Here is a 72089-nt window from a genome sequence, read left to right as displayed (position 1 = left end):
ACAGTGCATCTTAATGACAGCCTACAGTGGGGGAAAAAAAGTATTTAGTCAGCCACCAATTGTGCAAGTTTTCCCACTTAAAAAGATGAGAGAGGCCTGTAATTTTCATCATAGGTACACCGCAGCTATGACAGACAAAATGAGAAAAAAAAATCCAGAAAATCACATTGTAGATTTTTTAATGAATTTATTTGCAAATTATGGTGGAAAATAAGTTTTTGGTCACCTACAAACAAGCAAGATTTCTGGCTCTCACAGACCTGTAACTTCTTCTTTAAGAGGCTCCTCTGTCCTCCACTCGTTACCTGTATTAATGGCACTCGTTTGAACTTGTTATCAGTATAAAAGACACCTGTCCACAACCTCAAACAGTCACACTCCAAACTCCACTATGGCCAAGACCAAAGATCTGTCAAAGGACACCAGAAACAAAATTGTAGACCTGCACCAGGCTGAGAAGACTGAATCTGCAATAGGTAAGCAGCTTGGTTTGAAGAAATCAACTGTGGGAGCAATTATTAGGAAATGGAAGACATACAAGACCACTGATAATCTCCCTCGATCTGGGGCTCCACGCAAGATCTCACCCCGTGGGGTAAAAATTATCACAAGAACGGTGAGCAAAAATCTCAGAACCACACGGGGGGACCTAGTGAATGACCTGCAGAGAGCTGGGACCAAAGTAACAAAGCCTACCATCAGTAACACACTACGCCGCCAGGGACTCAAATCCTGCAGTGCCAGACGTGTCCCCCTGCTTAAGCCAGTACATGTCCAGGCCTGTCTGAAGTTTGCTAGAGAGCATTTGGATGATCCAGAAGAGGATTGGGAGAATGTCATATGGTCAGATGAAACCAAAATATAACTTTTTGGTAAAAACTCACCTCGTCGTGTTTGGAGGACAAAGAATGCTGAGTTGCATCCAAAGAACACCATACCTACTGTGAAGCATGGGGGTGGAAACATCATGCTTTGTGGCTGTTTTTCTGCAAAGGGACCAGGACGACTGATCCGTGTAAAGGAAAGAATGAATGGGGCCATGTATCGTGAGATTTTGAGTGAAAACCTCCTTCCATCAGCAAGGGCATTGAAGATGAAACATGGCTGGGTCTTTCAGCATGACAATGATCCCAAACACACTGCCCGGGCAACAAAGGAGTGGCTTCGTAAGAAGCATTTCAAGGTCCTGGAGTGGCCTAGTCAGTCTCCAGATCTCAACCCCATAGAACATCTTTGGAGGGAGTTGAAAGTCAGTGTTGCCCAGCGACAGCTCCAAAACATCACTGCTCTAGAGGAGATCTGCATGGCGGAATGGGCCAAAATACCAGCAACAGTGTGTGAAAACCTTGTGAAGACTTACAGAAAACGTTTGACCTGTGTCATTGCCAACAAAGGGTATGTACAAAGTATTGAGATAGACTTTTGTTATTTACCAAATACTTATTTTCCACCATAATTTGCAAATAAATTCATTAAAAATCCTACAATGTGATTTTCTGGATTTTTTTTCTCATTTTGTCTGTCATCGTTGAAGTGTACCTATGATGAAAATTACAGGCCTCTCTCATCTTTTTAAGTGGGAGAACTTGCACAATTGGTGGCTGACTAAATACTTTTTTCCCCCACTGTATCTAGGGGTTCTTTTTATTTATATATTGTACATTGAGTGGTCGAGTGTAGTGTAGGCCATTTCAGGATGCAGAGGGTTAAACCTTAGTCATCTTAACCGCCCATCTTAACCGCCAATTATGGTCTCTGAAAGGTCTAGAGAGGTCGTAGGAGCGATTAGGTTTGCTGAGGTCTGACCGCATTATACCTATGGAGATGCAGGTCTAAGGAGGTCACATGATCTGTAGAAACGGTGAAGGAATACCAATGGGATACAGAGGGAGAGAAAGTGAGTTGGAGAGGAGAGGAAACAGAAAGAGGGGCAATGATGAAGAGAAGGAGAAAAAAGATAGAAGGAAAGAAAGGAAATTAAAGAAGAAGACAGAGAGAGGGGGGGAGAATAATGCTGAATAAAGGGTAGGTCCAGGAAGTAGTTGTATATAGGCTGTGGGGTCGTAACCTGCTGATCTGCCAAGTGGTGAGTCCATAATGGGATTCTCTTCTCAGAGAGGAAGCTTCCGGTGACACACATCTACAGTGTATTCAGACCCCTTGACTTTTTCCACATCAGAAAGTATTCCTTGACTTTTTCCACATTTTGTGGAATAAATCTTTTTTTCCCCCCTCATCAATCCACACATAATACCCCACAATGACAAAGAGAAAACAGTTTTTTAGTAATTTTTGCTAATTTATTTAAAAAAAATTAAACAGAAATACCTTATTTACTTAACTATTCAGACCCTTTTCTATGAGACTCGAAATTGAGCTCAGGTGCATCCTGTTTCCATTGATCATCCTTGAGATGTTTCTACAACTTGATTGGAGTCCACCTGTGGTAAATTCAATTGATTGGACATGATTTGGAAAGGCATACACCTGTCTACATAAGGTCCCACAGTTAACAGTGCATGTCAGAGCAAAAACGAAGCCGTGAGGTCGAAGGAATTGTCCATAGAGCGCTGAGACAGGATTGTGTTGAAGGACAGATCTGGGGAAGGGTACCAAACATTTCTGCAGCATTGAAGGCCCCAAGAACACAGTTGCCTCCATCATTCTTAAATAGAAGTAGTTTGGAAGCACCAAGACTCTTCCTAGAGCTGGCCACCAGCTGGTCACTCTGACAGAGCTCTAGAGTTCCTCTCTGGAGATGGGAGAACCTTCCAGAAGGACAAACATCTCTGCAGCACTCCACCAATCAGGCCTTTTAGGTAAAGTGGCCAGACGTACGCCACTCCTCAGTAAAAGGCACATGACAGGCCGCTTGGAGTTTGCCAAAAGGCAGCTAAAGGACTCTCCAACCATGAGAAGCAAGATTCTCTGGTCTGATGAGGTTTGTAGGTTTGGTTTGTTTTTAAGCGGCAGGGACTGGGAGACTAGTCCGGATTGAGGGAAAGATGAACGGAGCAAAGTACAGAGCGATCCTTGATGAAAACCTGCTCCAGAGCACTCAGGACCTCCGACTGGGGCGAAGGTTAACCTTCCAACAGGACAACAACCTTAAGCAGGAGAGAGGGGGAGGATAGGCTGTGGACAGGAGAGAGGGGGAAGATGGGCTGTGGACAGGAGAGAGGGGGAGGATGGGCTGTGGACAGGAGAGGCTGTTTTCATTTTCTTCTCAACTTAAATGAATGTATGTTGTTCTCTGCAGTTTGTGTGTGTATATCCTCAGTCAGAATTGTGTGTGTGTGTGTGTGTGTGTGTGTGTGTGTCCTCAGTGAGGCCAGTGAGGATGCTGTCATGAGGAGAGGAGGGTGGCCGGTGAATGGAGGCAGTTTCTCTCCCTGTCCCACTGCACTCCAAGAAGTTTGTCTCCCTGCTGGTCTCTCTGTCTGGAGGGAATAAGAGCCAAGCAGAGCTGGACTGCATGGGACCACAGCTAGCCTGGATGGCTCTGGGTGCAACTGGACCTGGCCTGAGAGAAGACCTAGTCTAAGTTGGTCTAATTTGGAGCCAAGTTTAGGTGAAGCCCCCATGCTGGAGCTGGTCTGAGAGGGTCTTCCTGGACCTGGTTTAGAGGGTCAGGATGAGACCACCTCTCCTGCTGACTGCTGTCTTACTGGCCCTATGGACCGTTGCCCTGGTGACTGGAGACTACACTTACACAGATACACACCAAGACAGAGCTGATGACAGCAACACAGACGGACACAGAGACACCCAATCAGACTCAGGTATAGACATGCCTGCAAAAGACATCCTTCCGGAAACACAGACAGATTCCCACAGGGACACACAGACAGACATACATGATCCATATGATCAACATCCGGACACAAACCCAGACTCACACCCAAACTCCCATCCGGACGTACACGAACACCCAGACAGCCATCGTATCAGCAGTGGTCTGATGCAGTGTGGGGAGTACAGTAACGAGGTGTTGCCTAACGGTCAATGTCGAGTCACAGCCACGCTGCCTCAGCTCCAACACCAGCGCTGCCCAGACATGTTCCGCTGCACTGACGAAGTGTCCTACTGGCTGCAGGAGAACCAGGAGAGGAAGCAGCAGTTGCAGGATCTCCAGGAGACCATCTCCCAGCTACAGGAGGAACTCCGTAGTCACAGGCACCGAATCAAGGTCCTGGAGCTACAGGTAAGTCACAGCCACATGAAACGCATCAAGAGTCCTGGAGCTATAGGTCAGTCACAGCCACATTAAACACATCAAGGTCCTGGAGCTACAGGTCAGTCACAGCCACATTAAACGCATCAAGAGTCCTGGAGCTACAGGTCAGTCACAGCCACATTAAACACATCAAGAGTCCTGGAGCTACAGGTCAGTCACAGTTAGAACTATAACTGGAACTGTAATTCTGAGTTCTAGAACTACAGGGGAGTCAGAGTTCTAGAACTACAGGGGAGTAAGAGTTCTAGAACTACAGGGGAGTCAAGAGTTCTAGAACTACAGGGGAGTCAAGAGTTCTAGAACTACAGGGGAGTCAAGAGTTCTAGAACTACAGGGGAGTCAAGAGTTCTAGAACTACAGGGGAGTCAAGAGTTCTAGAACTACAGGGGGGTCAAGAGTTCTAGAACTACAGGGGGGTCAAGAGTTCTAGAACTACAGGGGAGTCAAGAGTGCTAGAACTACAGGGGAGTCAAGAGTGCTAGGACTGCATACTGTAGGTCTGGAGTGCATGCAGTTCTGGATCCACAAGTTGGTCAATGTGAAGTCACCCCAGGCATGAAACATAGTAGCTTGTTCATGACCATTGATTATTTGTGTACAAATGAGAATTCATGGTACTCCTGCAAGCTAACAGAAAGTAAATCAGAGTGCCCCTCCCTGGGGTTTCGCTCCTCCATACTCCCCCTGGCTGTCTTTGGCAACTGGGTTTGGTGCTTACAGGAAATGCAGGCTACATACAGTACAGCAGGAAGTACAGGCTATATCAGCAGCAGGAAGTACAGGCTACATACAGTACAGCAGGAAGTACAGGCTACAGCAGCATGAAGCACAGGCTACATACAGTGCAGCAGGAAGTACAGGCTACATACAGTACAGCAGGAAGTATAGGCTACAGCAGCAGGAAGTACACACTACATACAGCACAGCAGGAAGCACAGGCTACATACAGTACAGCAGGAAGTAAAGGCTACATACAGTACAGCAGGAAGTACAGGCTGCAGCAGCAGGAAGTGCATGCTACATACAGTACAGCAGGAAGTACAGGCTACATACAGTAGAGCAGGAAGTACATGCTACATACATTACAGCAGAAAGTACAGGCTACAGCAGCAGGAAGTACAGGCTACATACAGTACATCAGGAAGTACAGGCTACAGCAGCAGGAAGTACAGGCTACATACAGTACAGTAGGAAGTACAGGCTGCAGCAGGAAGTACAGGTAACATACACATACAGTACAGCAGGAAGTACAGGCTACATCAGCAGGAAGTACAGGCTACATGCAGTACGGCAGGAATAACAGGCTACATACAGTACGGCATGAAGTACAGGCTACATACATTAAGGCAGGAAGTACAGGCTACATACAGTACGGCATGAAGTACAGGCTACATACATTACGGCAGGAAGTACAGGCTACATACATCAGCAGTGGGAGATATAAGCTAGTGGAAAAATCTCCACATTTTTTAGACACCCTTCCCCGCGGTGGAACGGACTGAAAGTATCCCTAGGACAAGCCACAGTTTAGTTCTTACAGGGCTGTGGGTACTAGGGCCAAAGACAATCACCTCTTTCTCTCTCTCTCCCTTTTCTCTCTCTACTCTCCCTTTTCTCTCTCTACTCTCTCTCTCCCTTTTCTCTCTCTCCTCTCTCTCCCTTTACTCTCTCTCCTATCTCTCCCTTTACCCTCTCTCTCTCTCTCTCTCTCTCCTTCCCTCTCTCCCTCCTCTCGGTTTCTCCTTCCCTCTCTCTCCCTGTACCCTCTCTCTTTCCTCTGTCTCTCCTTCCCACTCTCTCCCTCCTCTCGGTCTCTCCTTCCCTCTCTCTCCCTCTAACCTCTCTCTTTCCTCTCTGTCTCTCCTTCCTTCTCTCTCCCTCCTCTCTCTTTCCTTCCCTCTCTCCTCTCTCTCTCTTTACTCTCTCTCTCTCTCTCTCCTCTCTCTCTTTACTCTCTCTCCTCTCTCTCTTTACTCTCTCTCTCCTCTCTCTCCCTTTACTCTCTCTCTCCTCTCTCTCCCTTTACACTCTCTCTCCCTTTACCCTCTCTCTCCCTTTACCCTCTCTCTCCCTTTACCCTCTCTCTCTCTCCCTCCTCTCTTGGTCTCTCCTTCCCTCTCTCCCTCCTCTCTCTCTCTCCTTCCTTCCCCCTCTCCCCTCTCTCCCTCTACCCTCTCTCCCTCTACCCTCTCTCCCTCTACCCTCTCTCCCTCTACCCTCTCTCTCCCCCTCGCTCTCACTCTACCCTCTCTCTCCTCTCTATTTCCTTCTGTCTCACTCCCTCTACCCTCTCTCTCTCCTCTTTCTCAAGATGGCGCCAACAGAGATGGTCGCCTCGATTCGAGTCCTTAGGAAACTATCCAGTATTTTGTTTTTTATGTATTATTTCTTACATTGTTACCCCAGGAAATTTTAAGTCTTATTACATACAGTCGGGAAGAACTATTGGATATAAGAGCAACGTCAACTTACCAACATTACGACCTGGAATACGACTTTCCTGAAGTGGATCCTCTGTTTGGACCACCACCCAGGCCAATGGATCTAATCCCAGAAGCCGACCCAAGACAATGGTGCCGCAGAAGGGGCAGACGGAGCGGCCTCCTGGTCAGGCTCCGTAGACGTGCATATCGCCCACTGCTCCCGAGTATACTACTCGCCAATGTCCAGTCTCTTGACAACAAGGTAGACGAAAATCAAGACAGGCTTCCCTTCCAGAGAGACATCAGAGACTGTAGCATTCTCTTTTTCACGGAAACATGGCTCTCTCGGGATATGTTGTCGAAATTGGTTCAGCCACCGGGCTTCTCCATGCATTGCACCGACAGAGATAAACACCTCTCTGGGAAAAGGAAGGGCAGGGGTGTATGCTTCCTGATTTAACGGCTCATGGTGTAATCATAACAACATACAGGAACTCAAATCCTTCTGCTCACCCGACCTAGAATTCCTCACATATTAGCTTCCAAGAGAATTCTCGTCAGTTAAAGTCACAGCTGTGTACATTCCCCCTCAAGCAGACACCAAGATGGCCCTAATTAAGGAACTTCACTGGACTCTATGTAAACTGGAAACCAAATATCCTGAGGCTGTGTTTATTGTATCTGGGGATTTCAACCTGTTTTGAGAACAAGGCTACCTAAATTCTATCAGCATATTGATTGCAATACGCCCTGGGGTAATACACTCGACCACTGCTACTCTAACTTCCCCAATGCATACAGAGCCCTCCCCCGCCCTCCCTTTGGCAAATCCGACCATGACGCCATCTTGCTCCTACCATCTTATAGGCAGAAACTCAAACAGGATGTACCAGTGACTAAACCATTCAACACTGGTCTGACCAATCGGAATTCACGCTTCAAGATTGTTTCAATCACGTGGACTGGAATATGTTCCGGTCAGCCTCAGAGAATAACATCGACCTATACGTTGACTTGGTGAGTGAATTTTTAAGGAAGTGCATTGGAGATGTTGTACCGACTGTGACTATTAAAACCTACCCTAACCAGAAACCGTTGGTGGATGGCGGCATTCGCACAACTGAAAGCGCGAACCACCGCATTTAACCATGGAAAGTGGTCTGGAAATATGGCTGAATTTAACCTGTCTGGGAACCCTAGTCAACAGCCAGTGGAATCGCGTCGCGCGAAATACAAATACCTCATAAATGCTATAACTTCAATTTCTCAAACATATGACTATTTTACACCATTTTATAGATACACCTCTCCTGAATCGAACCACGTTGTCCGATTTCAAAAAGGCTTTACAGCAATAGCAAAACATTAGATTATGTTAGGAGAGTACCCAGCCCAAAATAATCACACTGCCATTTTCAAAGCAACTAGCATGCATCACAAATACCCAAAACACAGCTAAATGCAGCACTAACCTTTGACAATCTTCATCAGATGACACTCCTAGGACATCATGTTACACAATACATGCATTTTTTGTTCGATAAAGTTCATATTTATATATAAAAACAGCATTTTACATCGGCGCGTGATGTTCAGAAAATATTTTCCCTCAAATGCTTCCGGTGGATCAGCGCTACAATTTACAAAATTACTATTCGAAAACATTGTTAAAATTTAATATTGTCATTCAAAGAATTATAGATTAACATCTCGTGAATGCAACCGCATTGCCAGATTTAAAAATCACTTTACTGGGAAATCACACTTTGCAATAAACGAGGTGCTATGCTCAGAAAAATAGGCTAGGCAATACAGGTTAGCGCCATCTTGGAACCATCTAAAATCAAATATACTATTGTAAATATTCCCTTACCTTTGATTATCTTCATCAGAAGGCACTTCCAGGAATCCCAGGTCCGCAACAAATGTAGTTTTGTTCTAAAAAGTTAATAATTTATGTCCCAATAGCTCCTTCATGTTAGCGCATTCCGAAGGCTACTCATAATGTACTGAAGCGCGCGGGACTTATTCAAGGCGGACGATTGCATTGTCTTACTAAACGTTTCGGAACGAGAGGGTACCCACGGGCGCCCGCGTCATAGTAGTAATGGCCCTCCCTCTATGACCAACTTTCCAGGCCTCTCGTTCGGTCAGTTTTTACCAGAGAAGACTCAAACCACTTTGTAAAGACTGTTGACATCTAGTGGGAGCCTTAGGAAGTGCTAAATGAATCCTAACTCACGGTGTGTTTCATGGCAAAGTGTTGAAGCTGATTCCACAAATCAGAATTCCACTTCCTGCATGGAATCTTCTCAGGTTTTGGCCTGCCATATGAGTTCTGTTATACTCACAGACACCATTCAAACAGTTTTAGAATCTTTAGAGTGTTTTCTATCCAAATCTACTATGCATATTCTAGTTACTGGGCAGGAGTAGTAACCAGATTAAATTGGGTACGTTTTTTATCCGGCCGTGCAAATACTGCCCCCTAGCCCCAACAGGTTAAACAGTGTAGTTATTCTCTCCGCAAGGCAATCAAACAAGTGAAATTCCGGTACAAGGACAAAGTGGAGTCACAATTCAACGACTCAGACACGAGACGTATGTGGCAGGGTCTACAGGAAATCACGGACTACAAAAACAAAACCAGCCACGTCACGGACACCCACGTCACGCTTCCAGACAAACTAAACACCACCTTTGCCCGCATTGAGGATAATACAGTGCCACCGTCGCGGCCCGCTAACAAGAACTGTGCCCCCCTCCTTCTCTGTGGCCGACTTGAGTAAAATATTTAAACGTGTTAACTCTCGCAAGGCTGCCGGCCCAGACGGCATCCCTAGCCGCGTCCTCAGAGCATACGCAGAGACCAACTGGCTGGTGTGTTTACGGACATATTCAATCGCTCCCTAACCCAGTCTGCTGTCCCCACATGCTTCAAGATGGCCGCCATAGTGCTCAGCCCCCTCCTCCAACTCAATCATCAAGTTTGCAGATGACACAACAGTAGTGGGCTTGATTACCAACAATGACGAGACAGCCAACAGGGAGGAGGTGAGGGCACTCGGAGTGTGGTGTCAGGACTTAAGGAAACAGCAGCGTGAGCACCCCCCATCCACATTGAAGGGACAGCAGTGGAGAAAGTGGAAAGTTTTAAGTTCCTCAGCGTACATATCAACGACAAACTGAAATGGTCCACCCACACAGTGTGGTGAAGGCGCAACAGCGCATCTTCAACCTCAGGAGGCTGAAGAAATTTGGCTTGTTACCCAAAACCCTGACTAACTTTTACAGATCCTCAATCGAGAGCATCCTGTAGGGCTGTACCACAGCCTGGTATGGCAACTGCTCCGCCCTCAACCGCAAGGCTCTCCAGAGGGTGGTGCGGTCTGCACAACACATCACCAGGGGCAAACTACCTGCCTACAGCACCCAAAGTCACAGAAAGGCAAAAAGATCATTAAAGACAACAACCACCCGAGCCACTGCCTGTTCACCCCGCTGCCATCCAGAAGGCGAGGTCAGTACAGGTGCGTCAAAGCTGGGACCGAGAGACAGAAGCTGTTTTCAATCTCAAGGCCATCAGACTGCTAAACAGCAATCACTAACTCAGAGAGGCTGCTGCCTACACTGAGACCCAATCACTGGCCACTTCAATAAATGGATCACGAGTCACTTTAAACAATGCCACTTTCATGTTGTTTACATATCTTACATTACTCATATCATATGTATATACTGTACTCTATACCATCTATCGCACCTTGCCTATGCCGCTCGGCCATCGCTCATCCATATATTTATATGTACATATTCTCATTCACTCCTTTTAGATTTGTGTGTATTACGTATTTGTTGGGGAACTTGTTATATACTACTACACTGTCAGAACTAGAAGCACAAGCATTTCGCTACACTCGCATTATCATCTGCTAACCATGTGACCAATAAAATGGGATTTGATTTCTCTCTCTCTCTCACTCCCCCTTCCTCTCTCTCCCACTGCTGGCTTGCCTCTAAAGCTAAGCAGGGTTGGTCCTGGAAGTAGTGTTGAAGGGCCAGTAGGGGCACTCTTCCTCTGGTTTTCAGATCAAATCCCAATGTCCCAGGTCAGTAATGGGGACATTGCCCTGCGTAGGGTGCTGTCTTTTGGATGGGATGTTAAAATGGGTGTCCTGAATCTCTTGTGGTCATTCAAAATCCCATGGCACTTATCGTAAGAGGTTTTAACCCTGCCATACTGGCTACATTCCCAACCTAGCCACCTAATCATCCCCTAATTGGCACATATCACTCCTCACCTGTCCACCTGATAGCTGATATGTGGTGAGCGTTCTGGCGCAAATTGGTTGCCAATTTGAGGGTATTTTTCATCCATATCAGGTGAACAGTTTAGAAATTACAGCACTTTTTTCTACATTTTAGGGGAGAAAAAGTATTGAGAGGGAAGGATAGAATACGTTTCTAAACACTGCTACCATGATTACTGATAGTCCTGTATGAATCATGCATAATGATGAGTGAGAAAGTTACAGAAGCACAAATATCATACTCCCCTCTAAAAATGCTAACCTCCCCTGCTATTGTAATGGTGAGAGGTTAGCATGTCTTGAGGGTATGTTATTTGTGTCTGTAACTTTCTCATTCATCATTATTCACGATTCATTCAAGATTATCCGTTATCATGGTTGCATCCATATTCATGTAGACGTGTTTAGAAACATATTCTATCCTTATTTACAATAAAAGTTACTCCAAAATGCACAATACATTATTTATCATTAATTTCTATTGGGCACAAAATAATCTGAAATACAACCTAAATAAACAGCAAATGCATCCAACAAATTTGAAGAGTCGCAAGTTTGATGTAGTCGTTGCGTGCTATATATACAGTACCAGTCAAAAGTTTGGACACACCTACTCATTCAAGGGGTTTTCTTTATATGTACTATTTTCTACACTGTAGAATAATAGTGAAGACATCAAAACTATGAAATAACACATATGGAATCATGTACTAACCAAAACAAGTGTTAAGCAAATCAAAATATATATAAAAAAATGTGATTCTTCAAAGTAGCCACACTTTGCCAAGACTGTGCAAAGCTGTCATTAAGGCATTCTCTCAACCAGCTTCACCTGCAATGCTTTTCCAAAAGTCTTGAAGGAGTTCCCACATATGCTGAGCTCTTGTTGGCTGCTTTTCCTTCACTCTGCTGTCCAACTCATCCCAAACAATCTCAATTGGGTCGGGTGATTGTCGAGGCCAAGTCATCTTATGCAGCACTCCATCACTCTCCTTCTTGGTCAAATAGCCCTTACACAGCCTGGAGGGGTGTTGGGTCATTGTCCTGTTGAAAACAAATGATAGTCCCGCTAAGCGCAAACCAGACAGAATGGCGAATGGCTGCAGAATGCTGTGGTAGCCATGTTGGTTAAGTGTGCCTTGAATTCTAAATAAATCAGACAGTGTCACCAGCAAAGTACCCGCACACCTCTTCCTCCATGCTTCACGGTGGGAACTAAACATGCAGAGATCATCCGTTCACCTACTCTGCCTCTCACAAAGACACGGCGATTGGAACCAAAAATCTCAAATTTTGACTCATCAGACCAACGGACAGATCTCCTCCGGTCTAATGTCCATTGCTCATGTTTCTTGGCCCAAGCAAGTCTCTTCTTCTTATTGGTGTCCTTTAGTAGTGGTTTCTTTGCAGCAATTCAACCATGAAGGCCTGATTCACACAGTCTCCTCTGAACAGTTGATGTTGAGGTGTGTGTTACTTGAACTCTGTGAAGCATTGATTTGGGCTGAAGAATCTCAAATATGAGAAAAAAGAAGGAACCCACACACTGCACTTGATAGTATCACTGCTCTGGATAGTATCACCGCTCTGGATAGTATCACCGCTCTGGATAGTATCACCGCTCTGGATAGTATCACCGCTCTGGATAGTTTCACTGCTCTGGATAGTTTCACTGCTCTGGATAGTATCACTGCTCTGGATAGTATCACTGCTCTGGATAGTTTCACTGCTCTGGATAGTATCACTGCTCTGGATAGTATCACTGCTCTGGATAGTTTCACTGCTCTGGATAGTTTCACTGCTCTGGCTAGTATCACTGCTCTGGATAGTATCACTGCTCTGGATAGTATCACTGCTCTGGATAGTATCACTGCTCTTTAATAAGCTTTACGTATCAGCCTCACGGTCTTTGTCAGAATCTCAAATATAAAATATATAAATATTTGTTTAACACTTTTTGGGTTAATACGTGATTCCATAGTTTTGATGCCTTCACAATTATTCTACAATGTAGAAAATAGTAAAAATAAAGAAAAACCATGGAATGAGTAGGTTTGTCCAAACCTTGGAATGGTACTGTGTATATATGGGACGAAATGCTTAACTTTTTACCACTTTAATACACATATAAGTGAGTTTGTCACAATACATTTGGTCCCATAAAATGGGGGGACTATGCACAAAAAAGTGCTGCAAATTCTAAACAGTTCTAAACAGTGAAAATACACTAAATTTAAAGCTGACAGTCTGCACTTTAACCTCATAGTCATTGTATAATTTCAAATCCAAAGTGCTGGAGTACAGAGCCAAAACAAAAATGTGTCACTGTCCCCATACTTTTGGAGCTCACTGTAAATCCAATTAATTAATTACACTTACTCCCGCTCTCTCTCCCTCCCCCTTCCTCAACCCTCCACCCTGTCCCCTCTGTCTTGAATCCAACTCAGCTCTTTATGCCAATGGTAGCTTCCCCTACCTCCCCCCTCTTCCTCTGTGTTGTGAGTGATCTTAGTCAAGGCAGACACCTTTAAATCCTGGTAGGTATTAAGGACCTGCTCACAGCAGGTGGTCATATGAGACACGGTCCTAGCATGACCACGAGCAATATCATGACATGCACAACATTTTAAGCAACACATGACAATGTTCAAAACCCTCCCTCTCTACCCCACCTCCCTCCCTCGCTCCCTTTCTACCCTCCCTCCCTCCCTCTCTACCCACCCACCTCCCTCCCTCCCTCTCACCTCCCTCCCTCCCTCTCTACCCCACCTCCCTCTTTCCATCCTTCCATCTCTACCCCACCTCCCTCCCTCCCTCCCTCCCTCTCTCCATCCTTCCATCTCTACCCCACCTCCCTCCCTCCCCACCTCCCTCTCTCCCTCCCTCCCTCCCTCCCTCCCTCTCTCCATCCTTCCATCTCTACCCCACCTCCCTCCCTCCCCACCTCCCTCTCTCCCTCTCTACCCCACCTCCCTCCCTCCCTCCCTCCCTCCCTCCCTCCCTCCCTCCCTCCCTCCCTCCCTCCCTCCCTCCCTCCCTCCCTCCCTCTCTCCCCAATCTATTTAAATACTACTTTGACTCTGAATGTTGTAGGTAAAACAATGTTGTTATTAACAGTGAGAGAGTTATTTTATTTACCAAGCAACAAATTGTGTTTTCCAATTTATCAAAAACCTACTGATAACTATCTCTCTGTCTCTCCCACACTCCTCTCTTCCAATCTCTCTCTCTCTCTCTCTCTCTCTCTCTCTCTCTCTCAGGGTGAGGAGAGGAACAACGTGAACGAGTCTTTAGAGGAGCGTTTCAGAGTGTTGGAGCTACAGTACGCTGAGGCTGACAGCCTGCTGCACACCCATAGTTCCATCCTGTTTGATCTGCAGACTCAGGTCCGGAACCTAACCATGACGGTGGAACGAATTAAACGTAACCCCGGCTGCATGATCAACATTGTCAGGACCAGTCCTCTGCTCAGCGCCCAGGAGGCCCTTCACCCAGGTGCACACACACACACACACACACACACACACACACACACACCATTATAATGAGTGTCCAATGCATAACAACCGTTTAGAGAACCATGTCCAATTTTTGTCCACCAGTTAGGACTTGAACGTCAGCAGCATGGACAGGTGGGTTAACACACACACACACACACACACACACACACACACACACACACACACACACATACAGAGACACACACACACACATACAGAGACACACACACACACATACAGAGACACACACACACATACAGAGACACACAGACACACACAATGATACAACGGGGATGCATCCCACTGGGCACAGACATCAATTCAACGTCTATTCCACATTGGTTCAATGTAATTTAATTGAAATGACGTGGAAACAATATTGATTCAACAAGTGTGTTCCCAGTGCGATCTGTCTTTTTGACTGCTAGTTATTGATGCTAGACAGACAGGTGGGTGTGACAGTGGAGGCTGTTGAGGGGAGGACGGGCTCATAATAAAGGCTGGAACGGCGGAAAATGGAATGGCATCAAACCATGTGTTTTGATGTATCTGATAACATTCCAGTTATTCGGCTCCAGACATTACCACGAGCCCGTCCTCCCAAATGAAGGTGCCACCAACCCCCTGTGGTGTCTAGGGGTCTAGCCCTAACTGCACTGAACTGGGGTACATAAGAACTTGTTGTTACTAATAGTTTGTTTAGAGCTTTTACAAATGGACTATCCAAATGAAGTGTTACCAAGTAATTCATTGTCTTATCCCTCGATCTTGCTGACATGGGTGGAACCATGTGATCCTTCCTTAACTCATAGAAAGTCCCAGCCAGTTGACTACTTCGAAATGGTTAAAGTTCTCAATGACGCTGCCCATGCTAAAACAGGCTTTTTCATAAGTGCGCCTTCTATCCAACTCTATGATAACAAGTTATCCTTGTTCAGAAATCTTGATGTAAAACATTTACTTTTACGTCATTTAGCAGACGCTCTTATCCAGAGAGACTTACAGTAGTGAGTCATTTTTCATATTTTTCTGAACTGGTCCCCCATGGGAATCGAACCCACAACTCTGGCGTTGCAAGTGCCATACTTAGAACTTCACATACTTTGACCCTGTTGAGTGATGTCATACTCTGTGATGTCATTCTCTCTGATGTCATACTCTCTGAGCCCATGCCCCAGACAGACAGAACAACAACACCAGCAGAGAAACAGCATCACCCCTCATTATGAAATGATACTTCTTCAGTAATGAGGTAGTGGCGTACACAGGGCTCAGTCCCCGTCTTCATACAGACATCTACTGCACTAGTCTACACGGCTCAGTCCCCGTCTTTATACAGCCATCTACTGTAGTCGTCTATAGGGCTCAGTCCCCGTCTTCATTCAGACATCTACTGCAGTAGTCTATAGGGCTCAGTCCCCGTCTTTATACAAACATCTACTGCACTAGTCTATAGGGCTCAGTCCCCGTCTTCATACAGACATCTACAGCAGTAGTCTATAGGGCTCAGTCCCCGTCTTCATACAGACATCTACTGCACTAGTCTATAGGGCTCAGTCCCCGTCTTCATACAGACATCTACAGCAGTAGTCTATAGGGCTCAGTCCCCGTCTTCATACAGACATCTACTGCAGTAGTCTATAGGGCTCAGTCCCCGTCTTTATACAAACATCTACTGCACTAGTCAATAGGGCTCAGTCCCCGTCTTTATACAGACATCTACTGCAGTAGTCTATAGGGCTCAGTCCCCGTCTTTATACAAACATCTACTGCACTAGTCTATAGGGCTCAGTCCCCGTCTTCATACAGACATCTACAGCAGTAGTCTATAGGGCTCAGTCCCCGTCTTCATTCAGACATCTACTGCACTAGTCTATAGGGCTCAGTCCCCGTCTTCATACAGACATCTACTGCACTAGTCTATAGGGCTCAGTCCCCGTCTTCATACAGACATCTACTGCACTAGTCTATAGGGCTCAGTCCCCGTCTTCATACAGACATGTACTGTAGTTAATCATTACATACTGTATCAAACACTTGTTAACTGAAATGGAGAGTGTGGAAAAAAGGCCAAGGACTTGTTAATAGCGCAGACAACATTTGGACAAATCACACAAACGTCAACCTTTTCATTTGTTAAAACCAGTCACAACTGGTTTAATCTTTACCCTGTTAAAACCAGTCACAATTGGTTTAATCTTTACCCTGTTAAAACCAGTCACATCCAGTTTAACCTTTAACCAGTTAAAACCAGTCACATCCAGTTTAACCTTTAACCAGTTAAAACCAGTCATATCTGGTTTAATCTGTAATCTGTTCAAACCAGTCACAGCTGGTTTAATCTTTAATCTGGTTAAAACAGTCACATCTGGTTTATTCCTTAATCTGGTAAAAACAGTCACACCTGGTTTAATCTTAAATCTGTTAACAGTTACACCTGGTTTCATCTGTAATCTGGTCAAAACAGTCACATCTGGTTTAATCTGTAATCCATTAAAAACAGTCACACCTGGTTTAATCCATTAAAAACAGTCACATCTGGTTTAATCTGTAATCTGGTAAAAACAGTCACATCTGGTTTAAATCTGTTAAGGCCAGGCACCACAGGCTAATAGGGATTTTTGTTCTTCTTTACTCTCATCAGACAAACTTTACCGGTTGAAAGTATACATAAATACAATATGTTATTGTATTACAAGTTGTATTTATTTGAACATTTAAATACTAAATATGAGAATCTGTTTTTTAACACATTGCTTCAAGGCAGAATGGTTTTTTTTTAAATTATTATTGTGATAATACACTCAATGGTCAGACTTTTACAAATTAGTTCATCAAAAATATTGTCATTTTCATGGTATTATTTAAAAAACACTATTCACATGTATGACGGATGCTTATTTTGCATATATTTACACATAAAATGACACAAGATATTTAAAAAATCCTCTGTAAAAGTGTGACTATAAAGACCTAAGAACCTGTGTGTAGAATAATGGGAATGTACGTCCTTTGAAGACTGAGAAAAATGAATTGGCGCACCGGGAAGATGTCATTTTGAGAAAATGCAATTTTCCATAAATATGACCATTTATGTCACATTAATTCAACTCTTATTCATATATCACTTCAGAACTGACAAATAAACATAAAATATACCTTTTACCAATACATTAGCACGTTTAATAGATTTGTTTCAAGCAATATAGCATATGCTTTGAATACTGGTCTGTTGGGCAAATATGCAGTTTTGGGCAAATTCTCATATCACTTTGCTCAATTTGTCACATACAAGGATTTTGTATGGCTGTTGAAATGTGCAGAACATTAATCAGCTATGCCTGCCCCATATGTAAGGCCCTCTGAGTTGTCGCTGGTGACGCTTTACTTTCTTAACTATGTCATGGGACCTGCGCCTAAGCTTGACACACTCCAATGAAGCAGCATCAGGTCTCACAACTCCTCTCTGATTGCTCCAGTGTCACCAAAGTGCTGTCTAGTCACAATTTGTTCATCACATTTGTTTTAAATCTTCTTAGGGCTAGGCCCCTTTCTTTCTCAATTTCCGCCTGAATGACGTGCCCAAAGTAAACTGCCTGTTGCTCAGGCCCTGAAGCCAGGATATGAATATAATTGGTACCATTGGAAAGAAAACACTTTGAAGTTGTAGAAATGTTAAAATAATGTAGGAGAATATAACACAATAGATATGGTAGGAGAAAATCCAAAGAAAAACCAACCAGAATTTATTTTTGAGAGAGACCATGCTCTTACAAAGGCACGTATAAGGTCATACTGGAAACTAGCTCCCAGGATGCAATTCCTATGGCTTCCACAGGGTGTCAGCAGTCTATGTTCAAGTTTACAGGCTTGTAACTTCAAAAACGAAGAAGAAATATCAGTTTTAGAACAAGGACACAGTCTTGGAATATGAAGACAGGACGCACCTGCTAAAATAGGTTTCCTATTGAACATACTACTTTCCGTAAGAAGTAGAATAGTTTGATTACATTTTAGGGTATCTGAGGAGTAAATAGAAACCTATTTTGACTTGTTGAAACAAAGTTTAGGGTAGATTTTTGGATTCCTTTCTCTGCATGTTGAACGAGTGAATTACTCAAATCGATGGCGCCAACTAAACTGACTTTTTGGGATATAAAGAAGGATTTTATCTAACAAAACAACACTACATGTTATAGCTGGGACCCTTTGGATGACAAATCAGAGGAAGATTTTCAAAAAGTAAGTGAATATTTATTCGCTATTTGTGAATTTATGAATCCTGTGCCGGTGGAAAGATATTTTGATGTGGGGCGCCATCCTCAAACAATCCCATGGCATGTTTTCACTGTAATAGCTACTGTAAATCGGACAGTGCAGTTAGATTAACAAGAATTTAAGCTTTCAACCGATATAAGACACTTATGTACCTCAATGTTTAATATCCATAATATTTATGATTATTTATTTGAAATGCATGCCCTCCAGTTTCAACGACAGTTGTCCCGCTAGCAGGATGCCTAGCCCTAAGAAGTTGTTTAACAGATTGTGATTTTCCTTCCATTGGCAATTTTCTGATTTTGGGATATTTTGCAACTATAACTTCTATACTTTCATAAAATTTACAAAATTGGCAATATGGTTGCGATGCCCCAAAACTGTATTCGTGGGCAAGTGCTGCATTGACGGAGCAGCCAGTATGGCAGTAGCCACGTTCACTGAGGGAGCCACTGCTAAAATTGAGAAAAAAGGGGCCTAGCCCTAAGAAGTCACACCTGGTTTAATCTGTAATCTGTTAAAAACCACTCACAGCTGGTCTTTTTTCCTACCTATTCTTCCTCAATGCTGCTGCTGGAAACACGCATAATCATTGCAATAGTGTTTTATATTCTAAATTCTAAATGTATTTATTAACTCACGTGTGTGTGTGTGTGTGTGTGTGTGTGTGTGTGTGTGTGTGTGTGTGTGTGTGTGTGTGTCTTCCAGAGGTGCAGCATGTGAGAAACTGTCCAATAGACTGTGCATCACTGTACTATAACGGGGTGTATCGGTCCGGTGTCTACACAGTGGTTCCCTCTCTGAGCTCCCATCCTGTAGAAGTCTACTGTGACATGGACACAGAGGGTAAGACTCACACACACATTTGATAATAGGGTTGTAAAATTCTGAAAATTTTACAACCTGGATTTTTGGAAAACCAGGGAATTCTGGGAAAGTTCACAGAATTTTGTAACCCTATTATCAAATGTGTAAAGCATTCTTAGTACATCATCAGTGACCTTTTCATGGGCTAGACCTCCTTGGTGTAATGGCTAACGTTGGTCTGACAAACAAGGTATGGGTCTCCTCTCTCCTGTGTCAGGTGGTGGTTGGACGGTGTTTCAGCGGCGTCAGGATGGGAAGGTGAACTTCAATAGAGGCTGGCAAGACTATAAGGAGGGTTTTGGAGAGCTCAGGTATGTCATATTAATTGATTAATTGTCAAGTTAATTAGATTAAGCTAATTAGTTCATTCACATTTAATGAGTTAGTTTGGTAATTGACTGTTACTGATTGGCCAGCAAGATATGAATTCTACTCACTAGTGTTCCAAGGTCTGAATCAGTGTCTGATTTCAGAGGGAAAGAATGAAAACCGGATGTTATATTTTTGTTCGTTTTATTGTTAGTTTGTCGTTTCTTTTTATGTATGGGTGGTCCTCCGTACCTCAGTTGGTAGAGCATGGCGCTTGCAACGCCAGGATAGTGGGTTTGATTCCTGGGTCCACCTATATGTACAATATATGCAAGCATGAGTGTACGTCTCTTTGGATAAAAGTTAAATAGCATATATTATTTGTAAAGTATTTTGCAAAAATTGTGTGAAATGTAGATTGAATGAAGTTTGTTGTGGTTTAGTTGTGAGGTCTGAGTATGAGACTGACTCCCCTGTAATAGTACTCCGACTCCCCTGTAATAGTACTCCGACTCCCCTGTAATAGTACTCCGACTCCCCTGTAGTAATAGTACTCCGACTCCCCTGTAATAGAAATCCGACTCCCCTGTAATAGAACTCCGACTCCCCTGTAATAGAACTCCGACTCCCCTGTAATAGAACTCCGACTCCCCTGTAATAGAACTCCGACTCCCCTGTAATAGAACTCTGACTCCCCTGTAGGTCTGAGTACTGGCTGGGGAATGAACACATTCACCACCTGTCCACCCAGGGAGACTACAGTCTCAGGATAGACCTGGAGGACTGGACACATCACCACAAACATGCCTTCTACCAGAGCTTCAGGTATAGTAAAACACACACACACGTTATCCTACCTGCCTGCATGTGTGAGCGTGTTAACACTCTCGTGTGTGTGTGTGTGTGTGTGTGTGTGTGTGTGTGTGTGTGTGTGTGTGTGTGTGTGTGTGTGTGTGTAGTATTGAAGATGAGGAGAATCACTACCGCCTGCATGTGTCAGGCTACAGTGGGACAGTAGAAGACTCGTTCAGCTGGTACCATGATAAACAGGACTTCAGTACTCCAGACACGGGGGATATCTGTGCTGAGATCTCACACGCTGGCTGGTGGTACCACCAGTGTTTCTATGCCAATCTCAATGGAGTCTACTACAAGGTAGCACACACACACACACACACACGGAAAGAATTCAGGCCTCTTGACCTTTTCCACATTTTGTTACAGCCCTATTCTAAAATGGATTTACATTGTTGTTGTTTTTCTCGATCTACACACAATACGCCATAATGACAAAGCCAAAACAGTTTTATTTAAAAAAAATTGCAAATGTTTAATAAACTGAAATCACATTTAAATAAGTATTCAGACCCTTTACTCAGTACTTTGTTGAAGCACCTTTGGCAGCGATTACAGTCTCGATTCTTCTTTGGTATGATGCTACAAACTTGACACACCTGTATTTGTGGAGTTTCTCCCATTCTTCTATGCAGATCCTCTCAAGCTCTGTCAGGTTATTTTTAGGTCTCTCCAGAGATGTTGGATTGGGTTCATGTCCGGGCTCTGACTCGGCTACTCAAGGACATTCAGGGACTTGTCGGGAAGCCACTCCTGCGTTGTCTTGGCTGTGTGCTTATGGTCATTGTCCTGCTGGAAGGTGAACCTTCGCCACAGTCTGAGGTCCTGAGCGCTCTGGAGCAGGTTTTCATCAAGGATCTCTCTGTACTTTGATCCGTTCATCATTCCCTCAATCCTGACTAGTCTCCCAGTCCCTGCCGCTGAAAAACATCCCCACAGCATTATGCTGTCACTACCATGCTTCACCGTAGGGATGGTGCCAGATTTCCTCCAGACGTGACGTTTGGCATTCAGGCCAAAGTGTTCCATTTTAGTTTAATCAGACCAGAGAATCTTGTTTCTCATAGTCTAAGAGTCCTTTAGGTGCCTTTTGGCAAACTCCAAGCGGGCTGTCATGTGGCTTTTTACTGAGGAGTGGCGTCCGTCTGGACACTTTATGGGCTCCCGAGTGGTGCAGATTTCTAAGGCACTGCATCTCAGTGCTAGAGGCGTCACTACAGATCCTGGTTTGATTCCAGGCTGTATCACAACTGGCCATGATTGGGAGTCCCATAGGCCGGTGCACAACTGGCCCAGCATCGTTAGGGTTAGGTTTTTTTAAATAAGAATTTGTTCTTAACTGACTTGCTTAGTTAAGTGAAGGTTCAATAAAATAAATAAACATTGGTGGAGTGCTGCAGAGATGGTTGTCCTTCTGAAAGGTTCTTCCATCTCCACAGAGGAACTCTGGAGCTCTGTCAGAGTGACCAGAGTGACCAAGGCCCATCTCCCCGATTGCTCAGTTTGGCTGGGCGGCTAGCTTTAGGAGGAGTCTTGGTGGTTCCAAACTTCTTCTGTTTAAGAATGATGGAGGCCACTGTGTTCTTGGGGACCTTCAATACTGCATAAATGTTTTGGTACCCTTCCCCAGATCTGTGCCGCGACACATCTGGTCTCGGAGCTCTATGAACAATTCCTTCGTCCTCATGGCTTGGTTTTTGCTCTGACGTGCCTTATCAACTGTGGGACCTTACATAGACAGGTGTGCATTTCCAAATAATGTCCAATCAATTGAATTTACCACAGATGGACTCAAATCAAGTTGTAGAAACATCTCAAGGATGATCAACGGAAACGGGATGCTCTTGAGCTCAATTTTGAGTCTCATAGCAAATACTGATGTAATACTTATGTAAATGTGATATTTCCGAAATTCTTTTTATTTTTATACATTTGCAATAATTTCTAAAAACCTGTTTTGCTTTGTCATTATGGTGTATTGTGTGTCATTTTAGAATAAGGCTGTAACGTAACAAAATGTGGAAAAAGTCAAAGCGTCTGAATACTCTCTGAATGCACTGTACACAAACAAATTGCAGCCAAAACAAAAGGTTATTTGCATCAGATGTGGTAGTCCATTTATTTATTTATTTATGTGTGTGTGTGTGTGTGTGTGTGTGTGTGTGTGTGTGTGTGTGTGTGTTCCAGGGCGGGCGGTACTCATCTAAAGCCAAGACTCTGCTGGGTCCTGATGGTGTAGTATGGTACAGCTGGAAAGATTCAGACTACTACTCTCTCAGGAAGACCTCTATGATGATACGACCTAGAACCTTCAGACCACGCCTGTCACCGTGACGACAGCCGCGACCGACACACCGTCGGACCGTGGGAGACCTGCTGAGGTCGCTTCTGACGTCACCGTGGGATGGGACGTAGGATTGTCGTGATGTTACAGGAAGAGGTCGAAGAAGGATTAAGGCCATTGGCTGAGGGCTCATGAGAGAAGTCCCATCCCTACCAGTGGGCCAAGAGGACTGGAGAAGACACGAGGAGAACGCTGCAATGGGATTGTGTCCAACTGTTCATGGAGTCTAAGAGAGAGTGTATGTGCTTTCTTTCTACTTTTGAAATACTGTTCCCAGGAGCCCTCAGACAAACTGTCCTGCTCTTCCACTGGAGGGCCTTACACAAACTGTCCTGCTCTTCCACTGGAGGGCCATACACAAACTGTCCTGCTCTTCTACTGGAGGGCCTTACACAAACGTTCCTGCTCTTCCACTGGAGGGCCTTACACAAACTGTCCTGCTCTTCCACTGGAGGGCCTTACACAAACTGTCCTGCTCTTCCACTGGAGGGCCTTACACAAACTGTCCTGCTCTTCCACTGGAGAGATTTACAACACTGGAAATACATACGTACTGTACATTCTGCCCTGCTATTCCTCTGTCTATACTGTGAATACTTACTGTGAATGTCAGTTTCTGTCAACTGTCTTGTTACTGCTTCATTCGCTATGAGATCTGCAGTCGTGATAAAGTAAGTACACCCTCATATTTGGACACATGAATATTTGAGCTAAATTCAAACCACATTCATTGATAAAGGTAACCCAATTGAACAAATCACCCCACCCAAAAAATGTATTACAAAAATGTTATGCAATTAAAATAAATTATATTTTCTTATGTGGAAAATTTTGTACACCCCTACCTTTACCATCACATAAAATGGCTCAAATTGGAATCAGGTGCACCAAAACAGGTGACAAAGATTAGAACATCATTAGAGAGAACCCTTCCATAAAGATTAGAACATCATTAGAGAGAACCTTGGGAGGGTCCAGCCTTCCATAAACATTAGAACATCATTAGAGAGAACCTTGGGATGGTCCAGCCTTCCATAAAGATTAGAACATCATTAGAGAGAACCTTGGGAGGGTCCAGCCTTCCATAAAGATTAGAACATCATTAGAGAGAACCTTGGGATGGTCCAGCCTTCCATAAAGATTAGAACATCATTAGAGAGAACCTTGGGATGGTCCAGCCTTCCATAAAGATTAGAACATCATTAGAGAGAATCTTGGGAGGGTCCAGCCTTCCATAAAGATTAGAACATCATTAGAGAGAATCTTGGGAGGGTCCAGCCTTCCATAAAGATTAGAACATCATTAGAGAGAACCTTGGGAGGGTCCAGCCTTCCATAAAGATTAGAAACTTGGTCTAGTTTGGTCTTAACTATCTTGGTGTTTGGTAACACATCATGCCAAGATCAAAATACCTATCTGAGGCTCTCAGAAGAAAAGATTATTGATGCCCATGAGTCTGGGATGGGGTTACAAAGCCATTTCCAAGTAATTCGAAGTACATCATTCCACTGTCCGACGGATCATCTACAAATTGAGAAAATTTCAGACCACTGACAATCTACCTAGGACAGGTGGTCCCACCAAATTCAGTCTAAGAGCTGACCGAAAGATGCTCTCTAAGAACCCCTGGGTAACATCAAGGGATCTAGAGGTCTCTCTTTTCACAAACAATGTCGAAGTGCATGAGTCAACTGTCAGAAAGATACATGGGAGGTCAGGAAGGAAGAAGCCTCTGCTCTCAAAATATTATATCAAGGCCAGAGTGACGTTTCCCAGACAACACCTGGGTAAAGACCAAAACTACTGGAACAATGTGCTCTGGACAGATGAGTCAAAGGTGGAGTTGTGTGGCTGCAATACCAGATGCCATGTTTGGCGAAAAACGAAACACTGCATTTGAACTGAAGAACCTCATAACAACCGTAAAGCATGGAGGCGGTAGAATTATAGTTTGGGGCTACTTTGCTGCCTCAGGGCCTGGCCAACTTGCCATCATTAAATCAACGACGAATTCTATATTGTACCAGAGAATTCTTGAGGAGAATGTGAGGCCTTTTGCTGTGGCTGGCTATGCTGTGGAGGGACTTGAATCCTGGCTATGCTGTGGGGGGACTTGTATCCTTGCTATGCTGTGGGGGAGACTTGAATCCTGGCTATGCTGTGTGGGAACTTGAATCCTGGCTATGCTGTGGGGGAGACTTGAATCCTGGCTATGCTATGGGGGGACTTGAATCCTGGCTATGCTGTGGGGGGACTTGAATCCTGGCTATGCTGTGGGGGGAACTTGAATCCTGGCTATGCTGTGGGGGAGACTTGAATCCTGGCTATGCTGTGTGGGAACTTGAATCCTGGCTATGCTGTGGGGGAGACTTGAATCCTGGCTATGCTATGGGGGGACTTGAATCCTGGCTATGCTGTGGGGGGACTTGAATCCTGGCTATGCTGTGGGGGGAACTTGAATCCTGGCTATGCTGTGGGGGGAACTTGAATCCTGGCTATGCTGTGGGGGGAACTTGAATCCTGGCTATGCTGTGGGGGGAACTTGAATCCTGGCTATGCTGTGGGGGGACTTAAAATCCTGGCTATGCATGCAAGAAAGCCCTTCAAACATGACACAGTTGAAGCAGTACTGTAAAGAAAAGTGGGAAAAAATTCCTCCCAGTCGATGTAAAAAACTGATAGAGGGTTACAAGAATCAGCAACATGAAGGTATTTCAGCCGAAGGGGGAAACACCAGCTAATGAAGCTAGTGGTGTACTATTTTCCATCTTACGCTTCATGCTAAAATTACTCTTTGTAAATATTGTGTCCGATGTACAAGTTCAAAGAAGAAACACAATACATACTGGGAAGTGTTTACCTATTTACCTTCTTAAAGCATGAGGGCTAATAACATTGTATGTGTATATATATAAACAGTAATGTTTATGTACATTTGTCAGGGTAGGCCTATTGTACAGTATTGTTCTGTTGCTTTTACATTTCTATTCAAATTTACCTTTTAAACTATTATTAAGAGGTGGTTAACTTAAATGTTGGTTCGACAGACACACGCTACTGCATTGTGTGAGCTCTGATGACCCAGTTCCTACCTGACTTGAAGGCTTAGACACGGGGATAAAGATATGTGTATGTGAGAGTGTATGCGTGTGTATACAGTTTGTGTTGTTCAGTCCTTAAGCTCCCTTCCCCTGATAACTTTATCCCCTCTGGCTTATCATAAGCCTCTATGTCAATGACATGGCGAGGGAGGGAGGGAGGAAGGGAGGGAGAGGGGAGGGAGGATATACACTGAGTATACAAAACATTAAGAACACCTGCTCTTTCCATGACAGACTGACCAGGTGAATCCAGGTTAAAGCTATGATCCCTTACTGATGTCACCTGTTAAATCCACTTCAAATCAATGTAGATGAAGGGGAGGAGACATGTTAAATAAGGATTTTTAAGCCTTGAGACATGAATTGTGTATGTGTGCCATTCAGAGGGTGAATGGACCAGGCACACCGGTTTGTGTCAAGAACTGCATTGCTGCTGGGTTTTTCACACTCAACAGTTTCCTGTGTATATACACAATGGTCCACCGCCCAAAGGACATCCAGCCAACTTGACACAACTGTGGGAAGCATAAAACTGTGGGAAGCATAAATACCCATAAAACCTAGCGGTAAAACTGAAAAATGGTTCCAATTGTTTTCCCACCATTCCTAGGGGATTTTAGAAACAACTAAACCAAGGGTTGTGCTTCGTGTAGGCTTACCCTGGCATGACGTTTTGATAGACGTGTACATTTCTTTAGGACAAGCTGGCTTTTATCAATATATTCGCCTGTATTTACCCTCCAGAAAATGTAACGCTAATTAGCTGCTAATGTGGCTATCATAAAGAACTACAAATGCCATGATGATTTGGACGAGACTGCTAACCCTAACCCTAACCCTTCGCATAGAGTTGATCAGGCTGTTTTATTGTGGCCTGTGGAATGTTGTCCCACTCCTCTTCAATGGCTGTGCGAAGTTGCTAGATAGTGGCAGGAACTCAAACACGGTGTTGAACACATCGATCCAGAGCATCCCAAACATGCTCAATGGGTGACATGCCTGGCGAGTATGCAGGCCATGGAAGAACTGGGACATTTTCAGCTTCCAGGAATTGTGTATAGATCCTTGCGACATGGGGCTGTGCATTATCATGCTAAAACATGAGGTGATGGGGGCGAATGAATGGCATGACAATGGGCCTCAGGATCTAGTCATGGTATCTCTTTGCATTCAAATTGCCACCGATAAAATGCAATTGTATTCGTTGTCCGTAGCTTATGCTTGCCCATACCATAACCTCATCGGGCACTCTGTTCAATGTTGACATCAGCAAGCCGCTTGTCCATCTTGACAAAGGAGAAATGCTCGCTAACAGGGATGTAAACAATTTTGTGCACAAAATTTGAAATATGCTTTTTGTACATATGGAACATTTCTAGTATCTTTCGTTTCAGCTCATGAAACATGGGACTAAAAATTCCTATTTTGAGTTTATAATTTTGTTACGTGTATATACCCTACCATACAAAAGTTTGGGTTCACTTAGAAATGTCCTTGTTTTCCATGAGTTGCAAGATGAAAAGGAAATATAGTCAAGACGTTGACAAGATTATAAATAATAATTTTTTAATTGAAATAATTGTGTCCTTCACACTTTTCTTTCGTCAAAGAATCCTCCATTTGCAGAAATTACAGCCTTGCAGACCTTTGGCAATCTTGTTGTCAATGTTTTAGAGGTAATCTGAAGAGATTTCACCCCGTGCTTCCTGAAGCACCTTTCACAAGTTGGATTGGCTTGATGGGCACTTCTTACGTACCATACGGTCAAGCTGATCCCACAACAGCTCAATAGGGTTGAGATCTGGTGACTGTGCTGGCCACTCCAATATAGATAGAATACCAGCTGACTGCTTCTTCCCTAAATAGTTTTTGCATAGTTTGGAGCTGTGCTTTGGGTCATTGTCCTGCTGTAGGAGGAAATTGGCTCCAATTAAGCGCCGCCTACAGGGTATGGCATGGAATTGCAAAATGGAGTGACAGCATTCCTTCTTTAACATCCCTTTTACCCTGTACAAATCTCCCACTTTACCACCACCAAAGCACCCCCAGACCATCACATTGCCTCCACCATGCTTGACAGATGGCGTCAAGCACTCCTCCAGCATCTTTTCTTTTTTCTGCGTCTCCCGAATGTTCTTTGTGATCCGAACACCTCAAAGTTAGATTAGTCTGTCCATAACACTTTTTTCCAATCTTCCTCTGTGCAGTGTCTGTGTTATTTTGCCCACCTTAATCTTCTCTTTTCATTGGCCAGTCTGAGATATGGCCTTTTCTTTGCAACTCTGCCTAGAAGGCCAGCATCCCGGAGTCGCCTCTTCACTGTTGACGTTGAGACTGGTGTTTTGCGGGTACTATTTAATGAAGCTGATAGTTGAGGACTTGTGAGGTATCTCTTTCTCAAACTAGACACTAATGTACTTGTCGTCTTGCTCAGTTGTGCACCGGGGCCGCCCACTCCTCTTTCTATTCTGGTTAGAGCCAGTTTGCTCTGTTCTGTGAAGGGAGTAGTACACAGCGTTGTACGAGATCTTCGGTTTCTTGGCAATTTCTCGCATTCGAATAGCCTTCATTTATGGTTGCTGATAATGGGCTGTAGATATTCCATTAAAAAACAGTCGTTTCCAGCTACAATAGTCATTTACAACATTTGATCAATTTTAGAATAAGGCTGTAACGTAACAATGTGGAAAAAGCCAAGGGGTGAATGCAATGAATGAGAGCAAGAGAGGGAATATAAAAATTGACACTACAATTAAAAGCATTATACTGTACATGTACTCAGAAGCTTATGACTGTCTAAGAAGGACTCTGTGTGTGTGTGTGTGTGTGTGTGTGTGTGTGTGTGTGTGGTGTGTGTAGCTGAATTATACCTTTTATAAAACCCTGCTCAGTCAGATTTGGAGAAGACCCTCTCTTCACTTCCACTACTTCCTGTTAAGAGGTCAGAGATCACCGGCCAGTTTCCTACCAGGGCTGCACTGTTGACCTTCCCACCACACTGTAGCGCACACACACACACACACACACACACACACACACACACACACACACACACACACACACACACACACACACACACACACACACACACACACACACACACACACACACACACACACACACACACACATAAAAAAATCTATTTAACATCCATTTCTGAGCCAACCAAACAGGAAAACTAAATCACTGACACTGCATCCCCCAATCACTAGTAACCTATCATACTGAACATTCCTTCCTGGAACAGCGGGAGACGTTTCCCTGAGGTTGACATAAGGATAGAACCTCTCATTCCTCATTCTATGACAGGAATGTTCCAGAAAGTCAACACAGCAGCACCATGTTGAAGCAAATTAACAACAGCAGAGTAGAGGAAGTATAAATAAAAATGTAGATGTACAGGTTGAGAACATTACATATTATTAATTTATATTATGTTGATGACTTTGTGGCAACAAGAACAGTACATTATGGGTGACAAGCCCTCGTAACACAACGTTTTGGCTAAATAACCATAACATCTGAAATGCAAAGGGGTTTGGAATACTGCAACTGGCAACTGGCGATTGTATTGCATGCAAATAATTTCCCTGCTGTTTACTGCTAAATACTTTTTAGATTGGGATTCATTTCCCAAAGTGCTTTTTCGGCGATGTAACTTTTAAAGGCAATGTTCACCAAGGCGCTGTAACCCTTTCGTATAAATCAGAGTGCTGGAGAATATCAGGGAACATTCTAAATGTGACCGACTGGCTCGATCTTATGTAGCAAAATTTGAAATTGTGTTTTATTTACATTGGATAAAAGTAGAGACTCAGAGCTAGAAAATGGGATATCTTACACTACAGTTGAGGAACAATGGGGAAAGTAATTCTGCTTTGAAAGTTGATAAAATTGTAATTCTACTTTTGAGAAAATGGCCCTTGAATATTTTTGGTACACCTACTGGAGGGCTCTTATTTGTCTAAACCCATTCAGCATCGTTCACACCCTCTTAAGCCTAAACCCCACCCATCTCTTTAAGGAGTCACGTGTGAGGCCATGTGCTAAACAGTGAGTACGGTAGTGTATTAAACAGAGTGAGTACGGTACTGTACTAAACAACCAAACATTTCAAGACTAAAGGCTGGTTTATACAACGTCTATCGACATGTCTGTAGACAGTTGTCGTTATGACATCATAAACATTCTATTGTCGTCCGACAGACTTGTTGTTGTTAAAAAGGTATAAAAAACAAAAACGACTGGTGGTCCAAAATAGCATAACTGGTGTATTTTAACAGCAATAAACCCATCCATTTAAAAATGAATTTAGTATACAGTGGCTTGTGAAAGTATTCACCCCCTTGGCATTTTTCCTATTTTGTTGCCTTACAACCTGGAATTAAAATGGATTTTTTTGGGGGGGGATTGTACAATTGATTTACCTACCATTTGCCTATCACTTTGAAGATGCAAAATATTTTTTATTGTGAAACAAGAAATAAGACAAAAAAACATTAGTTGAGCGTGCATAACTATTCACCCCCTCAAAGTCAAGACTTTGTAGAGACACCTTTTGCAGCAATTACAGCTGCAAGTCTCTTGGGGTATGTCTCTATAATCTTGGCACATCTAGCCACTGAGTTTTTTTGCCCATTCTTCAAGGCAAAACTGCTCCAGCTCCTTCAAGTTGGATGGGTTCATACCACAGATTCTCAATTGGATTGAGGTCTGGGCTTTGACTAGGCCATTCCAAGACATTTAAATGTTTCCCCTTAAACCACTCGAGTGTTGCTTTAGCAGTATGCTTAGGGTCATTGTCCTGCTGGAAGGTGAACCTTCGTCCCAGCCTCAATCTCTGGAAGACTGAAACAGGTTTCCCTCAAGAATTCCCCTGTATTTAGCGCCATCCATCATTCCTTCAATTCTGACCAGTTTCCCAGTCCCTGCCGATGAAAAACATGCCCACAGCATGATGCTGCCACCACCACGCTTCACTGTGGGGATGGTGTTCTCGGGGTGATGAGAGGTGTTGGGTTTGCGCCAGACATAGCGTTATCCTCGATGGCCAAAAAGCTCAACTTTAATCCCATCTGACCAGAGTATCTACTTCCATATGTTTACGGAGTCTCTCACATGCCTATTGGCGAACACCAAACATGTTTGCTTATTTTTTTATTTAAGCAATGCCATTTTTCTGGCCACTCTTCCGTAAAGCCCAGCTCTGTGGATTGTATGGCTTAAAATGGTCCTACGGACAGACACGCCAATCTCTGCCGTGGAGCTTTGCAGCTCCTTCAGGATTATCTTTGGTCTCTTTGTTGCCTCTCTGATTAATGCCCTCCTTGCCTGGTCCATGACTCTTGGTAGGTTTGTTGTGGTGCCATATTCTTTCAATTTTTTTATAATGGATTTAATAGTGCTCCGTGGGATGTTCAAAGTTTCAGATATTTTTTTTTATAGCCAAACCCTGATCTGTATTTCTCTACAACTTTGTCCCTGACCTGTTTGGAGAGCTCCTTGGTCTTCATGGTGCAGCTTGCTTGGTGGTGCCCCTTGCTTAGTGGTGTTGCAGACTCTGGGGCCTTTCAGAACAGGTGTATATATACTGAGATCATGTGACAGAGCATGTGACATTTAGACTTTATTTGACTAATTATGTGCCTTCTGACGGTAATTGGTTGCTCCAGATCTTATTTAGGGGCTTCATAGTATTGTGGTTTGTTCCTTGTTCCTTGTCAATCATTTTCTTTTGGTGAAATTAGCATTCAGACAATATCTTTAACCTCTCTAGGGTCGGCGGGACGAAATCGTCCCACCTACTCAACAGCCAGTTGAATCCCGTGGCGCGTTATTCAAATACCTTAGAAATGCTATTACTTCAATTTCTCAAACATATGACTATTTTACACCATTTTAAAGACAAGACTCTCGTTAATCTAACCACACTGTCCGATTTCAAAAAGGCTTTACAACGAAAGCAAAACATTAGATTATGTCAGCAGAGTACCCAGCCAGAAATAATCAGACACCCATTTTTCAAGCTAGCATATAATGTCACATAAACCCAAACCACAGCTAAATGCAGCACTAACCTTTGATGATCTTCATCAGATGACAACCCTAGGACATTATGTTATACAATACATGCATGTTTTGTTCAATCAAGTTCATATTTATATCAAAAACCAGCTTTTTACATTAGCATGTGACGTTCAGAACTAGCAAACTTCCGGTGAATTTACTAAATTACTCACGATAAACGTTCACAAAAAACATAACAATTATTTTAAGAATTATAGATACAGAACTCCTCTATGCACTCGCTATGTCCGATTTTAAAATAGCTTTTTGGTGAAAGCACATTTTGCAATATTCTGAGTAGATAGCCCGGCATCACAGGGCTAGCTATTTAGACACCCACTAAGTTTAGCCCTGACCAAAGTCAGATTTACTATAAGAAAAATGTTATTACCTTTGCTGTTCTTCGTCAGAATGCACTCCCAGGACTTCTACTTCAATAACAAATGTTGGTTTGGTTCAAAATAATCCATAGTTATATCCAAATAGCGGCGTTTTGTTCGTGCGTTCAAGACACTATCCGAATGGTAAAGAAGGCACGACACATTTCGTGACAAAAAAATTCGAAATATTCCATTTCCGTACTTCGAAGCATGTCAACCGCTGTTTAAAATCAATTTTTATGCCATTTTTCTCGTAAAAAAGCGATAATATTCCGACCGGGAAAGCGTGTTTACGTTCAAAGAGAGAGAAAATAAAAACATGGGATCCCCTCGTGCACGAGCCTCAGTCTGATGGTACTCTGAACGGCCACTAACCAAACGCGCTAATGTTTTTCAGCCAGAGGCTGGAATTACATCATTCAGCTTTTTCCCGGGTTCTGAGAGCCTATGGGAGCCGTAGGAAGTGTCACGTTATAGCAAAGATCCTCAGTTTTCAATAAACAGAGCCAAGAAGAACAAGAACTTGTCAGACAGGCCACTTCCTGTAAGAAATCTTCTCAGGTTTTTGCCTGCCATATGAGTTCTGTTATACTCACAGACACCATTAAAACAGTTTTAGGAACTTTAGGGTGTTTTCTATCCAAAGCCAATAATTATATGCATATTCTAGTTACTGGGCAGGAGTAGTAACCAGATTAAATCGGGTACGTTTTTTATCCGGCCGTGCAAATACTGCCCCCTATCCCCAACAGGTTAAGTAAATCAATCATGAATTTATTAATGCAATTGCAGACAGAAATTGTCAAAGGGAACATAGTACGCATGTTTCCTAGTAAGTTCTGTAAAATAGTAAAGGGTCCAAGTTATTTTATTATGCTTGCAGTCAACCCCTAGTGATGTCACTGCCTACGTCATTACCTTCTACTCATGAGACCAAGCCCATGCATACACAGCTATACAAACAATAGTTTCAGTATTATCTAAAGGCTCAGCAGTAAATGTCCACTCCCCAAGTTGATTTATAGAGGTCTGTCTGACTAGTCTCATCTCTTTCACTCCCCTGCAGGGTTCTGTGTCTATGAATCTCTTTTAGCCTTTAGGCACTTTCTCCCTGTAATAATTCACACATCTCTCAGACCGTTTCTTTATAAGAGGCACAGACAAGAAAAGAATAGTTGAACAATTTTAAACCTTATAATGAATATATATATTGTTAATCTGTAGTCTAGGACCTTATAAATGTAGTGAGGGAGGGGTCTTATAGCCCTTCCGCTTCTATTAATACAACATAAACATAATCAATTATTATAATACATCAAACATTTGGTGCAGCCCCTATCATGACCCCAAGGTGAACCCCATCAATAGCAAAGGGGTGAATACACATGCACGCACCACTTTTGTGTTTTTCTTTTTTGAAACAAGTAATTTTTTTAATTTCACTTCACCAATTTTGAGTATGTCCATTACATGAAATTCAAATAAAAATCAATTTAAATTACAGGTTGTAATGCAACAAAATAGGAAAAATGCCAAGGGAGATTAATTATTTTGCAAGGCACTGTATGTCAACTAAAAGCAACTTTCTAAACAATGTGTTGGTTCGTTTCTAGCTTGTTAGCTAGCTAGCTAACGTTAAGTTGATATAATCACCATATTATAGCTGACAATGTCTTCACTTTAGCAAATTTGTATACATTATTGCAGGAAAATAAAACTCACAACAAGATCATTATTTCCAAATTAATGGCGAGCTAATTACAGAAAAAAAGCTTACAGTTGTGATTGTGGTGAAATAACAGCAGGGCATTCTACATGACTATAGGTTTAACGATATATCCTAATTTGACTTTGGTGCAGGTCATGTTGTCTTCACATTACCGTCTCTGGTAAACACATAAATCAAAGTTCATTTGTCACATGCACAGGATACAGGAGGTATAGTTGGTACAGTGAAATGGTTACTTGCATAATGGAGTCTTTTATTTCGACATGTAGCTAGCAAGCTAAACAATGAACCATAATCCCAACTCATAACATTACTACCATGCATGAATCTGCAACTTGCAAGCCAGTTAACAACAAATTCTTATTTACAGTGACGCCCTACCCCGGTTAAACCCTCCACTAACCCGGACGACGCTGGGCCAATTGTGCACCACCCTATGGGACTCCCAATTCATGGCCGGTTGTGATACAGCCCGGGATCAAACCAGGGTCTGTAGTGATGCCACTAGCACTGAGATGCAGTGCCTTAGACCGCTGCGCCACCCGGGAGCCCCAACAAACTGGCAGCACTCGAAACCAACTAGTTTCAATGTTAGCTAGCTAGCTAACATTAGGCTATAACTAGCAATGCAAATGGTTTCTGAGATACTGTACTAATAATATTACTACACAGATCATACACTTAACGTTAGCTAGCTAGTGAGCCAGCCGTCGTAAGCTAGCTAGCTAACAGTACACTTTAACTTGCAATGAAAATGACTTTCTTACAAAATTAGAAATTTATAATATCTGAAAATGTAGTTAGCTAGATTCTCTTACCCGTATACATGGATGAACCCTTCTCCCTCTCCGTCACGGATGCCATGGTTGCCCTTAGTTTGAAGATGTAATCCATAGACACGAGTAAACAAAAGCCTTCTGTGTGTTCTCTTTTCGACTCCCTTCACATATTTTCAATCAAACGCCAGAGTTTTCTCCTACTCCTTAGCTATCATACTGTGCTTCCACCGGGCATTACACTGATTTCAAAACTCGGTCAACTTCTTCCGTGACAACTACACTGTTGTTGAATGTCTGATTCAATTAAAATGTTTTTACCTAAAAAAGGGATTTCCTCATTGTCTGATTCATTTACAGAGTCCGAGAGAGTCAGCATGGCACGATCGTCCTCCAGAAAGTGGAGAGCATTAGCAACACTTTGGAAGTTATTTGTGATATCGTTCAAAAAACAGTGTTAGAAAGGAGCAGCTCATGTTAGAGACAGAAGCATGCCTCTCGGCATGTCCAGCCCCAACCAACTAGGCTCGTAATGTAAAACATTTTATTTTGTATTTACAGATGGCATACAAGTGTATTATTAAGACACATGAAAGGTGACATGTTTCAGAAGGCATTTCTATCAAAAAATTGATGCTTATGCTCTCATGCCTCTCCTGTGAAGTAGTGACGTGTGACATACACCTAGTGTCCTGAAACGAGTCACAAATATAGATAACATGTTCCCTTCAATATTTATTTTATATTTGGTCCTAAAGTTGAAAGCACAGCCTCGCTCTCCAAGCACAGAGAGAGAAATCTGAGGTTATCTGCCTTTGGCCTAAAGAACACGAACCTGAACTTCATCAAAGAAATCAGAAATACAGACATTGTCATCATACAAGAAATATGGTATAGATGAGATGGATCCACTACTGTAGATTACAGAGAGCTGGTAGTCCCATCCAACCAAACTACCAGGTGTGAAACAGGGAAGGGACTCACTCTATTAAATTATTCAAAACAGGAACATTTTATATTTGGCAAAAATTCAAAAGGAAATGATCTCAAATGAGAAAAATGTCCTCCAGTGTGCTACCTACAGTTGAAGTAGGAAGTGTTCATACACTTAGGTTGGAGTAATTAAAACTTGTTTTTCAACCACTCCACAAATTTCTTATTAACACACTATAGTTTTGGCAAGTCGGTTAGGACATCTACTTTGTGCATGACACAAGTCCTTTTCCTTTTTCCAACAATTGTTTACAGGCCGATTATTTCACTTATAATTCACTGTGTCCGAAGTTTACATACACTAAGTTGACTGTGCCTTTAAACAGTTTGGAAAATCCCCCAAAAATATGTCATGGCTTTAGAAGCTTCTGATAGGCTAATTGAAATCATTTCAGTCAACTGGAGGTATACCTGTGGATGTATTTCAAGGCCTACCTTCAAACTCAGTGCCTCTCTCCTTGACATCATGGGAAAATCAAAAGAAATCAGCCAAGACCTCAGAAAAAGAATTGTAGACCTCCACAAGTCTGGTTCATCCTTGGGAGCAATTTCCAAACACCTGAAGGTACCACGTTCATCTATATAAACAATAGTACCCCAGAATAAACACCATGGGACCACGCAGCCGTCATACCGCTCAGGAAGGAGATGCGTTCTGTCTCCTAGAGATGAACGTACCTTGGTACGAAAAGTGCAAATCAATCCCAGAACAACAGCAAAGGACCTTGTGAAGATGCTGGAGGAAACAGGTACAAAAGTATCTACATCCACAGTAAAACGAGTCTTACATCGACATAACCTGAAAGGACGCTCAGCAAGGAAGAAGTCACTGCTTCAAAACCGCCATAATAAAAGCCAGGCTATGGTTTGCAACTGCACATGGGGACAAAGATCGTACTTTTTGGAGAAATGTCCTCTGGTCTGATGAAACAAAATTAGAACTGTTTGGCCATAATGACCATTGTTATGTTTGGAGGGAAAAGGGGGAGTCTTGCAAGCTGAAGAACACCATGTGGGGGTGATTTGCTGCAGGAGGGACTGGTGCACTTCACAAAATAGATGGCATCATCAGGTAGGAAAATTATGTGGATATATTGAAGCAACATCTCAAGACATCAATCAGGAAGTTAAAGCTTGGTCGCAAATGGGTCTTCCAAATGGACAATGACCCCAAGCATACTTCCAAAGTTGTGGCAAAATGGCTTAAGGACAACAAAGTCAAGGTATTGGAGTGGCCATCACAAAGCCCTGACCTCAAACCTATAGAAAATGTGTGGGCAGAACTGAAAAGCGTGAGCGAGCAAGGAGGCCTACAAACTTGACTCAGTTACACCAGCTCTGTCAGGAGGAATGGGCCAAAATTCACCCAACTTATTGTGGGAGGAAGCTTGTGGAAGGCTACCCAAAACGTTTGACCTAAGTTAAACAATTTAAAGGCAACGCTACCAAATACTATTTGAGTGTATGTAAACTTCTGACCCACTGGGAATGTGATGAAAGAAATAAAAGCTTAAATAAATCTTTCTCTCTACAATTATTCTGACATTTCACATTCTTCAAATGAAGTGGCGATCCTAACTGACCTAAGACAGGGATTTTTACTAGGATTAAATGTCAGGAATTGTGAAAAACTGAGTTTAAATGTATTTGGCTAAGGTGTATGTAAACGTCCTACTTCAAATGTATATCCCCCCACTAAAATCCCCATACTTTAATGAAGACAGCTTCTCCATTCTGGAGGGAGAAATCAATCATTTCCAGGCCCAGGTACATGGGCCCAGGTACTAGTCTGTGGCGACCTAAGTGCCAGAACTGGACAAGAACCTGACAGACTCAGCACACAGGGGAACAAACACCTACCTGGAGGTGACATCATTCCCTCCCCCATATGACCCCCTAGGCACAACTACAACAACATAACCAACAAAAACGGATCACAACTCCTGCAGCTCTGTCGCACGCTGGGTATGTACATAGTCAATGGTAGGCTTTGAGGGATCTTATGGTAGGTATACCTATAGCTCATCTCTTGGCAGTAGTACTGTAGACTACTTTATCACTGACCTTAACCCAGAGTCTCTCAGAGAGTCACAGTCAGCCCACTGATACCCCTATCAGATCACAGCAAAATAAGTCTACTTGAACAGAGCAATATTCAACCCTGAGGCATCAAAGCCAAAGGAACTGAATAATATTAACAAATGCTATAGGAAATAGTGTGGAAACCTAACAACAAAAAAATTAGGCAACAACAAATTCAATCCCTTTTAGACAACTTCCTGGACAAAACGTTCTACTGTAATATGAAAAAGCAGAAACAGCACGTCAGAAATCCGCTCAATGTAATTGAAGAATCTATAGACTCAACAGCAAAGTTATCTATCAGAAAATGGAGATGTATGAGTAAACCACTTCTCCAATCTTTTTGGCCCTAGAACAAAGAACAAACAGCAAAAAAAATATACATAATCAAATACAAATCTTAGAATCAACTATTAAAGAGTACCAGAACCCACTGGATTCTCCTATTACACTGAATGAACTACAGGACAAAATACAAACCCTCCAACCGAAAAAGGCCTGTGGTGTTGATGGTATCCTTAATGAAATTATAAAATATACAGACCACAAATTCCAATTGGCTATACTTAAACTCCTTATTAATATTATTAGCTCTGTCATCTTCCCCAATATTTTAAACCAAGGACTGATCACCCCAATCCACAAAAGTGGAGACACATTTGACCCCAATAACTATCGTGGGATATGCCTCAACAGCAACCTTGGTAAAATCCTCTGCATTATCATTAACAGCAGACTCACATTTCCTCAGTGAAAACATGCTACTGAGCAAATGTCAAATTGGACTTTTACAAAATTACCGTACGACAGACCACGTATTCACCCTGCACAACCTAATTGACAAACAAACCAAAATAAAGGCAAAGCCTTCTCATGCTTTGTTGATTTCAAAAAAGATTTTGACTCAATTTGGCATGACGGTCTGCTATACCAATTTATGGAAAGTTATGTAGGGGAAACACATACGACATAAAATCCATGTACACAAACAAGTGTGCGGTTTAAATTGTGAGAAGAAAAAAAGATTTCTTCCCACATGGCCGTGGGGTGAGACAGGGATGCAGCTTAAGCCCCACCCTCTTCAACATATATATCAACAAATTGGCGAGGGCACTAGAACAGTCTGCAGCACCCGGCCTCACCCTACTAGAATCTGAAGTCAAATGTCTACTGTTTGCTGATTATCTGGTGCTTCTGTCACCAATCAAGGAGGGCCTACAGCAGGACCTAGATCTTCAGCACAGATTCTGTCAGATCTGGGCCCTGACAGTCATTCTCAGTAAGACAAAAATAACTGTGCTTCAGTTGCCAGGACCAAAAATACAAATTCCATCTAGACACCGTTGCCCTTGAGCACACAAAAAACTATGCATACCTCGGCCTAAACATCTGCCCCTCGGGTGACTTCCACAAAACTGTGAACGATCTGAGAGAAGGCAAGAAGGGCCTTCTATGCCATCAAAAGGAACATAAAATTCGACATACCAATTAGGATCTGGCTAAAAATACTTTAATCAGTTATAGAACCCATTGCCCTATATGGTTGTGAGGTCTGGGGTCCGCTCACCAATAAAGAATTCACAAAATGGGACAAACACCAAATTGAGACTGCATGCAGAATTCTGATAATATATCCTCTGAGTACAACGTAAAACACCAAATAATGCATGCAGAGCAGAATTAGGCCGATACTCGCTAATTATCAAAATCCAGAAAAGAGCCGGTAAGTTCTACTACCACCTGAAAGGAAGCAATTCCCAAACCTTCCATAACAAAGCCGTCACCTACAGAGAGATGAACCTGGAGAAGAGTCCCCTAAGCAAGCTGGTCCTGGGGCTCTGTTCACAAACACAAACAGACCCCACAGAGCCCCAGGACAGCAACACAATTAGACCCAACCAAATCATGAGGAAACAAAAAGATCATTACTTGACAAATTGGAAAGAATTAACAAAAAACAGAGTTAACTAGAATGCTATTTGGCCCTAAACAGAGAGTACACAGTGGCAGAATATCTGACCACTGTGACTGACACAAACTTAAGGAACACTTTGACTATGTACAGACTCAGTGAGCATAGCCTTGCTATTGAGAAAGGCCGCCGTAGGCAGACATGGCTCTCAAGATAAGACAGGCTATGTGCACACTGCCCACAAAATGAGGTGGAAACTGAGCTGCACTTGTAAAGAACAAACACCATTGTAAATACAACCCATATTTATGTTTATTTATTTTCCCTTTTGTACTTTAACTATTTGCACATCGTTAAAACACTGTATATAGACATAATATGACATTTGAAATGTCTTTATTCTTTTGGAAGTTCCGTGAGTGTAATGTTTACTGTTCATTTTTGTTTATTTCACTTTTGTTTACTATCTACTTCACTTGCTTTGGTAACATTAACGTATGTTTCCCATGCCAATAAAGCCCCTTAAAATGAATTGAAATTGAATTGAGAGAGAAAATTGAGAGAGACAGATGAGCAATCTTTAGTGTTGCATAGGGAGTGTGTGTGAATTGTTCTATACATGAGAGGGCATACAGAGAGTGGTCAAATTGCTTTGTGAGTATGTGTGGAGGGAGGAAGGAAGGGAAAACACTGCCAGCAGTGTGTTTGCTTGATGGGGAGGAGAATGGGGTGGCAGAGTGTGTGAATCACATGATCTTTCTGTCTCGGTCTCCTCTCCCGTTATCTCTCTGTCTCCCCTCTCTCTTTGTCTCCCTTATTCTCTCTCTGTCTCTCTTTTCTCTCTCTCCCCTCTCAGTCAACCCTCTCTAAATCACATTATCCAGAATAAGAATAATAAGACAAAGCGAAAACATCCAACCAAAGTAAACATTAAATATAAACATTTCATATATCAATATTATAAATAAAAGAGATATGGCATAATTAGAGGGTTATGAAACAACATTTAACATATTGTTCTGCACTGTAATATTAAAATATAACCTCATTATCTTTAACTCCTTGAGTAGTTAAAAGGCACAGGGTGACACTGTCTTCCAACTACATCATCCAGACACCAGTCCAGTTAAAGGCACAGGGTGACACTGTCTTCCAACTACATCATCCAGACACCAGTCCATCCTGTTTAAAGTTGTTGGTCCACGAAGCAGAAAGGAGAAGAACAAGGTTTGTGTGTGTGTTTCCCTTTACAGGGTGGTAAACTGGCCCAGGGTTTGCTTCAGCTTCTCAGCAATCTGACCAATGAGAAGGAAACTACATTAACGATCATACATCAGGAGACAACAACTACATTAACCAGAGCATGCATCTACAGTATTACTCTTTAGACTTGTGTGATATAGAGCATATGGCTGTCTTTCAAAACTATAATGTCTTTCAAACCATATTGTCTATCCAAACATATGATTATTTCAAAACATCATGAAACCCAATAACCCCCTCTCTCTCTTACCATTTCATAGAACCCTCTCTCTCTTACCATTTCATAGAACCCTCTCTCTCTTACCATTTCATAGAACCCTCTCTCTCTTACCATTTCATAGAACCCTCTCTCTCTTACCATTTCATAGAACCCTCTCTCTCTTACCCCCCTTACCGTTTCATAGAACCATCTCTCTCTTACCCCCCTTACCGTTTCATAGAACCCCCCCTCTCTCTCTTACCCCCTTACCGTTTCATAGAACCCTCTCTCTCTTACCATTTCATAGAACCCTCTCTCTCTTACCCCCCTTACCGTTTCATAGAACCCCCTCTCTCTCTTACCCCCTTACCGTTTCATAGAACCCCCTCTCTCTCTTACCCCCCTTACCGTTTCATAGAACCCCCTCTCTCTCTCTTACCCCCCTTACCGTTTCATAGAACCCTCTCTCTCTCTCGCTCCCCCTTACTGTTTCATAGAACCCGCTCTCTCGCTCCCCCTTACCTTTTCATAGAACCCTCTCTCTCTCTTACCCCCTTAACGTTTCATAGAACCCACTCTCTCTCTCTTACCCCCCCTTACCGTTTCATAGAACCTGATCTGTTCTTCCAGGTAGAGCTGCATGACTCTGTTGTAGTCATAGATACGGTTGCTATGGAAGTGGTTCATCTCAGCTGTATGGAAACACAGAAGGCAAGTAAGAGGTTGTGTTACACAGGTGAACATGTGTGTGTGTGTGTATATGTGTGTGTGCGCGTGTTACCTTGTAGTGAGTAGCACATGATGCTGGTGCGTTTAGCCATGGTCACTTTATCCTGTGTGGTGATCTTCCCTGCTGCCACCATCTTATCCCCTTCCCTCACCTTCTCTATAGCCGCCTACACACACACACACACACACACACACACACACACACACACACACACACACACACACACACACACACACACACACACACTTCATTTAGCTTGAGCAGCTCTCCTGGAGAGCGGAGTTTGTACTTTTAGGACTATTCCATTGGTTCTACTGTTACGGACCAGCTAAATCAAGCACAGCTCAACAAACTACTTATTCACAACTTAGTTGTGATCTGAAGTGTATCAGGCTACAATACTTAATAATACTTGACAGTAGTAGAGTAGTATCTGTTGTGTACCTTGTGTACTCCTATAGTATCAGGGAAGCAGCCTAGCAGCCCTTTGTATTCATTGTTGGTTTCCATCAGGAAATGAAGGTCTTTTCTGGGCTGGAAGAAATACACATCACAACAGTTTTTATTTTCACTCAGAGTATGTAGTTCGACCTTCAGAGACAATGAGAGAATGAGAGAGAGAGATAGAGAGGGAGAGAGAAAGAAGGGGGATGGATAGTAGAGAGAGAGAGTGTGGGAGGGAATGGCAGAGAGAGAAAGAGTGGGCGGGATGGAGAGAGAGAATGTATTCAAAGGGAAGGAAGGAGGGAGAGAGACGAACAGGAAATGCCTCAAGGACAGGAAGAACATAGGTTATCTATGTGTGTGTTACCTGCTCAGCTACGATCTGTGAGATCTCCTCGTATGTTTTCCCTGCAGCTGTGAGAGCATCTGTGAGTGTGGCCTCTCCTACACCACACACACACGACAGAGACCCAATTGATCATAGTGTACAGTTTAGTGACAGTACTATGACAGTTGCCAGCAACACAGAGCGTAAATCCTCATGGGAGTCAGTCAATACCTGTATAGCCACTGGTGTTGAAGACAGATGACAGGTTCTGAAAGGCTTTCCCAATCTTCTGGTACTCCTTACGCAGAGCTGAACACATCAAGCAAACACCTGGTTTAATGCAGTACGACTTGGAGGGAGTTGTAGTTTTAACAAAGTATTGCTCGGCGGGAGTTGTAACAACGTATGGCTAGGAGGAAGTTGTAATTTTAACAAAGTATGGAAAGAAGGGAGTTGTAGTTTTAACAAAATATGGCTAGGAGGGAGTTGTAGTTTTAACAAAGTATGGCTAGGAGGGAGTTGTAGTTTTAACAAAGTAGGGTTAGGGTTGAGACTGGGTGTGGACATGAAGCTAGGGTTAGAGTTTTCAGAGAGGAGTGTAGGTAGAGTTTGTAGTTTTTCAAGGCAGGAAGGTAGTCCCTTGTGTGTGTGTGTGTGTGTGTTTCACTCCTCACGGCCTGTGCAGCGTTTCCAGTGTATGTTCCCAACGTTCAGCAGGTCTTTAACTCCATCATCCATCTCCTTAGTGAACCTACTGAACAACTCACACTTCTGCTCCCTACACACACACACACACACACACACACACACACACACACACACACACACACACACACACACACACACACACACACACACACACACACACACACACACACACACACACACACACACACACACACACACACACACACACACACACACACACACACACACACACACACACACACAGCCAGATAAGAACCAATGTCAAATACGCATCTGAAATCTCTATGAGTGTGTGTGTGTGTGTGTGTGTGTGATCTATCTACCATACGTACACTTCTATTATGTCTAACTCAGGAGCTTCAGGGTCGATGGTGGAGAAGACCATTGGTCCAACACACTCATCCTTCTCTGCTCTCCTCTTCCCGGTCTTCCACTCCTGACCACATACATACACACAGACAGAGAGAGAGTGAGGGACTGCACGAGTGTGTGTGTGTGTGTGTGTGTGTATGTGCGCTCGCACTTGTGTGTGTGTGTGTATATGTGTGTGTGTATGTGTGTGTGTGCGCATATGTGCACGAATGTGTGTATATGTGTGCGTGTGCGCGTGCGTGTGTACCTTCTCGTCTCTGTACGTGAGGAAGAGTTGGAAGACGTCACTGTTGGAGACGACAGGATGTCGACACATACGACACAACCAGCCCTGCAGTCTCTCCATCCTCATCTTGATAAACTCTTCCTCAAAACGACCTGGCAAGATGGAGGATTGGATATAATAATAATAACATTGTATTTGACGACCACTCTTCTGCAGATGACCTGGTTGAACTAATTGGTGCTTGGTCACGTTCCTACCCACTCCACCTGTTCTCACTTAATAACTTATATGCCATCTGTAAATACGAATAAAAATGTTAAATTAGGAGCCTAGTTGGTTTAGCCACAGAAAAAGTCAACAACCTTTCCGCTAGCCATGATTGGTTGGGATAATGAGAGGGCTGGACATGCAGAGAGATGAGTTCCGATTGGTCTGCCATACAGCACGCTTCTGTCAATTTGAGCTGGTCAGTATGTCTAGGTAATCCGGTCTAACACTGCTTTAAAAAATATATATATCTCGTAGTAGAACTGCGTAAGTGTTGCTCTCCACTTTCTGGAGGACAGAGTTTTGAAATCAGTGGAATTAGAGTATGATGGCTAAGGAGATGGAGAAATCACCTGTCTCCGGATTACATCTTCAAACTAAGGGAAACCACGGCATCCGAGAGAAGCGTCCATCCATGTATACGGGTAAGATAGTCTAGCCTGTTAGGGCTAGGGGGCAGTATTGACACGGCTGGATAAAAAACATACCCGATTTAATCTGGTTACCACTCCTACCCAGTAACTAGAATATGCATATACTTATTACATATGGATAGAAAACACCCTACATTTTCTAAAACTGTTTGAATGGTGTCTGTGAGTATAACAGAACTTAAATGGCAGAAACCTGAGAGATTCCTTTACAGGAAGTGGCCTGTCTGACCATTTGTTGAAATTCTTTTCCATCTCTATCATTTACTAAGGATCTCTGCTCTAACGTGACACTTCCCACGTCGTCCATAGACGCTCAGAGCCCGGGAAAAAACAGAATGTCGTCATTCCAGCCCCAGGCTGAAACACATTATCGCCTTTCTCAAGTGGCCGATCAAGGGACACGGGCTTATGCGCGTGACCCCGACCGCCCCCGCCTTTGGGATTTTTTCCTCTGTTTGCCGAAAAGGAGATTCCCTGTCGGAATATTATCGCTTTTCTACGAGAAAAGTGTCGTAAAAATTGATTTTAAACAGCGGTTGACATGCTTCGAAGTACGGTAATGGAATATTTAGAATTTTATTGTCACGAATTGCGCCATGCGCGTGACACTTCTTTACTATTTCGGATAGTGTCTGGAACGCACGAACAAAACGCCGCTATTCGGATATAACGATGGATTATTTTGGACCAAACCAACATTTGTTATTGAAATAGCAGTCCTGGGTGTGCATTCTGACGAAGACAACAAAAGGTAATCAAACTTTTATAATAGTAAATATGATTATGGTGAGTGCTAAACTTGCCGGGTGTCTAAATAGCGAGCCCGTGAAGCCTGGGCTATGTACTTAGAATATTGCAAAATGTGCTTTCACCAAAAAGCTATTTTAAAATCGGACATATCGAGTGGATAGAGGAGGTCTGTATCTATAATTCTTAAAATAATTGTTATGCTTTTTGTGAACGTTTATCGTGAGTAATTTAGTAAAATGTTAGCGAATTCCCCGGAAGTTTGCGGGGGTATGCTAGTTCTGAACGTCACATGCTAATGTAAAAAGCTGGTTTTTGATATAAATATGAACTTGATTGAACAAAACATGCATGTATTGTATAACATAATGTCCTAGGGTTGTCATCTGATGAAGATCATCAAAGGTGAGTGCTGCATTTAGCTGTCTTCTGGGTTTTGGTGACATTATATGCTGGCTTGAAAAATGGGTGTCTGATTATTTCTGGCTTGGTACTCTGCTGACATAATCTAATGTTTTGCTTTCGTTGTAAAGCCTTTTTGAAATCGGACAGTGTGGTTAGATTAACGAGAGTCTTGTCTTTAAATGGCTGTAAAATAGTCATATGTTTGAGAAATTGAAGTAATAGGATTTTTAACGTTTTGAAAATCGCGCCACTGGATTACACTGGCTGTTACGTAGGTGGGACGAATTCGTCTCGCCTAGCCTAGAGAGGCTAGCTAGCTACATTATCAGATATTACATGTTTCAAAAATGTTGTCTCAGTCATTTTCATTTCATGTTAAAGTGTACTATTAGCTAGCTAGCTAACGTTAGCTGTATGATCTGTGTAGTAATATTATTCGTATCTCAAATCCAATTGGTTTGCTAGTTATAGCCTAATGTTAGCTGGATAACGTTGAACTTGGTTGATTAGCTGCAAATTCATGCAGGGTAGTAACGTCATGAGTTGGGATTATGCAAGTATCCATTTCAATAGGGTGAGTAAAATGGTCAGCTCAGAGTGAGCTGGTTTCTCATGTGTCGGGAAGTAGCTAGCAAGCTAGCCAACATTAGCCAGTTAGCTTTGGTGCTCGACTGCTGTTGTTAGGTCAGCTAGCTAACGTTATGTGTATGATCTGTGTAGTAATATTATTTGTATTTCAGAGCCATTTGCTTTGCTAGTTATAGCCTAATGTTAGCTAGTTAACATTGAACCTGGTGTGTTAGCTACCTGCAGATTGATGCAGGGTAGTAATGTCATGAGTTTTGATTATGGTTAATTGCTAAACAGTGCGGCATTTTCCTTTCTGTTTTCCATGAGTTTGCTCCTTACTCCAGAACCTGCTAAACGTACCTGGATGTGCGTATGTTCTTCAGCTCATGGACTATAAAATTGTGACTTCCTATATTATACTTATGCTAAAAATGGTATTATATTATACTGACCCATTTACTGTATGTTCATACTCTTATATTTCTAATTGTTGTTGTATTGTCCAGAAGGAACCTGCAAGTAAGCAGGTTGGACAATGTTATACCATGCATATCCCGTATCTACGGACTAATAAAACCGGAAACTTTTTCTGTTATATTACGGGAGTGTTTAAATGTAAGTGCTCTTGCTAAACATGTATTATGCTTCCACATTTCTAGTCTTAGTTATTACACCCCTTTGATAATATTCAGGTCCTCAATTTGTTATGCCATGTGCTCTTCTGTTTTAGCTCATGTTTGTCAGTGTCCTGATTATTACGTGTTACTGTTAAACCCATTTCCTTCCTGTTCACTACATGTTACTGTTAAAACCTGTTGGGGTATAGGGGGCAGTATTTTCACAGCCGGATGAAAAACGTACCCAATTTAAACAGGTTACTACTCTGGCCCAGAAACTAGAATATGCATATTATTAGTAGATATGGATAGAAAACACTCTGAAGTTTCTAAAACTGTTTGAATGGTGTCTGTGAGTATAACAGAACTCATATGGCAGGCAAAAAAACAGAGAAAAAGTCAACCTGGAAGTGGAGGATCTGAGAAATGTAGTTCTTCTTTCTAGTCCCTTTCAAAACTACAGTATCTGTGGGGTTACGTTGCACTTTCTAAGGCTTCCATTGGCTGTCAAAAGCCTTCAGAAAGTGGTTTGAGCATTCTCCTGTCACTGGGCAGAGTATAGGAGCTCAGTTACTGAGTGGCCTGCCTGGCAACAAAGGGATTGGATATGCGCGGTCATGCGAGCACACTGTTCCTTCTTTTTCTCCTGGAATGAATAAGCTATTGTCCGGTTTGAATATTATTATTACGTTAAAAATACCATAAAGATTGATTTTAAACAGAGTTTGACATGCTTCTAAGTACGGTAATGGAACATTTTGACTTTTTGTGTCTCTAATTGCGCTCACGCATCATGCTTTAGGATAGTGACCTAAACACACGAACAAAACGGAGGTATTTGGACATAAAAATGTATTATTTCAAACAAAAACTAAATTTCTTGTGGAAGTAGCAGTCCTGGGAGTGCATTCTGACGAAGATCAGCAAAGGCAAGACAATATTTCTAATACTAATTCTGAGTTTAGGTTGCCCCGAACTTGGCAGGTGTCTGGATAGCTCGCTGTGATGGCCAGCTATGTACTCAGAATATTGAAAAATGTGCTTTCTCCGTAAAGCTATTTTAAAATCTGACACAGCGGTTGCATAAAGGAGTAGTCTATCTATAATTCTTAACCTCTTGGCGTTCCCCTAGGATAGGGGGCGCTAAAGCGATTTTTGAAAAAAATTTGTGCCCATTTTAAACGGCCTCCTACTTAAACTCAGAAGCTAGGATATGCATATAATTAATACTTGTGGATAGAAAACACCCTAAAGTTTCTAAAACAGTTTGAATGGTGTCTGTGAGTATAACAGAACTCATATGGCAGTCAAAACCCCGAGACAGATGGAAACAGGAAGTGGAATTCTGAATTGCGAACTCAACTTCATCACGTTGCCTATTAATCACACCGTGAGCTATGGTTCATTGAGCACTTCCTATTGCTTCCACTAGATGTCCCCAGTCTTCACAAATTGGTTTGAGCCTTCTACTGTTAAAATTGAATGAATGAGACGCTGTGGAACGTGGTCACACGGAGAGGGCCATCACCATTATGACGCCGGCGCCCCTGGTTACCCTCCCCTTTCGAAACGTTTTGAAACACAATGCAATCGTCCCCCTCGAATCTTATTGGCTCTCTTGTTGAAAAACGCCCTGAAGATTTATGTTATACAACGTTTGACATGTTTGAACGAACCTAAATGGGGAAAAAAATGCATTTTCTCGAAATGGCTGTCCCGTGGCCGACGAAGCATTTGGATCAGCCTTCAGACGCGCTAACAAGAACAAGCTCTTGGAACATAAAGGAGTCATTTTTTCGAACGAAAATACATTTGTTGTGGACCTGGGATTCCTGGAAGTGCTTTCTGATGAAGACAACCAAAGGTAAGGGATTATTGACAATAGTATACAAGACTAGATGTGATATGCGATTGTTCCAAGATGGCTAGCCTATTGCTATTGCTAGCCTATTGTTCTGAGTATCGCATCCCCTTTTATCGCAAAGTGTGATTACCCAGTAAAGTTATTTTTAAATCTGGCATTACAGGTGCTTTCAAGAGATATTCATCTATAAATCTTAGAATGACAAAACATTTTAAAAATGTTTTCGAATAGTAATTTAGTAAATTGTAGCTCTGTTTCATCGGATGCATTTGAGGGAAAATAGTTAGTCAACGTTACGCACCGATGTAAAATGCTGTTTTTATATATAAATATGAACTTTATCGAACAAAAGAATGCATGTATTGTGTAACATGATGTCCTAGGTGTGTCATCTGATGAAGATTGTCAAAGGTTAGTGCTGCATTTAGCTGTTTTTTGGTTATTTGTGATGCATGTGGTTGGTCGGAAAATGGCTATGTGGCTACTTTTACGATATACTCCTCTAACATAATCTAATGTTTTGCTTTTCCTGTAAAGCCTTTTTGAAATCGGACAACGTGGTTCAATTCAGGAGAGGTGTATCTATAAAACGATATAATTTGACTTTTTTTTATTTTTATTATTATTAAATTTTGTTATGCTAATGGCGATATGATTTTTCGCTGGATGTCCGTCCCACACAGGGTTAACCTCTATGGGCTACTCAACAGCCAGTGGAATCCCGTGGCGCGATATTCAAATACCTTAGAAATGCTATTACTTCAATTTCTCAAACATATGACTATTTTACACCATTTTAAAGACAAGACTCTCGTTAATCTAACCACACTGTCCGATTTCAAAAAGGCTTTACAACGAAAGCAAAACATTAGATTATGTCAGCAGAGTACCCAGCCAGAAATAATCAGACACCCATTTTTCAAGCTAGCATATAATGTCACAAAAACCAAAACCACAGCTAAATCGCTTTTTTACGAGAAAAATCGCATAAAAATTGATTTTAAACAGCGTTTGACATGCTTCGAAGTACGGTAATGGAATATTTTGAATTTTTTTGTCACGAAACGCGCCGGGCGCGTCACCCTTCGTTACCCTTCGTGTAGTGTCTTGAACGCACAACAAAAGCCGCTATTTGGATATCACTATGGATTATTTGGAACCAAACCAACATTTGTTATTGAAGTAGAAGTCCTGGGAGTGCATTCTGACGAAGAACAGCAAAGGTAATCCAATTTTTCTTATAGTAAATCTGAGTTTGGTGAGTGCCAAACTTGGTGGGTGTCAAAATAGCTAGCCATGATGGCCGGGCTATCTACTCAGAATATTGCAAAATGTGCTTTCACTGAAAAGCTATTTTAAAAACGGACACCGCGATTGCATAAAGGAGTTCTGTATCTATAATTCTTAAAATAATTGTTATGTTTTTTGTGAACGTTTATCGTGAGTAATTTAGTAAATTCACCAGAAGTGTTCGGTGGGAATGCTAGTCACATGCTAGTCACATGTTAATGTAAAAAGCTGGTTTTTGATATAAATATGAACTTGATTGAACAAAACATGCATGTATTGTATAACATAATGTCCTAGGAGTGTCATCTGATGAAGATCATCAAAGGTTAGTGCTGCATTTAGCTGTGGTTTTGGTTTTTGTGACATTATATGCTAGCTTGAAAAATGGGTGTCTGATAATTTCTGGCTGGGTACTCTGCTGACATAATCTAATGTTTTGCTTTCGTTGTAAAGCCTTTTTGAAATCGGACAGTGTGGTTAGATTAACGAGAGTCTTGTCTTTAAAATGGTGTAAAATAGTCATATGTTTGAAAAATGGAAGTTTTCGGATTTTCGAGGACTTTGTATTTCGCGCCACGCCCATCATTGGATATTGGAGCAGGTGTTCCGCTAGCGGAACGTCTAGATGTAAGATTAAACCCATTTTCTTCCTGTTAACTACATGTTACTGTTAAACCTGCTTCCTTCCTGTTAATTACCTGTTACTGTTAAACCCATTTCCTTCCTGTTAATTACACGTTACTGTTAAACCCATTTCCCTCCTGTTCACTACATGTTACTGTTAAACCCATTTCCTTCCTGTTAACTACATGTTACTGTTAAACCCATTTCCTTCCTGTTAACTACATGTTACTGGTAAACCCATTTCCTTCCTGTTAACTACACGTTACTGTTAAACCCATTTCCTTCCTGTTAATTACATGTTACTGTTAAACCCATTTCCTTCCTGTTAATTACACGATACTGTTAAACCCATTTCCTTCCTGTTAATTACACGTTACTGTTAAACCCATTTCCTTCCTGTTAATTACACATTACTGTTAAACCCATTTCCTTCCTGTTAATTACACGTTACTGTTAAACCCATTTCCTTCCTGTTAATTACATGTTACTGTTAAACCCATTTCCTTCCTGTTAATTACATGTTACTGTTAAACCCATTTCCTTCCTGTTAATTACATGTTACTGTTAAACCCATTTCCTTCCTGTTAATTACATGGTACCGTTAAGCCCATTTACATGTTACTGTTAAGCCCATTTAACTCTTACTGTGTAAACCCATTTACCTCCTGTTAATGACGTGTTACTGTTAAGCCTATTTCCTTCCACTTTATTCACCCGGCAGCACTACTTGATCCTTCATGCACTTTTTATGTTTTGATCTCACCCTGATATGTGTTTTGTCCCTACTAAATCACTACAACCCCACCTACCGGCCTGACAAGCCAACAAAATCCACCATCATATTATCCCCCTCGGTCTTCGCAGTGTGTGTAAAAAATAAAAAAGATAATTGGATTTATCTCATCTCCTAATTCATCCACATTTTAATAGACGTACCATAGTGACATTCTGAACCAGTAAATTACAAAACCTATTTTATACTAAACTTTTATACTTATACCTTTAATAATAATAATAATAAACGCCATTTAGCAGACACTTTTATCTAACGTGACTTGCATACATTTTGTGTGTATGGGCTGTCAGGGGAATCAATAAAACAGTTAGAGCTCACTAGATGGCCATTGTGAACAGGCTCTAATACAGAACTATTTATGACCTCACTAGATGGCCATTGTGAACAGGCTCTAATAAATAACTATTTATGACCTCACTAAATGGCCATTGTGAACAGGCTCCAATACAGAACTATTTATGACCTCACTAGATGGCCATTGTGAACAGGCTCTAATAAATAACTATTTATGACCTCACTAAATGGCCATTGTGAACAGGCTCCAATACAGAACTATTTATGACCTCACTAGATGGCCATTGTGAACAGGCTCCAATACAGAACTATTTATGACCTCACTAGATGGCCATTGTGAACAGGCTCCAATACAGAACTATTTATGACCTCACTAGATGGCCATTGTGAACAGGCTCCAATACAGAACTATTTATGACCTCACTAGATGGCCATTGTGAACAGGCTCTAATACAGAACTATTTATGACCTCACTAGATGGCCATTGTGAACAGGCTCCAATACAGAACTATTTATGACCTCACTAGATGGCCATTGTGAACAGGCTCTAATACAGAACTATTTATGACCTCACTAGATGGCCATTGTGAACAGGCTCTAATAAATAACTATTTATGACCTCACTAGATGGCCATTGTGAACAGGCTCCAATACAGAACTATTTATGACCTCACTAGATGGCCATTGTGAACAGGCTCTAATAAATAACTATTTATGACCTCACTAGATGGCCATTGTGAACAGGCTCCAATACAGAACTATTTATGACCTCACTAGATGGCCATTGTGAACAGGCTCTAATACAGAACTATTTATGACCTCACTAGATGGCCATTGTGAACAGGCTCTAATACAGAACTATTTATGACCTCACTAGATGGCCATTGTGAACAGGCTCCAATACAGAACTATTTATGACCTCACTAGATGGCCATTGTGAACAGGCTCTAATAAAAGAACTATTTATGACCTCACTAGATGGCCATTGTGAACAGGCTCCAATACAGAACTATTTATGATCTCACTAGATGGCCATTGTGAACAGGCTCTAATACAGAACTATTTATGACCTCACTAGATGGCCATTGTGAACAGGCTCTAATACAGAACTATTTATGACCTCACTAGATGGCCATTGTGAACAGGCTCCAATACAGAACTATTTATGACCTCACTAGATGGCCATTGTGAACAGGCTCTAATACAGAACTATTTATGACCTCACTAGATGGCCATTGTGAACAGGCTCCAATAAATAACTATTTATGACCTCACTAGGCTCTAATAAATAACTATTTATGACCTCACTAGATGGCCATTGTGAACAGGTTCCAATACAGAACTATTTATGCTTGAAGGATGCCTTACACACAGCTCAATACATTCAGGAAAAACTGAGGCGACAGTTGCCATGGAAGCCACTGACCTGTGACCTGTTTGTCAGGCAGCGAGGGGATGGGGATGGCGGAACCAAACTTCTCCAACAGGCGCTCATACAGCCAATCAAAATGCTTATACCTGTGATTGACAGGTCTGTTGGTCGTCTGTAGAAAACACCAAAAGATGAGTCAGAGAAGTGTGTGTGTGTTGGTGCTGAGCGATCAACTTATTATTTTTTGGCTTATTAAACAACTAAATTGACCGATGTCAGTTAAATTACTTGAATTCCATTTAGTTAGTATTTTTTTAAAACTTTTTATGAGCTCTACACGCCGTTCCTCTAGAGAGAAATCAGATCAAGGACAAACTGTGGGCCGCTGGAAGTTGTAGTTTTCAACAGACAATATTCAACTTAGTTCAGGACAGAAAATAATGGTGGTAATTAACTACAATGCCTATAATCCATTGCGCCTAACCTGCTCTTCCGGCCCCAGAAAGACACATGAGAGAGGAATGTACACAACGACAATGACAATAGGGATATAGACAGTTCGTGAGGTAGCTGTACCCGATTAATAGTTGTAGTACTTGGTAATTAGCAGTCTTGAAAGTATACCCCATCTACTTTGAAGAACAACTAAAATAGTTTTATCGTCAGACAGCTCTGCAGCATATTAGGTAGTTACTAGCTAGCCAGCTAGCTAGTTACTATTACATAATAGGTAGCTACTAGCCAGCTAGCTAGTTACTAGCCTAGCTAAATAGGATGACTTGTTAATGAGGTTAGCTGGTTGGCTGCTACTGCCTGAGCAGAGATGATGACAAAAAAATAATGAAATAATAAAAAGTCCTCAAATAAAAACAATTTAATAAGACAATTGAATGTTCTAAATATTTGGCTTTGGAATTTCTATTAAAAAGCTCTAACATAATTTTAAGGTCATCATTAAAAAAAAAAGTTTTTATACAAATCAAAATGGAAAAAATCTTTATTTTTCACCGAACTGAAACGACCTCAAAAAGCACTAATCGCTCAGCACTAGTCAAATCAAATCAAATGTATTTGTCACAGACACATGGTTAGCAGGTGTTAATGCAAGTGTAGCGAAAAGTTTGTGCTTCTGTTCCGACCATGCAGTAATATTTAACAAGTAATATAACCTAACAAATCCACAACAACTACTTTATACACACAAGTGCAAAGGAATGAATACGAATATGTACATATAAATATATGGATGAGTGATGGCCGAACGGCATAGGCAAGATGCAGTAGATGGTACAGGGTACAGTATATACATATGAGATGAGTAATGCAGGGTATGAAAACATTATATGAAGTGGCATTGTTTAAAGTGGCTAGTGATACATTACGTCAAGATGGCAAGATGCAGTAGATGGTATAGAGTACAGTATATACATATGAGATGACTAATGTAGGGTATGAAAACATTATATGAAGTGGCATTGTGTGTCTGTGTGATACTCACATTGGGTATGACCTGGTACTCTATGTAACTCTTCAGGCCGTACATCTTAGAGCCCTTTTTAGGATCAGCCACGACACAGTCAAGAGGAGACTGGGGATACAGCCACACTGGTCCCACATCTCCCATCTCACACACACACACACACACACACAAACACCACACACACACACACACACAAACAAAACAATTACTACATTGCTATTACCATCTAGAGTAGAAGAGTTTTTTCCCCACCCGTAAATGTAATGTAAATGTAATGCCTTGTAAATGTAATTTAAAGTAATGCAATGTAAAAGTAATGTATAGAAGAGTAATGCCTTGTAAATGTAATTTAAATGTAATTTAATGTAATGTACTGTTATGTAAATGTAGAGTAATGTAAAGTAATGTTATGTAAATAATGTCATCTAAATGTAATGTGAATGTAATACAATGTAATGTAAAGCCTTGTAAAAGTAATGTAAAGTAATGCAGATGAATGTAAAAGTAATGTAATGTAAAGCCTTGTAAAAGTAATGTAAAGTAATGCAGATGAATGTAAAAGTAATGTAAAGTAATGTAAAGCCTTGTAAAAGTAATGTAAAGTAATGCAGATGAATGTAAAAGTAATGTAAAGTAATGTTAATGTAATGTTAATGTAATGTACTGTAAAGTCATGTTAATGTACTGTAAAGTAATGTTAATGTAATGAACTGTAAAGTAATGTTAATGTAATGTACTGTAAAGTAATGTTCTGTAATGTTAATGTAATGTACTGTTAATGTAATGTACTGTAAAGTAATGTTAATATACTGTAAAGTAATGTTAATGTACTGTAAAGTAATGTACTGTAAAGTAATGTTAATGTAATGCACTGTAAAGTAATGTTAATATAATGTACGGTAAAGTAATGTACTGTTAATGTAATGTTAATGTACTGTTAATGTAATGTACTGTAAAGTAATGTTAATGTACTGTAAAGTAATGTTAATGTACTGTAAAGTAATGTTAATGTACTGTTAATGTAATGTACTGTAAAGTAATGTTAATGTACTGTTAATGTTAATGTATTGTACTGTAAAGTAATGTTCATGTACTGTAAAGTAATGTTAATGTACTGTTCATGTACTGTAAAGTAATGTTAATGTACTGTAAAGTAATGTTAATGTAATGTAAATGTGTAGAACAGATGGATGACTCACATAGATGGCGAGTCTGTCTTTGCCTTTGGGTGGTAGTTTAGCCAGCAGGTAGACCTCTGGGTTGGGGATCTTAGAGAACGCAAACCTAGTGGAAGAATACGGACCTACAGTACCAGTCAAAAGTTTGGACACATCTACTCTTTCAAGGGTGTTTCTTTATTTTGGCTATTTTCTACATTGTAGAATATTAGTGAAGACATCAACACTATGAAATAACACATATGGAATCATGTAGTAACCAAAAAAAAGTGTTAAACCAATCAAAATATATTTCATATTTGAGATTCTTCAAAGTAGCCACCCTTTGCCTTGATGACAACTTTGCACACTATTTTTGAAAAGTTACCAGAATTTTGCAACCCTAGTGAAATGCAACAACATTTAAAAATAAATAATGTTTGTGTGTCTTACTTGTTGAGGGATAGCTTCATGTGTGTGTGTGTGTCGCGTCCTGCCGCCTGTCCTTCCTCCTCCCCTGTAGTTTCTCCATAAGCCCCTGTAGTTTCTCCATAACCCCCTGTTGATCTGGCATCATCCCATTCTTCATCCCACTCACCATCATCGTCATCATCACCTTCACACGCACAAACGCACACGCACAAACAAGGACATTATATTAAAAAAATACAAATAAATACAACATAACAAATATAACAACATTTACAAACATCTTGTGTGTCTGTGTGTGTCACCTGCATTCTGTCGAGTGTGTGTGTGTCACCTGCATTCTGTCGAGTGTGTGTGTGTGTCACCTGCATTCTGTCGAGTGTGTGTGTGTGTCACCTGCATTCTGTCGAGTGTGTGTGTGTGTGTCACCTGCATTCTGTCGAGTGTGTGTGTGTGTCACCTGCATTCTGTCGAGTGTGTGTGTGTGTCACCTGCATTCTGTCGAGTGTGTGTGTGTGTCACCTGCATTCTGTTGAGTGTGTGTGTGTCACCTGCATTCTGTTGAGTGTGTGTGTGTCACCTGCATTCTGTTGAGTGTGTGTGTGTCACCTGCATTCTGTTGAGTGTGTGTGTGTCACCTGCATTCTGTTGAGTGTGTGCGTATCCCTGGGTCTCCCATCCCCCGGCTGTGTCGTTGGTGTAAGCTCCTCCCCCAGACCAAGGGTTGTCACCGTTAGCAACCTGCAAACATCAACAGCAGCAGTGAACTCTGGGAAATGTTTCACAGAGCTGCTTAAAAAAAAAAAAAAAATGACTGCTTCACCCTGCTCTGTTTTAAAGGCTAAGTGGCTTGATGTTTTGAAGTGGCGTGGCTCTAACCAAGGCAGTCTTCATGGCTAAAGTGTGTGTGTGGTGCATGCTGTCCTGCTTTATGAAGTTTTAATGGCTCAAGCGTGGACAGAAGGTATCTGGATGTTTGTGTGTGTTTTAATGGCTCAAGTGTGGACAGAACTGTCCTTGGGCCTACAAAAGAGAAGCTTCAACGCCATGGTAACGACCATTTCCCCTTCCTGCCTGACTATAAACATCTCTCTCTCTCTCTATTTCAATTTAAGGGGCTTTATTGGCATAGGAAACATTGCCAAAGCAAGTGAAATAGATAATAAACAAAAGTGGAATAAACAATAACAAATTAACAGTAAACATTACTCTCACAAAAGTTCCAAAAGAATAAATACATTTCAAATGTCATATTATGTCTACATACAGTGTTGTAACGATGTGCAAATAGTTAAAGTACAAAAGGGAAAATAAATAAACATAATTATGGGTTGTATTTACAATGGTGTTTGTTCTTCACTGGTTGCCCTTTTCTTGTGGCAACAGGCCACAAATGTTGTTGCTGTGATGGCCCACTGTGGTATTTCACCAAATAGATATGGTTGTTCATTGAAATTGTAGTTGTTTTCGAATTCTTTGTGGATCTGTGTAATCTGAGGGAAATATGTGTCTCTAATATGGTCATACATTTGGCAGGAAGTGCAGCTCAGTTTCCAAATCATTTTGTTGGCAGTGTGCACATAGCCTGCCTATGGCAGCCTTTCTCAATAGCAAGGCTATGGTCACTGAGTCTGTACATAGTCAAAGCTTTCCTTAATTTAGAGACAGAGACAGAGTCCCTCTCTCTCTCAAGCCCTATAACTTATAGTAATAAAGTAGTGTGTACCTGAGTGTTTGTGCTGTTGCTGGACTCTGGGATGTAGGCAACCGGATAGGTAGCTGTCTCTGGTGTTCTGGACGACACCGCACCAACCTGAGAGATGGGGGGTTTGTAATAAACATCCACATTTTCACTTTATCTTTCCATGTCTGCAGGATGAAAGCATTACTGTTTGTACTACAGAGATCCCAGTAAACATACTTTGCAAAGACACAGCGTTGCTTTAGCGTCACACTGTTAGCGACATTTAGTCAAGTTTATTTTGGCGTGGTACTTGGGGTCTTCAAACTTTTTCCAGAGTTCAACCTTGTCGTTACCGTGCGGCTCCCCGGTGATATCACGTTTGTCAAAAACAAGGGCTGTGTGATGGCGTCTCACAAAGATTCCTCTATACCAACCCCTGTATAACTGAGGAATGCCGCGCACACACACACACACACACACACACACACACACACACACACACACACACACACACACACACACACACACACACCCCCCCCCCCCGAGCTGGAACGATAAACCACCTTCCTCTTACCGAAGCATTTTGTGTAAGTTGTTCATTTTCAGTGATTTTGCTACACAACGTTCCAGTAGACTGATAAACAGTTTCTATCTCCAGGCTATCAGACTGTTAAATAGTCACCACTAGCCGGCCTCCGCCCAGATCCCTGCCATGAACTTAGTTACTGTTACTAGCCGGCTACCACCCGGTACTCTACCCTGCACCTTAGAGACTGCTGCCCTGTGTACATAGTCATGGAACACCGACAAAGGGAAAGGGGGATACCTAGTCAGTTGTACAACTGAATGCATTCAACTGAAATGTGTCTTCTACATTTAACCCAACCCCTCTGAATCAGAGAGGTGCGGGGGGCTGCCTCAATCGACATCCACGTCATCGGCACCCAGGTAACAGTAACTGCCTTGCTCAGGGGCAGAACGACACATTTTTACCTTGTCAGCTCGGGGATTCGACCCAGCAATCTTTCGGTTACTGGCCCAACGCTCCTATCCGCCAGGCTACCTGGTCACTTTAATAATATTTACATACTGTTTTAGCCACTTCATATGTATATACTGTATTGTAGTCCAGTCCAATCCTATATAACTACTACTGTACACACCTTTTCTAGTCATATACTGTCCATATACTGTCCCGGACTCTGACATTGCTTGTTCCAATATTTCTTAATTACTTTCTTTGAATGTTTTGGATTTGCGTGTATTGTTAGGTATTACTGTACTGTTGGAGCTAAAAACACAAGCATTTAGCTAGGTATTACTGTACTGTTGGAGCTAAAAACACAAGCATTTGGCTAGTTATTAATGTACTGTTGAAGCTAGGAACCTTAATAATTTGGCTAGTTATTAATGTACTGTTGGAGCTAAAAACACAAGCCTTTAGCTAGTTATTAATGTACTGTTGGAGCTAAAAACACAAGCATTTAGCTAGTTATAAATGTACTGTTGGAGCTAAAAACACAAGCATTTGGCTAGTTATTAATGTACTGTTGGAGCTAGGAACATAATCCAGACCTGCCAACCCTGTCCAACTTTTTAGAGTACAAGACGCGTGCGGCAAATTGGAGATTCAACTCGCAAATCTAGTGCCAATGCATTTTAGAAGCATTGCATCTATAGCTGATACCGGACACTCATTCATTCTTCATCACGCAGTCTTCTAAACTCCCGACTCCATTTAATGCCAAGATGTTTATATTTATTTTTGATTATACTTTTGTAATGCTTTTTATGACGTGGATCATAATTACAGTTATAGTCTATCAGGTTGCGTGATCCTCGTAATGTTACGTGGAAAATACAACTAACGGGATGCAGAATTAAATGTATATCACACTCGCACAAATGCAACCAGTTATTTTTCAGTATTTGCATTTAATTTCTTTCCCTAGCAAATGCGAGTGAACTGCTGGCATTTTAGAGTCCACTGAATGTCCATCTTATGTTCGCTAATGTTAGCTTATCAAAACAATTAGTGTTTACCTTTCCACAACACACAGAGTCGAAAAGGGATTCGTCCATGTGTTAACGTACTGCTGACAGTCGGCCAACTCAGCATCACAACAAACAGGAGGAGGGGCAGACATGGGGTAGATACGTCGAATAATAATGTATTCATCTCCATGTCCGTTGACACAAACTCCGTACATGTCTATTGGAGACCAATTACTTTATTAAATATTGATTACAAATTGATTGCTCTGGTTTATGCCAAAAGATTAAAGAAAGGAATAGATACCATTATAAATGAGACTCAAACAGGATTTATGAAGGGCCATCACATCAGCTCTAACATTCGTTTAGTCTTGGACCTTATAGATTATTCAGATGCAATTGACTCAGATGCGCTTGTCTTATTTTTGGAATTCTGTAAAGCCTTTGACACAATTGAACATGAATTTCTCTTTAGGTCACTTAAACTTTTTGGATTCGTTGAAAATATTATCAAAGTCATTCGCATGTTCTACAAAGATATAAATAGTTCTGTGTTACTAAACCTTAATACTTCCAAAAGGTTCAGTATCAACAGAAGTGTATGACAGGGATGCCCAATTTCGCCATTTTTATTCATTTTTTTCCCATTCTATCTCTAGATATTCTGAATAATGCAAATTTGTATGGCTTAACCATTTTTAACAAATAAATCTAAATTTCCCAACTGGCTGATGATACTACTCTTTTTATTAAGAGACAAAGACCAGGTCGCCCATGCTCTTAATGCTATAACTGCATTTTCTATTGAATCAGGATTAAAACTGAATGTTTCTAAATGTGAAACCAACTTACACCGAGAGGAAAACATTTCTGGAACATGCTTATTCTTGACATTGTCTGGAAAAATGCATGGTTAAGGCCTTACAAATATTGTATACCAAACAAAGTTAAGTGCACTTTAAAATTTTACATAAGATATATCGACGTAATTCTATGTTATCCAAATTTGTGGCTATTGATGATATCTGCATTCTCTGTGAAAAAGAAGGTGAGAATCTGTCTTACTTGTTCTTTGAATGTAAATTTGTGTCAGAATTTTGGGAAAACCTTGCAAAATACTTATTTACCATTATGAACACTACCCATGTTTTTGACATGAAGGATATAATATATGTTACTATTGCAATGATAACAAGACTATTTAAAATGATTGTGAATTGTATTATTCTTGTTGCCAAATACTTTATACACAAACAAAAATTCCTAAATTCTATACCAAAATTAAACATATTTTTGATTGAATTTAACTATCTTATTAAAACCATAACCCTAGTGAATAACAACAAGAATAACATTTTCCTGAATCATTATAATAAGATTTTTTCCAGTGATTACAATTGCACTAGAATTTCTTATTTTTTGTATGTTTTAGTATTTTCTTATTAACACCTGCGTTCTGTTTTGTATGATGTAACAATGTAAATTGTTGATCTGTATTATGAATTTAAAAAAATAAGTTGCAGCTCGAGAATCGGGATGTTAGATTTACTCAGTGGATTTATTTTTTATTAAAATGTTTTTAAAAATGTAAAAAATAAATAAATCAGGCCCTATTCATTTCTGCGTACTTTTAAAATCAGACCTCATACCTGCGTACATGGACAGAGCATTGCGAAGTTGGTAAATGTGTACATGTTGGTAGGTCTGATAATCATTTAGCTAGGTTTTAATGCACTGTTGGAGCTAGGAACATGAGAATTTAGCTAGGTATTAATGCTAGGTATTAATGCACTGTTGGAGCTAGGAACAAAAGCATTTAGCTAGGTATTAATGCACTGTTGGAGCTAGGAACATAAGCATTTAGCTAGGTAATAATGCACTGTTGGAGCTAGGAACATAAGCATTTAGCTAGGTATTAATGCACTGTTGGAGCTAGGAACATAAGCATTTAACTAGGTATTTGCCTGCCCCTGTTTTGCTGTCTGTTGCTATGTTAGCGAGCCACTCTCACCCCCCTCTCCACAATGTGCGCACAGAGGAGAGAGTGATGCGTTCTGAGACAAGCATATGACCGTTGCTAAATATGCAAAATACTGTTTTGAAAGCAACTACTGTTGTTCTAGATACAGAGAGAAGAGTCACAGCTTTCTGGGAGTATATTGTTTATTTTTCACCTCTTAATATTGAGTTCATGGCACCACTTTACAACCAGAGTAGGCTGTAGTGTGGTTTTAAATGATGACCAAATAGGCCTACCAGTAAACATTTATCCATTAGCTAAAGCAAAGCGAAACATGCCCTGGAACCACAGACAGCCTACATGTAACGCCCTGGCCATAGAGAGGGGTTTTTGTTCTTTATTTTGGTTAGGCCAGGGTGTTACATTGGGTGGGCGTTCTATGTGCATTTTTCTATGTTGGTTTGTTTAATTAATTTTGGCCGTGTGGCTTCCAATCAGGCACAGCTGTAGAGCGTTGTTGCTGATTGGGAGTCACACATAAGGAGCATGTTTTGCCTTTGGGTTTTGTGGGTAATTGTTTCTGTTTAGTGTTTTGCACCTGACAGGACAGTTTGGCTGTCGGTTTTCTTGTTTTGTGTAGTGTTCTTTAGTAAATTAAACTTCAATGATGAACACTAACTCCGCTGTGTATTGGTTCACTTTCTCAGACGATGACTTCTCTGTTTCGTCTGACGACGAAGACAGCCTTTACACTACAGTTGAAGTCAGAAGTTTACATACACTTAGGTTGGAGTAACAAAAACTCATTTTTCTACCACTCCACAAATTTCTTGTTAACAAACTATAGTTTTTCTACTGTGTGCATGACAAGTCATTTTTCCAACAATTGTTAACAGACAGATTATTTCACTTATAATTCACTGTATCACAATTCCAGTGGGTCAGAAGTTTAAATACACTAAGTTGACTGTGCCTTTAAACAGATTGGAAAATTCCAGAAAATTATGTCATGGCTTTAGAAGCTTCTGATAGGCTAATTGACATCATTTGAGTCAATTGGAGGTGTACCTGTGGATGTATTTCAAGGCCTACCTTCAAACTCAGTGCCTCTCTCCTTGACATCATGGAAAATCAAAAGAAATCAGCCAAGACCTCCACAAGTCTGGTTCATCCTTGGAAGCAATTTCCAAATGCCTGAAGGTTCCACGTTCATCTGTACAAACAATAGTACGCAAGTATAAACACCATGGGACCACGCAGCCGTCATACCGCTCAGGAAGGAGACGTGTTCTGTCTCCTAGAGAGGAATGTACTTATCCATAGTAAAACGAGTCCTATATTGACCTCACCAGAAAGGCCGGTAAGCAAGGAAGAAGCCACTGCTCCAAAACCGCCATAAAAAAGTCATACTACGGTTTGCAACTGCACATGGGGACAAATATCGGACTTTTTGGAGAAATGTCCTCTGGTCTGATGAAACTAAAATAGAATTGTTTGGCCATAATGACCATCTTTATGTTTGGAGGAAAAAGGGGGAGGCTTGCAAGCCGAAGAACACCATCCCAACCGTGAAGCACGGGGGTGGCAGCATCATGTTCTGTGGGTGCTTTGCTGCAGGAGGGACTGGTGCACTTCACAAAATAGATGGCATCATAAGGACGGAAAAGTATGTGGATATATTGAAGCAACATCTCAAGACATCAGTCAGGAAGTTAAAGCTTGGTTGCAAATGTGTCTTCCAAATGGACAATGACCCCAAGCATACTTCCAAAGTTGTGGCAAAATGGCTTAAGGACAACAAAGTCAAGGTATTGGAGTGGCCATCACAAAGCCCTGACCTCAATCCTATAGAACATTTGTGGGCAGAACTGAAAAAGTGTGTGAGAGCAAGGAGGCCTTCAAACCTGACTAAGTTACACCAGCTCTGTCAGGAGGAATGGGCCAAAATTCACCCAACGTATTGTGGGAAGCTTGTGGAAGGCTACCCGAAACGCTTGACCCAAGTTAAACAATTTAAAGGCAATGCTACCAAATACTAATTGAGTGCATGTAAACTTAAAATAAAGTGGGTGGGGGGGGGGGGGGGAAAGTCAGTCCAGTCAATTCAGAAAGTACAGCAGATTCCAAATCCAAATGGTCCTAATTAAAAAGTATTGAAGAGAATTGGAATTTCAGTGTACTTCCTTAATTGACTGGAATGTAACTGGACTTTAACCCAAACCTGGCCGGGGACTTTAATGCAGGGAAACTTAAATCCGTTTTACTAAAATTCCACCAGTATGTTAAAATGTGCAACCAGATGGGGGAAAAAAAACTCTAGACCACCTTTACTCCACACAGAGACACGTACAAAGCTTTCCCTCGCCCTCCATTTGGCAAATCTGACCATAATTCTATCTACCCTCCTTCCTGTTTACAAGCAAAAGTTAAAGCAGGAAGCACCAGTGACTCGGTCAATAAAAAAAAGTGGTCAGATGAAGCAGATGCTAAGCTACAGGACTGTTTTGCTAGCACAGACTGGAATATGTTTCGGGAATCTTCTGATGGCATCGAGGAGTACACCACATCAGTCACTGGCTTCATCAATAAGTGCATTGATGACGTCGTCCCCACAGTGACTGTACGTACACACCCCAACCAGAAGCCATGGATTACAGGCAACATCAGCACTGAGCTAAAGGGTAGAGCTGCCACTTTCAAGGAGTGGGATTCTAACCTGGAAGCTTATAAGAAATCCTGCTATGCCCTCCGACGAACCATCAAACAGGCAAAGCGTCAATACCGGACTAAGATTGAATCGTACTACACCGGCTCCGACGCTCGTCGGATGTGGCAGGGCTTGCAAACTATTACGGACTACAAAAGGAAGCACAGCCGAGAGCTGCCCAATGACACGAGCCTACCAGACGAGCTAAATTACTTCTATGCTCGCTTCGAGGCAAGTAACACTGAAACATGCATGAGAGCATCAGCTGTCCCGGACGACTGTGTGATCACGCTCTCCGCAGCCGATGTGAGTAAGACCTTTAAACAGGTCAACATTCACAAGTCCGCAGGGCCAGACGGATAACCAGGACGTGTACTCCGAGCATGCGCTGATCAACTGGCAAGTGTCTTCACTGACATGTTCAACCTCTCCCTGTCTGAGTCTGTAATACCTACATGTTTCAAGCAGACCACCATAGTGTTCTTGGGCACAGGGACTAAGGTAACCTGCCGAAATGACTACCCACCCGTAGCACTCACGTCTGTAGCCACGAAGTGCTTTGAAAGGCTGGTCATGGCTCACATCAACACCATTATCCCAGAAACCCTAGACCCACTCCAATTTGCATACTGCCTAACAGATCCACAGATGATGCAATCTCTATTGCACTCCACACTGCCCTTTCCCACCTGGACAAAAGGAAAACCTATGTGAGAATGCTATTCATTGACTACAGCTCAGCGTTCAACACCATAGTGCCCTCAAAGCTCATCACTAAGCTAAGGACCCTGGAACTAAACACCTCCCTCTGCAACTGGATCCTGGACTTCCTGACTGCCCTTCCCCAGGTGGTAAGGGTAGGTAACAACACATCTGCCACGCTGATCCTCAACACAGGGGCCTCCTGTACTCCCTGTTCACTCATGACTGCACGGCCAGGCATGAATCCAACACCAACATTAAGTTTGCCGATGACACAACAGTGGTAGGCCTGATCACAGACGATGACGAGACAGCCTATAGGGACGAGGTCAGAGACCTGGCCGTGTGGTGCCAGGACAACAACCTCTCCCTCAACGTGATCAAGACAAATGAAATTATTGTGGACTGCAGGAAAAGGAGGACCGAGAACACCCCCATTCTCATTGAACGGGCTGTAGTGGAGCAGGTTGAGAGCTTCAAGTGTCCACATCACCAGCAAACGAACATAGTCCGAGAACACCAAGACAGTTGTAAAGAGGGCACGACAAAACCTATTCCCCCTCAGGAGACTGAAAAGATTTGGCATGGGTCCTCAGATCCTCAAAAGGTTCTACAGCTGCACCATCGAGAGCATCCTGCCTGGTGTGGCAACTGCTCGGCCTCCGACCACAAGGCACTACAGAGGGTAGTACGTACGGCCTATTACATCACTGGGGCTAAGCTGCCTGCCATCCAGGACCTCTACACCAGGCGGTGTCAGAGGAAGGCCCTAAAAATTGTCAAAGACCCCAGTCACTCTAGTCATAGACTGTTCTCTCTGCTACCGCATTGCAAGAAGTACCGGAGCGCCAAGTCTAGGTCCAAGAAGCTTCTAAACAGCTTCTACCTCCAAGCCATAAGACTCCTGAACATCTAATCAAATGACTACCCAGACTATTTGCATTGCCCCCCCCCCCCACCCCCACCCCTTTTACACTGCTGCTACTCTCTGTTATTATCTATGCCTAGTCACTTTAATAACTCTACCTACATGTACATATTACCTCAATTACCTCGACTAACCGGTGCCCCTGCATACTGACCCCTGTATATAGCCTCGCTATTGTTATTTTACTGCTGCTCTTTAATTATTTGTTACTTTTATTTCTCATCCTTATTTTTGTATTCCTTTTTTTAAAACAGCATTGTTGATTAAGGGCTTGTAAGGAATCATTTCACTGTAAGGTCTACACCTGTTGTATTCAGCGCATGTGACAAATAACATTTGATTTGATTTACTTTACAGATAGATACGTAGTGAATTACAACAGAATGAATGTGTTACAGCAGCACCGTCACTCACACTGTTATGGTGTGTAATCCGTAATGAACACAGACACACACTCACCTGTAAGTAGTCTTCCGGAACCAGCCCACTTTCTCCTCTGGAGTTCTGAGCCTCTATCCATCCTCCACCAACATTCTGCAAAGAGAGAGGAGTGGCAGAGAGAGGGAGAGGAAGAGAGAGAAGGGGAGAGAGAAGGAGAGAGATGGGGAGAGCGAGAGGAAGAGAGAGAGGAAGAGAGAGAAGGGGGAGAGAGAGGGAGAGGGAGAGAGAGAAGGGGGAGAGAGAGGGAGAGGAAGATAGAGGGAGAGGAAGAGAGAGAAGGAGAGTAAGAGAGAGAAGGGGGGAAGAGGGAGAGAGGAAGAGAGAGAAGGGGGAGAGAGGGAGAGAGGAACAGAGTGAGAGACAAGAGGAAGAGAGAGAAGGGGGAGAAAGAGGGAGAGGAAGAGAGAGAAGGGGGAGAGAGAGAAGGGGGAGAGAGAGGGAGAGGAAGAGAGAGAGGGAGAGGAAGAGAGAGAGGGAGAGGAAGAGAGAGAAGGGGGAAAGAGGGAGAGAGAAGGAGGAGAGAGGGAGAGGAAGAGAGAGGGAGAGGAAGAGAGAGAAGGGGGAAAGAGGGAGAGAGAAGGAGGAGAGAGAGGGAGAGAGGAAGAGAGTGAGAGACAAGAGGAAGAGAGAGAAGAGGTATGAGAGTTATTCATCAGAGCCTGGACAGAAAAGCGTGACATGTAACACTGTAGTACTTCAGGTGACTATGGCCAGCCAGTCAGATCCTGTGTGTACCTGGTTGAGGACGGTGACAGTCTCTCCTTCCCTGACTGTCAACTCGTTATTTCCTGGTTCAGCACTGAAGTCATATATCACCTGGGCCTGAAACAGAGCAAACACACAGTGATGACCTCAGGACCACTCTGAATGGTACTGTAGGACGTAGTCATAGGACACACAGTGATGACCTCAGGACCACTCTGAATGGTACTGTAGGACATAGTCATAGGACACACAGTGATGACCTCAGGACCACTCTGAAACACACACACACACACACACCACACACACACACACACACACACACACTCATATATCCTGTCTGAGTGTTATCCCGAGGGCACTGAGAGTAGTGTCAAACACAAACACACTGCCTCCCTCTCTAAAACAGTTGCCTACAACCTACAAAAAGCAGTTCACAGTAGAGACTGAAAGATAAACATGTAAATGCCTACATACATACGTGTTGTTTAATCTACCTATGCACATGGCATCAATTCATATCTTGTATGACATTGGTTCAGTTTATAAACATGTTCTCTTTTAGTTATAAAAGTTATTACTCTGCAATCTACACTACACTTCAATGAAACCCCCAATAGCGCATATCCTGTATGACAAAAAAACTATATTAACGTTGTCTACCATTCGATAAAGCGCACCATGACATGCTGAAGAAACTCCCTTACCTGCATTGCCATCGTTGCAGGATTTATAGTCGTTTTCCACGCAAAAACGTCACCGTGAAAACACCCCGCATCAAAACAATCCCAATGTAAACAGAGCAGCCAAGGCTAGGCTACTCCAGCTCAAAACGATCCACTCTGGCGTATCTTCTTACAACTATGTTGTTACAACGTGCTATTCTGCAGAAACGATTTCTCAATCTTCCGGGACGACAATTGCTTAATTTTCCAACAACAGAATAGTTTGTTAATTATTTTGTATCCCCGCGGTAAAGAGCGAAAGGGGCCACTTCCTCCAAGCAGAAAACTAGAACAAGTAACAGGGGTGTGGATACGTGCCGCGTTCATGTGCTCGGCGGAACTACGAAACTCGGAAATGTCCGACTTACTAAACCTGTTGTACATTTACACGTGCCGCGTTCAACCGTTTAACAAGTCGGACATTTCCTAGTTTTCTATTTTCGACTAGCACATGAACGTGGCAACAGCCGGACAGACAATTCTGTTTATTTTCCTTTAGCTGCTCTGTCATAGGTTTGACTGAGTAAATACACCGAGTAAAGACAACCATTCACAGATCAGGAACTCTCAACTTCTTAGTAAGAGATGGAAACTATGTCAACAAGCAAAAGGGAAATTATTAGCCTAAATGTATTTATACAATTGTCAACTGCAATTTCTTTGTGACACTGTTTAGAGAGAGAATTCATATTGACTGAGTGATAGTGAATATTATAAGGCCATTATAGGCAATAATCATGGGTTCTGGTGAGACCTTTAAAATGCAATAAACTAATGATATGAACTAAAGACCATGTGTGGATATTCTCCATCCGGCCACTGAGCCAACAGGTAGATTAGGCTAACAGGTAGGCTAGCTGAACAGGTAGGGTAACAAGCAGATAGACTGTTGGCTAGGCTAACAACCAGGTAGGCTAGGCTAACAAGCAGGTAGACTTGGCCAATGTGCAGGTAGGTTAGTCCAACAGGTAGGCTGTTGGCTAGGCTAACAAGCAGGTAGGCTAGGCCAACAGGTAGGCTAACAAGCAGGTAGGTTAGCCAACAGGTAGGCTAACAAGCAGGTAGGCTAGGCCAACAGGTCGACTAACAAGCAGGTAGGTTAGGCCAACAGGTAGACTAACAAGCAGGTAGGTTAGGCCAACAGGTAGATTAGGCCAAAAGGTAGGCTAACAAGCAGGTATGCTAGGCCAACAAGCAGGTAGGTTAGGGCCAACAGGTAGATTAGGCCAAAAGGTAGGCTAACAAGCAGGTAGGCTAGGCCAACAAACAGGTAGGTTAGGTCAACAGGTAGGTTAACAAGCAGGTAGGATAGGCCAACAATCAGGTAGGTTAGGCCAACAGGTAGGCTAACAAGCAGGTAGGCTAACAAGCAGGTAGGCTAGGCTAACAGGTAGGCTACGGCCAACAGGTATGCCAGGCTAACAGGTAGGCTAGGCCAACAGGTATGCCAGGCTAATAGGTAGGCTAGTCCTAGTAGGTCTATTAGGCCTACTTGTTATAAGCATGTATGAATCTTCATGTCTTATTAATAGGCTGTGTTATGTCGATTTTTTTCTATCCATCAATCTGTCAGATGCTGTTTTACAGAAGAACCGCAAATTAAAGGGTGTTTCCGAGATGGCTGTTCTAATCAAGCCTGGTCTGTATTTGATACTGTAACTGGTGTTATGGCCGGGGCTACAATGCCACAGGGCTGTGAAGGGCACCGCTTCCGAACAAAGCGACTCTGTTGTCAACAGCTGAACCTGTCGGTCTGTGCAGGATTGAATGGGCGAAGTGCGCCCTCAAGTGGTGGATAATTAAAATATATTCTCTCTCTTTTTCTCTCTTTTTCTCTCTCTCCATCTCCTCTCCCCTCTCATTCTCACCTCTCCTACGTCACTTCTGTACTACTTGAACCAGCTAATGCTAACATGCACTCAACCACACCAGAAAAAGATAATTAACTCCCCTCTCTCCTCTGTTCTCCTCTCCCTTTCTCCCCCTCCCTCTCCTCCCCTCTCCCCCTCCCCTCTGCTCCTCTCCTCTCCCCCTTCTCCTCTCCCCCCTTTCTCCCCCTCTCCCGTTCTCCTCTCCCTTTCTCCCCCTTCTCCTCTCCTCCCCTTTCTCTCCCCTCTCTCCTCTGTTCTCCTCTCCCTTTCTCCCCCTTCTCCTCTCCTCCCCTTTCTCTCCCCTCTCTCCTCTGTTCTCCTCTCCCTTTCTCCCCCTTCTCCTCTCCTCCCCTTTCTCTCCCCTCTCTCCTCTGTTCTCCTCTCCCTTTCTCCCCCTTCTCCTCTCCTCCCCTTTCTCTCCCCTCTCTCCTCTGTTCTCCTCTCCCTTTCTCCCCCTTCTCCTCTCCTCCCCTTTCTCTCCCCTCTCTCCTCTGTTCTCCTCTCCCTTTCTCCCCCTTCTCCTCTCCTCCCCTTTCTCTCCCCTCTCTCCTCTGTTCTCCTCTCCCTTTCTCCCCCTTCTCCTCCCCTCTCCTTTCTCTCCTCTCCTCTTCTCTGTTCTCCTCTCCCTTTCTCCCTCTCCTCTCCTCTCTCCTCTCCTCCCCTCTCTTTCCTTTCCTCTTCTTTGTTCTCCTTTCCTTTCCTCTCCTCCCCCTATCTCCTATCTTCTGTTCTCCTCTCTCTCCTCTCCTTTCCTCTCCTCTCTCTTCCCTTCTCTCCTCTTCCCTCCTCCTCTCCTCTCCTCTCCTCTCCTCTCCTCTCCTCTCCTCTCCTCTCCTCTCCTCTCCTCTCTCTCCTTCCTCTCCTCCCTCTCCTCTCCTCTCCTCTCCTCTCCTCTCCTCTCCTGTACTTTTCCCTCCTTTCCTCTAGAAAAACAAACTGAAATAAATGGCAGAAACAGGGGATTAACCTGAACTTGTCCGGTTTGTAGCCAAACTGTTTGTTTGTACTCCAGGTTGTGATATAATGGGTTCTGTTGTCTGCACAAAACCGTTTAAATTAAAATTACTTAAAAATATATTAATAAATACATTTTTGGTACCATTCCCCAGATCTGTGCCTTGACACAATCCTGTCTCGGAGCGCTATGGACAATTCTTTCGACCTCATGGCTTGGTTTTTGCTCTGACATGAACTGTCAACTGTGGGACCTTATATAGACCTGTTTTCGCTTTGTCAATGTGGGGTATTGTGATGTCATTATGGGGTATTGTGATGTCATTATGGGGTATTGTGATGTCATTATGGGGTATTGTGATGTCTTTCTGGGGTATTGTGCGTAGATTGCTCAGGAAAAATATCTCTTTGATCCATTTTAGAATAAGGCTGTAACGTAACAAAATGTGGAAAAAGTCAAGGGGTCTGAATACTTTCCGAAGGCGCTGTACATTCATATTGTAAAAGTTCCATTATAACAAGGAGATTTGTTTTAAGGGTCAAGTCAATAATTACTGTACTAAGGTGTGGGGTTTCAAAAAAGGGGAAGGGGTCATTCCAACGGTTTTTTTTCCTTGGGGAGGGTCGTGTGTGTAACGGCTG

The 72089-nt window shown here is 42.3% G+C and overlaps 2 protein-coding genes across 2 annotated transcripts in view; one reads left to right on the top strand and one right to left on the bottom strand.

The window, feature by feature from the left end:
- The window catches only part of LOC106592464 (angiopoietin-related protein 7), a 27496-nt gene extending 3544 nt beyond the window's left edge, over nucleotides 1-23952 (top strand). Inside the window, exons 2-8 of the mRNA XM_045723705.2 lie at nucleotides 3327-4204; nucleotides 14231-14465; nucleotides 19457-19594; nucleotides 19833-19926; nucleotides 20627-20749; nucleotides 20884-21079; nucleotides 22967-23952. Of these exons, the coding sequence (XP_045579661.2) occupies nucleotides 3635-4204; nucleotides 14231-14465; nucleotides 19457-19594; nucleotides 19833-19926; nucleotides 20627-20749; nucleotides 20884-21079; nucleotides 22967-23113 (1503 nt within the window). The 5' untranslated portion in view covers nucleotides 3327-3634 and the 3' untranslated portion in view covers nucleotides 23114-23952. The remainder of the gene's footprint in view (nucleotides 1-3326; nucleotides 4205-14230; nucleotides 14466-19456; nucleotides 19595-19832; nucleotides 19927-20626; nucleotides 20750-20883; nucleotides 21080-22966) is intronic.
- Nucleotides 23953-39744: 15792 nt separating this feature from the next.
- LOC106611308 (sorting nexin-9) lies at nucleotides 39745-68951 on the bottom strand. The gene is made up of 18 exons (XM_045723704.2): nucleotides 68605-68951; nucleotides 67931-68017; nucleotides 67214-67288; nucleotides 58505-58591; nucleotides 57417-57519; nucleotides 56803-56965; nucleotides 56392-56476; nucleotides 55211-55336; nucleotides 53767-53884; nucleotides 44454-44584; nucleotides 44167-44270; nucleotides 43801-43904; nucleotides 43358-43435; nucleotides 43166-43242; nucleotides 42799-42888; nucleotides 42406-42520; nucleotides 42225-42316; nucleotides 39745-41457 (listed from the first exon to the last, which is right to left on the bottom strand). The coding sequence occupies exons 1-18, from the start codon at nucleotides 68614-68616 to the stop codon at nucleotides 41410-41412; spliced, it is 1695 nt and encodes a 564-aa protein (XP_045579660.1). The 5' UTR covers nucleotides 68617-68951; the 3' UTR covers nucleotides 39745-41409.
- Between the last annotated feature and the right edge of the window lie 3138 nt (nucleotides 68952-72089).

This window comes from Salmo salar, chromosome 09, assembly GCF_965601325.2.
Source record: "Salmo salar chromosome 09, fSalSal1, whole genome shotgun sequence".
Lineage (NCBI taxonomy): Eukaryota > Metazoa > Chordata > Actinopteri > Salmoniformes > Salmonidae > Salmo > Salmo salar.
This window is presented reverse-complemented; position numbering and strand designations above follow the sequence as displayed.

Excerpts from the sequence above, each read along its gene's own strand:
- LOC106611308 (XM_045723704.2), bottom strand. Across the intron at positions 67,289-67,930 it reads CTGTCACCGTCCTCAACCAG|AATGTTGGTGGAGGATGGAT; the intron begins GTACACACAGGA and ends CTCTCTTTGCAG. Across the intron at positions 57,520-58,504 it reads GCAACAGCACAAACACTCAG|GTTGCTAACGGTGACAACCC; the intron begins GTACACACTACT and ends TGATGTTTGCAG.